The 54825-nt window shown below is 51.3% G+C and overlaps 1 protein-coding gene across 6 annotated transcripts; it reads right to left on the bottom strand.

Moving 5' to 3' along the window:
- Positions 1-29019: 29019 nt before the first annotated feature.
- ARHGEF10L (Rho guanine nucleotide exchange factor 10 like) lies at positions 29020-54434 on the bottom strand. Of its 6 annotated transcripts, none has more exons than XM_069874445.1 (28): positions 54163-54434; positions 48609-48692; positions 48097-48288; positions 47973-48000; positions 47147-47232; positions 46948-47031; positions 46500-46675; positions 45001-45109; positions 43526-43632; positions 43232-43309; positions 42969-43148; positions 42249-42365; positions 42064-42156; positions 41654-41827; positions 40912-41057; positions 40526-40540; positions 40154-40338; positions 39942-40057; positions 39638-39765; positions 39445-39545; positions 37971-38092; positions 37466-37552; positions 37120-37349; positions 36875-37029; positions 35195-35340; positions 32922-33096; positions 30162-30284; positions 29020-30047 (listed from the first exon to the last, which is right to left on the bottom strand). In XM_069874445.1, the coding sequence occupies exons 2-28, from the start codon at positions 48643-48645 to the stop codon at positions 29563-29565; spliced, it is 3675 nt and encodes a 1224-aa protein (XP_069730546.1). In that variant the 5' UTR covers positions 48646-48692; positions 54163-54434; the 3' UTR covers positions 29020-29562. The 6 variants fall into 6 exon arrangements, with proteins under 6 accessions (XP_069730546.1, XP_069730544.1, XP_069730545.1 ...); XM_069874443.1 differs by lacking the exon at positions 54163-54434 and adding an exon at positions 45958-46074; XM_069874444.1 differs by lacking the exons at positions 40526-40540; positions 54163-54434 and adding an exon at positions 45958-46074.
- Positions 54435-54825: the final 391 nt, after the last annotated feature.

The following is a 54825-nucleotide window of genomic DNA, read 5'->3' as shown; positions in this document are numbered from 1 at the left end:
AGGAATAAAGAAAATAATAATCTAAACCCACTTAAAGCTTGATGATCCATCCCGATAACAGGAAATCTGGGAATATATTCCTAGAGCGGCAGTGGTTTTGCCTGGAGAACTTGACGGTGGCTGCTTACACCCAAGTGAGCAAAGGCAAGAGAAGAAGAAAGAAAGAAAGATGGGACAAGTGGTGCAGTGGTGCAAGGCACGGCACGCTGAGCTTGTGTGGAGAAGAAAAAGTTAAGCTAGGCTCTAGCATATAGAATCATGGAATCATTATGGTGGGAAAACCCCTCTAACCCCATCTAGTCCAGTCGTCAGCCCAATCCCACGGTGATGAATAAACTATGTCACCAAGTGCCACAGCCACAAGGTTTTTGATCCCCCCTCCCAGGGATGGAGACTCTGTCACCTCCCTAGGCAGCCTCTGCCAGGGCTTCACCTCACAGTCAGTGAAGACGTTCCCTCTATCCGATCTGAACCTCCCTGGTGCAACTTGAGGCCGTTCCCTCTTGTCCCATCGCTGTCCCTTGGGAGCAGAGCCCAGCACCCACCTCTCCACAATCTCCTCTCCAGGAGCTGCACAGAGCGATGAGGTCTCCCCTCAGCCTCCTCTTCTCCACGATAAACCCCACCAGGTCCCTCAGACGCTCCCACAACCCCTGTTCTCCAGACCCTTCCCAGCTCCGTTCCCTTCTCCGGACGCGCTCCAGCCCCTCCAGGTCGTTCTTGGAGTGAGGGGCCAGAACTGACCCCAGGATTCGAGGTGCAGCCTCCCCAGCGCCGAGTGCACACTGGGATGGAATTAATTTTATTTGCAAAGTATTAAAACCCTTGTTTTTATTTTCCATCCCCTGTTTTCTATTGTGGGAAATGCAGAAGGAGGAGGCCAGGAGGTATCTCCACCGTGTCTGGCTGCACAGTCCCGCGCCTCGGCTGACAAGAGGAGGACAAATGAGAGCGTTTAGGTAGTAATTAGGCAGTAATGACCTACTTGGAGGTCTCTACCGAGCAGGAAATAACCTGAGCCGGGACTCGGGAGTAGCGAGCTTGAGTGTACTCAGCAATTTATCAGGTTATTGCCAGCTTGCGGCAACCGAGTCATTAACCCCATTACGGACTTCTGCTTCTCACAGACACGGCTTTTAAATACAAAAACCTTTTCCATAAAACCTAAATCCTCTGTTCCTCCAAACTCACAGCTCCTGGGCTCCTCTAGCGTCCTTCAGAAAAGCAAAGACGGTGCTGGAGGAGGCGCAGCCGCCTTTGCAGAGCCAGTGTGACCAAAAAGTGGGTCTTTAGCCCCAGATTTCCAGCTCTTGGAGGCTTTTCTTCATGCCAGCTTAATGCACACTCGAGCAGAACCTTTTGCAATACTTAAGCATCTTCGCATCGCTATATAAAGATGCTTTGACTTCCACTGAAGGAATTGATTGTACTTTGGGGGGGAGGTAAAAACCCACATCTTTGTCCAAGTTTCATATTTATAAACTGCCAAGCTCATGCAATTTTAATGAGGGGGTTGGCAAGCTGGTTCAACTGGAGCACAACTGCTGTCTCCTCCTTGCCCTCTCTGCCAGGTACAGAGCTTATCTGGCTCCAGGAGCCCCCCAGACCCAACTGGAGATGCTCAATAGGACCCTGGATGCTGGTGAGGGTGCTGGAAGGGATCCCATCCTCCTGAGAAGGTGCTGGAAATAGCATGAGCCACCCTGTCTGAGGTTTCTAGTAATCCTGGAGGGTTTTTGGCAGGGAAGGCTGCAAAGACAAACCTCCACGCTGAGCCAGAAGTGAGCGCTTCCAAGCCTGGCACCAACATAGCTTCATATCTGCTTTGAATCCAAGTTCAAGATTTTGCTTCCTTCCAGTTCACTTGCTCCTCACAAAGATGCCAGCAGGATACAGACAGTTTGCAAGCAGTAAGGGGAGTGGATCTTTCATGCATTGACTTTTTTGGCCATCCTTGCATCTAACCAAAAGAGAAACCCGAGGTGGGTTTCACCTTCACCACCTGAGATGTCTTTTAGATAATCACATCTTGGCTATGACCTTCACGCTTTTAATAGTCAACCGGGGAGAAAGGAGAGGTATGAGCAAGAAAGCAAAGAAAAAGGGCACTAACCCAAGATAACAGCACCCTAAAGGCACTTCTTTCTTTCTGCTGATCCTTAAGGGAAGGTGCACAACCTGTCCTGGTACCGATATCTTCACCACAGGTACGTAAATCCAGACAAAATGCATCCTTCTCCTTCAGCATCCCCTCTCCCAAAGGTTCAACGACTGGGTCTTCACCAGGATTTAACAGTGTGACCATCAGAGATGGTCGTGGTGCATCCTTAATTACCACTACACCCCATTTACTCTCCAGGGTGGTATCATCTTTGCAGCATCACTGCGATGCCTCATCACAGTGTTAACACGCTGTGACTTACACGACATCTGCTCCGCCGCGCTACCCTTCCCCGTGCCCGTATATTAACGCTACCGATCCAGTCCTCAACCTGTCACGACGCCTTAAAATCAACGGCAGGACGGCTCAGGGTTGCGCAAGGCAGCCTGCAAACGGTGTGAATAATTCATGCGCAAGATGCGGCGAGTGATGCGACATCGCCAGCACGTGCAGCGGGGATCCCGTGGGGTCCAGCAGCAGCGGCACAGCAGAGCGGGATGAAAAGCGCTCGGAAAACAGATTGGTTGCCAAAGAAGAAAGGAAGGGAAATATTAAATAATGATAAACAAACAAATATATGTAATAAAGCAACTTTTGGCTGAGGGAAGCATTCGTGCTGGCTCCTGGAGGTGCATCCTCATGTCTGGGCATGAAGATCCATGATGAACAAGGCTTTCCCTTCCCAGAAGGAAATCATTCTTATTTTAGTAGGCTGATGAGCTTTAGGTACAGCAAGAGGGTGGGAGGAGAGCAAAAAAACCCTCAGCAACTAGAGTTGCTGCAGAGAGGAGGGACCCAGCACATGACGGGACAGGACCCTAGGCAGCACAAGTCTCATACTGAGTAATTATTGTCCAAAAATACATCATTTCAACCCTAAATATTTCCTCTGCCCAAAACCACTTAAATTCACACAACGGAGGGAGGGTAAACAAACATATTCCCACAGGCTTGAGATGGGAGAAAGACAGTCTTGAGCAGGGCTTCGCCTTGTGACACTCATGTTCGAGTCTCCCAATTTAATTTTAATTTGTTTTCCCTGTTTCTTCAGCTTATGCAACTGGGGAGGATGAATATAAAGTGTCACTAATAATGCTGGTGCAGACGGAGATGGTGTCTGCAGGGCATCCTGCAAGCATCCAAGGGGGCACTTGATCCTCCTGAAGACTCTGAACACATTAGCAGGTTGAATTCCAAATTATCATAGAATCACAGAATGCTTTGGAACAGAAGGGACCTCAAAGCCATCCAGTTCCTGCCCCCTGCCATGGACAGGGACACCTCCCACTGGATCAGGGGCTCCAAGCCCCATCCAACCTGGCCTTGAACCCCTCCAGGGATGGGGCAGCCACCACTGCTCTGGGCAACCTGGGCCAGGGCCTCCCCACCCTCACAGCAAAACATTTCTCCCTAACATCTTATCTCAATCTCCCCTCTCTCAGCTGAAAACTGTTCCCCTCTTGTCCTCTCCCTGCCCTCCCTGATCCAGAGCCCCTCCCCAGCTTTCCTGGAGCCCATTTCAGCCCTGGAAGCTGCTCTAAGGTCTCCCCACATCCTTCTCTTCTCCAGGCTGAACATCCCCAACTCTCAGCCTGGCCTCATGGCAGGGGTGCTTCAGCCCTCGGATCACCTCTGTGGTCTCCTCTGGACTCACTCCAACAGCTCCATGTCCTTCCTGTGCTGAGGACTCCAGAACTGGATGCAGGACTCCAGGTGAGATCTCACAGAGCGGAGCAGAGGGGCAGAATCCCCTCCCTGGATCTGCTGGTCCCACTGCTCTGGATGCAGCCCAGGACACGGGTGGTTTCTGGGTTATGAGCACACGTTGCTGGCTCCTGTCAAGCTTTTCCTCCTCCAGCACCCCAAGTCATTCTTCAGAGAGCTGCTCCCAATCCATTCTCTGCTCAGTGTGTGTCTGTGCTTGGGATTGCCTCGACCCATGTGAATTATGGAGGATTATTTCCCCCCTTCTTTCCTTCCCAGATGGCAAATAAGAGGACAAGCAGATGAAGGAGAAAAGCAAGATCACCCAGGAACATTTCCAAGGGCTGAACACTAAATCAACACTCTTGAGTTTGGCTGCACAAAGCTTTTTTTGAATGCTGAGACTTTGGGGCAAAACACAAGCTGTAAATCACTGCGTTACCCAACTATACTTTTTTCCGTGCCTGCAATATCATGAACCCAGCAGCTTCTGTTCTGAGCACCAGCAAACCTCTTTCTATTGGGAAAAACAGAAAGGAGAGATAGTTTCATGTGTAAATCCTGATAGTGGAGGCACACACATGGTTAACTCCTTGCTGGGAGCAGAAATGTCCCTAGATAATGAGGCTGGGTGTGAAACTAGGATCCAGCAGCTCCCTGCAGCCTCCCCAGGGTGTTCAGCACCAGTGCTGCTACCAAGGGAAACCAAAAGTCCATGTCATGGCTTTTGGTGTCATGAAATGGCGTGGCCAGCAGGTCCAGGGAGGTTCTTCTCCCTCTGGACTTGGCCCTGGTGAGACCACATCTCAAATCCTGGGTTCAGTTCTGGGCCCCTCACCACAAGAAGGATGTTGAGGCTCTGGAGCGAGTCCAGAGAAGAGCAATGAAGCTGGTGAGGGGGCTGGAGAACAAGAGGAGCGGCTGAGAGAGCTGGGGGTGTTTATCCTGGAGAACAGGAGGCTGAGGGGAGACCTCATTGCTCTCTCCAACTGCCTGAAAGGAGGTTGTGGAGAGGAGGAAGCTGGCCTCTTCTCCCAAGTGACAGGGGACAGGACGAGAGGGAATGGCCTCAAGCTCCACCAGGGAAGGTTCAGGCTGAACATCAGGAAAGAATTTTTCCCGGAAAGGGTCATTGGTCCCTGTCAGAGGCTGCCCAGGGAGGGGGTTGAGTCCCCTTCCCTGGAGGGGTTTAAGGGACGGGTGGATGAGGTGCTGAGGGACATGGGTTAGTGATTGATGGGAATGGTTGGACTTGATGATCCAGTGAGTCTCTTCCAACCTGGTGATTCTATGATTCTAGAGCCCCATTGTCACCTGAAGCACCCCCAGAGAGGGCCGGGATTTGCTCCTGAGCCAACAGGTAAACCCAGACTTGTACTAAAAGTCCCCAGCAGGTGATGGATCTGTGTTTGTCAGAGGCAAGCCAGCTCCTGGGTGTGTTTCTGCTCTTTCACTGTTTCAATTTCCTCCCATCACCGGCTCTGCTTTCCAAAGCAAATCACTTGCAACTACAAAGCTGCTCCATTTTGACAATTTCAGAACATAAAAAACGTATTGCAGTCACTCCAAAACGTCTTCAAAGTGGTGTTGCTGTCAGTCAATCACCCTTCCCTACCTCCAGAAATGCACTCAGTGGAAAAAAAAGGTTCATCCAAAACCACCGACAGAATTTAAGCTCCTCTTCTGCCGCCCAAATCAAATGATCTTTTATGAAAACTGAACTGCTTATGAGTCTACATCTGAAAGGGGGTTTCATATCGTGGGATGGTTTGGCTCTGTAGCCTCCTTGTGACCACAAAGAACAGGAAAAAAAAACCCTAGGGTTTAAAAATCCCCCCCAACCCTATTTTTTACCTCCTGACCACATGCCGTAGCATCTCGGTGATGGAGGAAGGGTTAGGAAACTCTCGTCCTTGTTACACCAGGCACGCAGGTGTAAAATAGGCTCCAAGTGGAACCACTCACAATCTATTCCATCTCACCCTTCTTTTTTTTTTTTTGGTATGAAAAATTATGTTAAGCTAAAATTTGCACAGAATTGGGAACCCTCTACGCTTGTAATTACTTACTTTAATGTGCTGTTTGACAGCTCTTGTGATTACTGTGGTTTTAAGGCTCCCGGCATCTCATCATCGCACGAGCGGCTCCAGCTTTGTGAAGAGAAATGTGAATTTCTCCCCCTTGTGATTGCACAGAAAATGTTGGGAATTCAACCAAAACGTGCCCAAGCTGGAAGATCAACGGAGAGACCCTCCGCACGCCTCCATCCTGCTTGTTATCTGCAAGCCCAGCTAATTCCCACCAAGCCGCTGCTAAACCATTTACCGCGTGAAACGGTGCGTCCAAAGGGACTGTTTAGTTCTTTCCCCTCTAACCAGATTAGGCAAAGCAGCTCTTTGTGCACTGGTAATCCTGGTCAGCACTCACCGGGGCTGGTGCCTCCAGTGTCGAGATGGTGATCTGTGGTCAAGGAGTCAGTACGGTTGCAAATGAGATATGTAAGAGTGAGGAAAAAAACTGCATTCCCAGGTCTGAGCATCAAAGGCAAAATGAGCTTTGCAATATTTTCAACAGGGCACCCAAAACCCCTTCTTGAGCAGCCCCAGATCTCCATTTCTCCATCCAGGTGGACAGCCATGCTGTCCGCCACTTGGGTTCAACACCTCCAAAGCACCTGGTCCCTTGCAAAACTCCCAATTCCTTATTCCTTTTGCAGAGCACCAGGAAAACCACATCAAGGGGCTCAGCAAGGGTGGGGAGGCCCTGGTCCAGGTTGCCCAGAGCAGTGGTGGCTGCCCCATCCCTGGAGGGGTTCAAGGCCAGGTTGGATGGGGCTTGGAGCCCCTGATCCAGTGGGAGGTGTCCCTGCCCATGGCAGGGGGTTGGAACCAAATGGTCTTTGAGGTTCTTTCCAACGCAAACCATTCCATGATATTTTCCCAAATCCCCAAGTTTACAGCCCCAGCAAGACCAACACTGCCTTCATCTACCACAATTCTCATTCCCTCACCCCAGGCATGTGCAGACCTCCAGATAAAGACATTTTCGTATTTAAAAGCCTCCTTCGCCTCATCTGCTCTTCTCCTACTGATAATGAAAATGTATTTACATTGGCGGATTTCAATTTAATGAAACCATGCTTCCTTTTCCCCCTTAAAAGCCTTGTTCTTACATTTATTTCCTGCCATCGCCTGGTAACACTTGAAGAGAGCAATTCAACCTGGAAACCGAGGACAGTAGTATAAAACACTTAAAACATAGGTAGGGGAAAGAATGAGACAATAATAGGGGATTGCAAGTTATATGGTATGAACAAGGAAGAGCTGACAGATCTGCTCGTGGTCAAGGGTGAGACGAGAAAGGCTGTCTATAAATTACCTCACCTATGTCTATATATACCTGTGCTGATCCAGCAGAGTACACGGTGTTCTGGTGAAATGAAAGAGAAGTGTAGAGGGTATAAACGGGCAGCACGGGGGATAGATGGGATGCAAACAGGTCCAGCAGCAATTCCAACATCTCTTCCCAGCCCCAGTGCCACGAGTTGGTGCAACTATGGGAAATAAAAGCAAGAAAATAGTTTTATAATGCAGATTTGTTAAAGTGGCTTCAGCAGGTGGAGATGCTTTGGATGAGGAGATGAGGATGGTTTAGATGGGAGATGCTTTGGGCACCAGAGGCAGCACATCTCCCAGAGCAATAAAATCACACTCATCCCAGCTAACCTGCACTCCTTTTCTCTGCCCAGACTGAATTCCATATAATTATAGAATCACTGAGAGTGGAAAAGAACTCTAAGATCATCCAGTCCAACCTTCAGCCCAACCCCACTGTGCCTGCTAAACCCTGTCCCCAAGTGTCACAGCCATGTGAGTTGTCGAACCCTTCCAGGGTTGGAGACTCCACCACCTCCCTGAGCAGACTCTGCTACCACCCAAGAACCCCTTAGGTGAAGGAATTTTTCCTGATGTCCAATCTGAACCTGCCCTGGTGCAACTTGAGGCCATTTCCTCTCGTCCCATCACTGTCCCTTGGGAGCAGAGCCCAGCACCCACCTCACCACAACCTCCTCTCCAGGAGCTGCACAGAGCGATGAGGTCTCCCCTCAGCCTCCTCTTCTCCACGATAAACCCCACCAGGTCCCTCAGCCGCTCCCACAACCCCTGTTCTTCAGACCCTTCGCAGCTCCGTTCCCTTCTCCGGACGCTCTCCAGCCCCTTCAGGTCCTTCTTGGAGTGAGGGGCCAGAACTGACCCCAGGATTCGAGGTGCAGCCTCCCCAGCGCCGAATGCAGGGGACGATCCCTTCCCTGCTCCTGCTGGCCACCCCACGGCTGAGCCAAGCCAGGATGCTGGTGGCCTTATTGGCCTCTGGGGAGGCAAATTTCTGGCCTTGGAGCTGGGAAGTTCAGGCATCAGAAAGGCGTCCCAATCTCACCCCCTTTTGGGACTTGGAAGAAGGAAAATTGCACTGAAAAGCCAAATAGTGCCGTGTCGGGGTGGGAGGTCAATGAAGGACACATGCACAATACAAATAAAGGATGGTTATCCTTTCAGAAAACCAGAGTTTCATCTCAAAATATTGCATTGTGTAGTTCAGGTGTGTTTGGTGGCAGGTTCCCAGTATACCCAGTTTCTCCTACCTCCCACACCACCATCCTACCGTTCAATATAGCAACTCCGCAGCTATTTCAGGAAAAACAACCAGCCTGATTTCCCTCAAGTCCTAAATGAGCACCTCATGCCATAACGCCTCCATTATGGCCTTATGAATCCCTGAAAACGATCCCATTACTTACTCTTCCTTCCCCATTTACAGAAGCCCCGTGACTTTGCTGCTGCAAACTTACACCATCGCATCGCATCGCTTCCCATTTACCTCCACACTCATTAGCAAAAGGAATTAAGCTTTCAGCAACAGCTCTAAATGGCACAACTGGTTCCTGTCCATCTATTCCCCAGGATGTTTTGCATTTAGGAAGAATGCATATTTGCAGCAAATGCTCCATTTTCCTCCCTTGAAGGCCAATTCAAGCCTTTATTTTAAAAACTAGACATTGCATGGACTCTTTGTTTCCTCGCTCTTTGGGAAAAATTCAGCTTTGCTTCACTCAGCCTCACCCAGCATCAAGGTTTCAGCTGGGTCCTAAGCCACCCATGTGGAAATGGGGTGAAAAAAGGCTGGGTTGGATTTTTGCTCCTCCAAACCTGAGTGTTTTTTGCATGCGTTGCAAGCATGAGTTGGTGCAAAGCAGCACAACCGATGCACGGGAGGCTGCATGAAGGATGCAGCCAAAGGGGTGTGATGAGCCCTCAGAGAGCCAACACCGAGCTGTGTTTCCCACCCCTCAGCTAAATGCCCTAATTATAGGGCCCGCTAATTAAACCTTTTTTTTGGTGAGAGGAAGGACGAAGTTAAACAGAGCCCAAAAACCAGGACAAAAGTGTCACGCAGGGGACCCCAAAAACAGGTCTGGACGTCAAACATGCCCTCAGGGAAGTGTCCCCCATCCCAGGTACCACAGTGGAGGCATTTATCCCAGCAGCTTGGAAGAGGTCTGGACCAAGCTGGGACGTACAAAGCAGCTAAAGATAATGTGATCACCCTTGGGTGGGACACACAGCCAGTGCAAAACCCACCTCAGCAAGAAAAGTCATGAGACAAGCTCAAAAAGTCCCTGTCTGAAACCCACCTTCTCCAAAATACCCTACAAAGCGCAGACCCGTCAGTGCCAAAACCCTTCATAAAATATCTCCTTCCTAAAAAACATGGTCTCCAAAAAAGCAGAGATATAAACCATAATTAGGAACATATCTTGGGGACTCCAGAACTGGACACAAGACTCCAGGTGGGGTCTCACAGAGCAGGGCAGAGGGGTAGAATCCCCTCCCTCCCTGCTGGTCCCACTTCTTTGGATGCAGCCCAGGACACGGTTGGTTTCTGGCTGCAAGCACACGTTGTTGCTCATGTGGAGCTTCTGCCCAGCACCCCAAGTCCTTCTTCTCAGGGCTTCTCTCTATCCATTCTCCTCCCAGCCTGTGTTTGTGGTTGTGTTTTCCTTGATCCATGTGCAGGACCTTGCACTTGGCCTTGTTGAACTCCATGAGGTTGGTACAGGGAAAATAAAGTATTCTCTTGCGATAAATGGATTTTTCTCCCAGTTTGCAAAGCCAAATATGCTGTATTGCAACATTTTGCTGAAAGAAAGTCAAGCTTTTCACAGAGCCAGGCCATCCTCAGCACTTCCACTGCTTTATTAATAGTGATTTATTTTGTTGTTTCCCCGGGCTGGCTCTGACTCGTGTCACCGCCTCGGTGACACCGACGCAAACAGGAGAGGGATGCTCGCTTGGAAACAAATAGGTCAGGCTGTAAAACAAGAACCTGGGCACAGGGACTTGCTCCTCGCTTCATCTCAGAAGCTCCAAATGGGTCAGATCCATCCCAAACGTAGGCACTTAGTCCTTGCTAATCAAGGCAGCGGCGTTAGCATCGTCACCGAGGTGCTTAAGTGCTTCGCTGGCTGGGGTTGTGTGGGATATTTCTGCATTGATGTGTCTTTTGGGAACCCACAGGTTTGTTTTTTTTTTTATCCTTGTCTGTGTAAATGGAACATTGCAGATGGGGCAAGTATAGGGACAATTTAATGCAAGTCATTAAGCAGAAAAGGCCTTGAAGTAAATCAATCCAGGGCAGGGGGGTGAATCTGGCAGCAGGAGGGGCTCAGAGCTTTAACAGGGAGCTAGAAACAGGTTGTATGGGGGCTGAGATACCACCCACATTCTAAATAGACCCTAAAAAGTTATTATTTTCCCCACTGAAGCATCCCATCCCACTGGGATTTGCACTGCGCAGGGTATTAGAGACTTAGAGAGAGAAAAATGTCCTTTCCCCATTCCTTGAAGATTTTCTCTTCCTTCCTTTTCCCTGTTAAGATCATGTTTACAAATTCACACACAAAAAAGGTGCAGGAGTAGGTCCCAAATAGGAATTATCCCCCTGGTTGGTGGGATTAGTTAGTGCAAAGGATTGAGCAGAGTGGAAAAAAACCTCTGAATCTTTTTCACCCAGAAAGGGTTAATCCATCTAAGAAAAGGAGAGGAAAAAATGTCAAATAAAGCCATTACATCTCATTCCCCACCCGGCCCGGCCAAGCCACCATCGGATAAATGGGGGAAAATTGCACAAAGGTGCATAATGACCCCGAGTTATTGCAGAGCGATTAGGGAGGATAACAGTTATTACGGGCAAGAACGAGGAAGGTCAAACGGCCCGATCCTGGCGCAGGGCGGCTCTGCTGCTCTTTTCTTAGGGAATAGGGGATTTTGAGCCTCTGAGCAGATCCCCTTGGGGAAGAGGAATATTCTAAACGCGTGTTGGTGTGGGGATAACCAAGCCTGGGTCATGTCAGGCTGGAGAGCTGGTACCATGTGAACCTCATGGAGATCAACAAGGCCAAGTGCGAGGTCCTGCGCCTGAGTCAGGGCAACCCCAGCCAAAAACCCAGGGTGGGAGGAGAATGGATTGAGAGAAGCCCTGAGGAGGAGGGATTGGGTTGCTGGGGAGAAGTTCTACATGAGCCAACAATGTGTGCTTGCAGGCCAGAAACCAACCATGTCCTGGGCTGCATCCAGAGCAGTGGGACCAGCAGGGAGGGAGGGGATGCTGCTCCTCTGCTCCGCTCTGGGGAGACCCACCTGGAGCCCTGCATCCAGTTCTGGAGTCCCCAAGATAAGAAGGAGATGAAGCTGTTGGAAAGGGTCCAGAGGAGGCCACGGAGATGATCCAAGGGCTGGAGCACCTCTTGTATGAGGCCAGGCTGAGACAGGTGGGGCTGTTCAGCTTAGAGAAGATTCTAGCAAGGGATAAACTGCCTGAATTATGAGTGTTTGAGACTTGTAGCACTGGAAATACGCTACCATAGGCTGATGCTCTGCTATAGCCTTCCCTGGGTGACCCTGGGCACGTCCCTTACCCTCCAGACAACCCCCTCCCCATCCCCCCTGTCTGCAGCTGCTACATGAAAAATCATAATTTCTTTTAAAGAAAATAATAGACTGAATCATAGAATCACACAATGGTTTGCATTGGAGGGGACCTCAAAGCCCATCCAGTTTCACTCCCTGCCATGAGCAGGAACACCTCCCACTGGATCAGGGGCCAGGAGAATGTGGGACAGGGATGAGCAAGGAAATAAGGGAAACCAAGAGACATGAAATTTGGGAGGACCAATTCCACTCCTGCCAATGACACGCTACTCGACTCTCCCATGAGGGACACTGATTTTTATGGTGGAGCACTCTCATCTCCCTATTATAGGAATAATTTAATTAACTTGGAGAAATGTAATTAATTTTAATTGTTCACGATAATTCATTGTTTAATTCTATATTAATAATTATATTTAAAAAATCCTAATGCCCAGTAACTGTCCTATAATGTGCTAATTAAACTCTCATATAGAAAGCACTTAATTTAAAGCGTTGGGAAATTGTTTTTGATCTCCAGAGCCCAAGTCAGTGACCCGAGAAGACGGAGGGAAGCGTGAAGGGAGATAGAGCTGCTCCCACCAAGCCCCAGACCCACCTGCAGCTGCTGGGATGGCCAGTGATGCGCTTGGATGCTCTTTATTCTTGGGATTTGTAGCCTCCTGGAATTATATGCACGGGGTTCATCCCTCTTCTCCAGCAACCTGGTGCATCCCATGAACAAGGCTCTGTTGAACTTTGCAGCGTGGAAAACACTCATTTCCATGTTCTCTGCTGTTCTCCTAACCATCATAAGTACTTAAATATACAATTTCCATCAAGGAATTACACACTGCTGACAGCCTTTTAAACCAGGGAAAGGACCCCCCATGGAACTGTTTGCTTTCGTGGAGTGGTATCATCTTCAGCGAAGGATTTGTCCTCTAATTGCACCATCTGTGCATTAGGAAGATGCGATTGCTATTTTTTCGCCCCTCTTTCACATTCTTCCCCTGCCTTGGAGAAAAGCTCAGTGACTGCAGGTCCCAACATCACCCCAGCTCAGGGTTTGGATGCTCAGACTCCTCAGGTTCCAACATCCCCCCAGATCGCAGTATCCTGCCAGACTGGGACTGGGATGCTCGGATTCCCCAGGTCCCAACATCCCCCCCAAGCCCAGGGTTTGGATGCTCAGACTTCCCAGGTTCCAATAAACCCCAGGTTCCAGTTTCTCCCCAGTGTAGACCTGGGATGTTCAGTCTCCCTCAGTCCCAACATCCTCCCAGGTCCCAACATCCCCTCCAGCCCAGGACCTGGACACTCAGACTCCTCAGGTCCTAGCATCCCTCCAGGTCCTGGCATCCCCCCAGCCCAGGGCTTGGCCACTCAGCCTCACCAGCCACTCAACTCCAATTTTGGGGTTGTTTAGTGTGAAACCCTTAATGGGTACCAAAGCAGCACCCAAAGGTGCGTGGACTCTGTTTTACCAACTATTCCTTGCTCCTCATGCACATCTTTGAGTCCTGATCCCCTCCTTGACACATCAGGACAGACCCACAAAACCATCAGGGTGCGCCCCAAAAAGCAAAACCACGATGTTTCCAACCTGTGGAACCAAAACTGGGACAGAAGCAGCAAATTTGGGGCAAGGAGGTGATGCAGGATGGACACACAGGGGTTTTTTTTCCACCCATCAAGGGTCTGATTTCTGAACAGCCTTTTCAAAATGATCCTCGGGGGGGACATGCACATCTCTTGCTTTACCGACTGTGCTTCAGTCACAGTGCCAGCGCAAAGCCTCTGCTAAAAATACCTCTGCCTGCTTTGATGAGGCAGGAGACAGCGGCTTCCCGTGCCTTCGGCAGCCGTCATTAGCAGCTCACATCTGCCTGGCTGGCAGCAAACGGCTTCTTTTCCATGCGGAGGTGTGAAAAAAAATTATATCTATATAATAAAATAAAGAAACCCGCATCATTTGTTTTATTTGCCAGCCCTGGAGCAATGGGAGATCTACTGCAAAGCACCTGTTTGCCACTTTCCCACCTTCCGCGCAGGTGGGATTTGCATGGTTTGGGGAGAAAAATGAACATGCAGGAGAGGAGAGAGCTGGTTCCGTTGAAAATGGCAGGCGGTGGAGCTAAGTAAGGGGAAACAAACTTCTAAAACTGAGTGGTGTGGTGGACAAGAAGGACCGCAGTGTCTCTGCAAGCTGGAAGATGCTGGTAGACACTGCATGAGTCTTCATCTCGTGCATGCACAGAGAGAAAAGTTGGATTGAATGGACAAGACTAGGCTTTGACATTTCCACCATCCCATATTACAAACTATTTATTGCAAGGACAGTTTTGGCAGAGCAGCCACCTCCAGAAGACAGCAGCAAGGTGAGGACCAGCTGCCTGAGGAAGGTGATTGCCCCTTTAAAGCACCAAGGCATCCCCCATCCCTCCCTCCGGCATGCAGCAATTAGCACCAAGCAGAAGAAGCCTCACCCTAATTTTAAGTCATTTACTTAAAACACTCGACCTTGAGGAGGTTTTGCATTGACCTCAGCTCAGGCGTTGGAGGATTTCATAGCAGCAACATCTCCCACGTGGATATAAAACCTCCTATCTTGCTACCAACCCTAAAAAAACATACTGAGCTACAAGTTTTGGGGCTCCAATCAGACTCCAAATCAATCAGAGGGGGTTGATTTGCTTGAGGAAGAGGAGGAAGGTGAGGAACAGGCAGCTGCTGGCTGGAGACGAGCTTTGCAGAGGGGACTTGGAGCCTTAATTACTCCTTTCCCTTAAACTCGTTGCACTGTGAAGTATTTTCACATCGCTGTTGCAGGCAGTGGGGATTGATCTATCGTCCTTCCTTTGGCATCCAGACGGCCTGATTAATGCAAAACTAACCAGTCGCTCCCAGCTCTGGGGAATTAATCACTTAAAGGTGGGAATTACTCAATAAACCATTCAAACCCGCAATAAACTAAGCCATTACAAATTAATCGCTTGACATCTCCGCCGTGTAAACACAGCTAATCAGACAGGGGCAGGGAGCAGAGAGGGGGAGATGGCCCTGCACCATCCAGCTCTTGTGTTTCTCCTAACCGGTCCTGCACTTGGGTCACAACAACCCCGAGCAGCTCCAGGCCTGGAAGAGAAGGACCTGGGGGTGCTGGGTGGCAGCGGCTGAACACGAGCCAGCAGTGGCCCAGGTGGCCAAGGAGGCCACCAGCATCCTGGCTTGGCTCAGCCGTGGGGTGGCCAGCAGGAGCAGGGAAGGGATCGTCCCCTGCACTCGGCGCTGGGGAGGCCGCACCTCGAATCCTGGGGTCAGTTCTGGCCCCTCACTCCAAGAAGGACCTGGAGGGGCTGGAGAGCGTCTGGAGAAGGGAACGGAGCTGGGAAGGGTCTGGAGAACAGGGGTTGTGGGAGCATCTGAGGGACCTATGGGGGGGTTTATCGTGGAGAAGAGGAGGCTGAGGGGAGACCTCATCGCTCTGTGCAGCTCCTGGCGAGGAGGTTGTGGTGAGGTGGGTGCTGGGCTCTGCTCCCAAGGGACAGCGACGGGATGAGAGGAATTGGCCTCAAGTTGCACTAGGGCCGGTTCAGATTGGAGAGTGGGAAAAACTCCTTCACAGAAAGGGTTCTCGGGCTCTGTCGGAGGCTTCGCAGGGAGGTATTATTGTCTCTATCCCTAAATGTGTTTAAAAGCCGGGCAGATGAGGCACTCAGGGATGGTTCAGTAGTGAACAGGGACGGTTGTACTTGATGATCTCAAAAGTCTTTTGTAACCAAGTGATTCTATGGTTCCTTATCCACGTCCTAAAAACAGCACTAAAAAGCCCAACAAAGACCAATCTCTTCTAGCTGAGGTCGCAGACTCAACCGAACCAAGCACCCGCAGCTCAACGGCAATGAATCGGCTTCATCTCCCCCAGGAGAAAGGCGAGGGGTTTTATTTTAAATCCCTTTTCTCCCATAATACATCTGACACTAATCAGGGTTCCAGCCCCATGGGAATCAATGATTAATGATGTTAAATATAGCAGGAGATTGCAAGGGTAAAATTAGGCACCATGCATAAAACATCACAGCTCCTTGTTAGACAGTCAAATTAGACTAATGGTTTGATGTTCACACGGGCTCTGGCCCTGTAATTATGAATGGACCGGCTAACCTTCTCCCCAGCTGCTCACCGTGTGGATGCTGGGGCTGAGAATGAGGGAGGCTTGAGCCTTAATGAGAACACGGTGATCGGAATTAGCGGACAAGGGCATACAAATATGGGGCTAGAGGTGGACTTGCACATTCTGAAGGTCAAGGGTGCGACGGGGAAAATACGCTCCCACCAACAGGCTGGTTTGCTGAGTCATCTGCATCTCATGGTCCTGTTGCCATGATGGGATGGTTGGGGTCAGCATCGTTATGGGTTTGCCATGGGGTCAATATCGTTATGGGTTGGCTTCTCTCAGCAGCATGGCCATCAACTCAACATCCCCAAGGTTTGGGGCTGCATCACATAGTCCTGTACTGTGTTGGGCACGGGGTCAGCTTCATTGTGTGTTGGCCATGAGGTGAGCATCATTATGGGCTGGTTATGGAATGAACATTGTTATGGGTTGGCTTCACCCAGTAGCATGGTGGTGAGGCAGTGGCTCAGGTTTCCCAGAGCAGGGGTGGCTGCCCCATCCCTGGAGGGGTTCAAGACCAGGTTGGATGGGGCTTGGAGCCCCTGATCCAGAGGGAGGTGTCGCTGCCCATGGCAGGAGGTGGAACGGGGTGGGCTTTGAGGTCTCTTTGAACCCAAACCATTCCATGATTCTATGATTCCATGATCATTACGGATTGGCTTTGCCCAGAAGCACAGCCATCATTCCAACATCCCCTACAGCACGGCAAGAGCTTTTTGCCTAGTTTGATTTGCAAAACTACCCCCAAATTCCCCCCAGCTCCCAGCCTTGCAATTTTGTTCTATTATATTCCACCCTCCTGGTCATTAATTAGCTCCAGAAAAATCTATTAAGGAACCTAAAGCTTGGGAGAGAAGGATGGGGAACACACACCCATCAAGATATATACCCAGTTCCTCCAAAACCAGTGCAAAGAACACAAATCTGGCTGTAATTAATCTCATTATCCAGGAAAGAGAGAGGCACGGAGCGGTTGCGTGGCTTGAAAGCCTTGTCAAAAATGGGTGTATGGGAAGGATAAGCCTTTGTGAGAGTTTAAGCTCGGACAGCCACCAGCCTTAAAGCTGGTTTCAAGGGAGATCAGAGTGACGGAGAAATAAAGACGTGAGGAAATCAGCCCGGAGGAAGTAAATTCAATAATGTTTTATTCAATGGCCCTTTTACTTAAGAAGCAAGATAAAAATAGTAAAAAAGGCCAAAACAGGCACTCACCTCCACCGTTCTGTTACCGCATCCCCTGCAAAACCCAAACGAGTGGCCAGACATGGGATGGGAGCATCCATGCTCATCCTCCAACCCAAAAGCTCATATCCCGCCCCACAGAGCCGTGCCAGGACCTCATCCAGAGCATCCTTAAGGGATTGTGGGGCAGGAGAGCCTTTCTGAGGCAGCTGATGGAGATGAGGGTGGATCCCACCAACCCAGAGCAGGGCTTGGAATCACAGAATCACTAGGTTGGAAAAGATCCACAGGATCATCGAGGAGGAAATGGCAACTACCGACCCCCAGCAACCAGTTAAAGAGCCACGAGGCAGTGGATGTGTCAGCCCTCCCAGGGCTTTGGTGTGCAGAAAGAACCCCCAGAAAAGATTCTTTTTGAGGGGAAAAAAAAGGCAAAATTCCTCCTCCCAGTGCCAGAGGGAAGAAAAAGCCCCTGAAAAGTTGCAGATGGCTGTTCTGTGCCAGTCTGGAGATTGTCAATTGTTTGAAGAAGAGGAGATTACAGCCTGTCAGGCAACCTGAAATGGAGCCAGGCAGGATCTTTGCAGTCTTAAACCCCTAAAAACGAGTCAGCAGATTAAATAAGAAAAAAAAAGTAGTTACTAAATAATAAAATGCACCTTTTTCCTCCCTCAGCTGCAGAGAAGGGGAAGAAACAGCCCCAAACCCAACACTGCCCCCATCATCTCCGTGCTGGGGAATTAACATTAGCCTTGATGAGGTTTTTCCTATTGCATTAGCATTTTCATTTGCTCCTCTGGCTTTAATTGCAGAGAGCTGGAAGGAGGCAAAGCCACGGTGCTGAGCTCTAGGTTCAAGTTCCCATTAACCTCTGCCCTGAGCGTAGGTTAATAGGAAGCAGGAGGAAATATCAGGGGTGCAATCCAGGCATGTTTTGCCCCAAAACGTGGGCAGAGCATCACCACTAGCAAAGGGCAAAGGGCCTGGCAGCTCTCAAACAAGTTTTTTCCCCACTTCGAGCAGGATTTGACCTTCCCAAGGCTTCAGTGCCTTGCTGAGGTGGTGTCTGCCTTGCTGCATCCCACCTCAGCCTGCTCAGATCCTTACCTCCAGCTCCCCATTGTCTCCTGAGGACTGGTTTGGTTTTTTTTCTGTGCCCACCCCTAGCCTTTTAAACCATCTTTCCCCCTCAATATTCCCACCACGTGGCATGACCCAGCACCGCTGGCAGCGTCTTGCTTCGGGGTTCAGTGCCGGCAGCAGATCAAACCAGCTTTGTCAAGGCGGATGGGAAAGGACGTGTCCACTTGACAGATTGGGGTTTGCGAGGGAGGGGGGGGCTTGGCTAACAACCTGAAAATTGTCATTTTTTGACAAGGACTTCAAAAAGCTCTGGCACAAAGAGCTTTTAAGCCTTGTTTCTGCAAGAGGCTCCTGCGAGAGCGCTTCTTCCCTCGCCACTCACAGCCCGCAATCCTATTAGGATGGTTTGCATCTCTGAGCCAGGGAGGAGACCACAGCAAGCAATCCAGGGCCCCCAAATCTGTAACCCCAAGGGGGTTACAGCCCCCCTCCCTTTCTTTGCAAAGCATTGTGGTCCCCGTCGCACCCTCCTTGATCAGGAGCATCCCCATCCTCTCTCCCCACCAATCCCCAAAGCTCTGCAGCCCTTTGCCTCAGCACGGCGATGCAGAAGCAAAGCCACCAGCCTCCCAAGGGACAGCTACGTCCAACACAACAAGCAACAGCGACCAATTGACTCTTTTTAAGAGCCCAATAATGTCTGGGAGATTGCAGCTTTGATAAGCACTCCGCTGTGCAGCTGGGGTCAACCACAGTAGGAAAATGTAATTAGACTAATAAATTCTTGAGTCAGTTATTTCCTCCTCGTCGAGGGTATGAGGAGCTTGCCCAGGGAAGTCATGGATCCTTGGCTTGGTTGCATTTAAGCCCTCAAATCCACTTTTTCGGGGGTGTAAGCTCAGCAGAAAGGGAATTATCACGAGGCTCTCTGATCCAGTTGTTCAGTCCTAGTGGTCCCGGTTGTGCTCATCCACAATGACCCACATGGGGTTAAAGCCCAGGAGCTGGTCCTGCACAGGATGCAACCAGCCCTGCTGCACATCACTAAACATCTTTGCACCTCTTTGTGGGGAATTGGCAGGACCCTGGGTCACACCCACCTCCCCAGCGACAGAGGAGCTCCCCAAGAACCCTGCTGAAGGCAACCGTTGGCTTCACCCTCCCTGTTGCAGCCTTTCCTCCTTCCCAAACCTCTGCCTGTAACAAAGCTACACAAAGGCATCAGCTACTTCTCAGATCACTCAACTTCTCCTCTTGGCAACCTTTGCTGGCAGAGCCCTATCACCAGGAATAGCAACGTGTGGAGAGATCCAGCTCTTGCAAACAATGATGCCTGATTAAGGCAGCTGCCTAATATCCTGCCCTGGGAAGGAGGAATTCTTCCCAGCAGCTCCAGCTCCTGTTGAAACAAGATGCATCTCAGGTCCAACTTCCCCTTCCCCCATGTACATGGTGAATGGCAGCAGAAAGGTGTTGGCATGGCAAGTGCATCCTCCAAAACAGCAACCGGGAGCAGGACAACACTTGGACTCTGCTCAGCATCCCTGTTTCGCTGCTAAAAATGCCCAGGATGAGACCACACACGTTGCATACACCCAGGCTATCGCTCCATCCATCCTCCTTGCATGGAGGGTACCAAAGCAACTGCTTCATAGAGACATCATGAATCAGCCTTTAATATAGCGTACGTTGCATTATTTTTAGCTGGGGACACTATTGTATTGTGCTTGTGTGCAGGAATCAGACCATGAAATTGGCTGGATGCAGACTAGTCGTGTTTGTCAGCATGAACAGGCAAACAAGCAGCTGAGCCGTGCCAGGGTGAAATGTTAAAAGCATTTAAGTGCCATTTAATGGCACCTGATATTAGCAAGCTTGGCGTCCGAAAGGATGCGTGGTTATTAAACAGCATCCTCGGCTGCCAGCCCAAAGAGCCTCGGTCAAGTTAAGAGCAAGAGATTGCCCTAAAATTAACCTGGCAACCCAAATACAGAGCCTGGCAGAGCACAGAGTAGCTCTACATTGTATAGTAGCTATAGGAAAGCCCTCACACCAAAATACAACCAGCTACAAGTGCTCAGTCCCCAGCTCAGCAAACCTGGGTGTTGCAGGCAACAATGGGAGCAGAAAAACATCTTTTTTTTAGGATAATTCAAGCCCCTGAGGCTGCACTGGTTGCAATTGCTCCAATGATATTAATAGTTGATCGACGCCAAGGATGCTGCGAGAAGCATCCCCCAGCTGTGCAGGTGGTGCTAAAGCAGGCGAAATACCCACAATGAGCATCCAAGACAGGCACGGGGGGCTCAGCATCCTTATTTATTGGCTAAAAAAAAAAAGAAGAAATGAGACTTCCTTCCCCTCTGCTCCATGGTTTCAGAGGAAAAGGAGTCGGAAACCAAAATCCTGCTTGGAAGGAGTGGAGCCAGAAGGAAAAACAAACCCATCCAAGATAGCTGAAGAGGGCAATCACGGCTCTTCTCATAGCCCAAATTGTTAGTTTAGCAAATTACTTTTGAACAGCCCGTGTTTTGAGATTTCTCAAGTGTTTTGCTTCCCTTCAGCCCAGCTCAAGGTGACTGTTTCCAAGCTCCAACGCTCAGCCAACAGCAAAATAAGAGCTTTGGAGCTTGGCTTCCCCTTGCTTGGAGAAGCAGCAAAAATGATGGGAGTGGGGACAACTCCATCACTCCCCTCATCTCAATCCCAGCCTTGGAGCCACTCGTGGGGCTGCGAAACTCACATTACCTGGGACAGGAGAACCAGGTGGTTGAGTCACCTTCCCTGGAGGTGTTTAAGGCACGGGTGGACGAGGTGCTGAGGGATATGGTTTAGTGTTTGATAGGAACGGTTGGACTCGATGATCCGGTGGGTCTCTTCCAACCTGGTTATTCTGTGATTCTGTGATTCTGTGAAACCATCACTGCACAGGATAGGAACTCATTTCTACCTCTGCACAGCATCAATTACTGCACTTAATTAAATTCACAGAATTGTGGAATGGTTTGGGTTGGGAAGGACCTCAAAGCCCATCCAGTCCCACCCCTGCCATGGGCAGGGACACCTCCCACTGGATCAGGGGCTCCAAGCCCCATCCAACCTGGCCTTGAACCCCTCCAGGGATGGGGCAGCCACCCCTTTCAGCACTGGAAGCTGCTCCAAGGTCTCCCTGCAGCCTTCTCCAGGCTGAACAACCCCAACTCTCTCAGCCTGTCCTTGCACAGGAAGTTCTCCAGCCTTCAGATCATCTCTGTGGCCTCCTCTGGACTCGCTCCAACGGCTCCATGTCCTTCCTGTGCTGAATTAAAACCAGTTGAAGTCACAAGAGCTGGGGAGGGGTTATTACGGGTGGTCAAGTGTCTCTAAAAATTGATGGCGAGTGATAAAACGAGAACGATCTGCCGGAGTCGTACTGCAGGTGCTCCCTCAATGCCTTATTCATGGCAGGAGTTAACCGGGAGCAGAGGTCAGGTCTGTCCCGCTGCTCTGGCTCTAGTCACTTCATTAAGGTTCAGGTACAAGTATAGCACTGCAGAGGCAATTAGCAGGCTGTATTTATTTTGCCTGCGGTGGAGGCTCCTCTGCTGCAGAGCATCGAGATAAAAACAGGGGGAGAAATCAAGACGCTGTGTCTGGAGCCCGCGTCTCCATTTGTGCGGCTCGTGCAGTGGATCTGTTACAGCAGCTTCACTAAGCCTGAACCCAAACTCAGCTTCAACCTTCACAAGAGCTTATTTCCTCCGCTCTGCTCCCTCTCTGCTGCTATATTTGATGTCTCTCACTCGCTGGCTCCCCAGGGGCAGAGCCTGGAGGAAAGCTTGAGAATGAACATGAATTTCTGGAGGTTTTTTATCATCACTCCCAGAATCGAGACAGCTGCTCTCTGTGCTGGAGCTGTGTTGCTGGGCTTTGATACAGCAAGCCACAGCCTGGCAGGTCGCTAGCTCCCCTGATTCCTTTAGAAGCCAGAGACAAAGATACCACGGGGGATATTTTGCATCTGAAGCCCGTCTGCATTAGCCCCTGGCGATGCCTGCAGCTGGGTTTGGTGGTTATCAGCACAAGGAGAAGACGCTCGCGTCATGCAGGCTGCACTTGGCCTCGCTTTAGCCCTAACAGTAGGCACAAAAGCCACCGAGAGCTGTAAAAGCATCGAGCAGAGCTCTGGGTCATCCCTCTGCAAAGGGGATTTCAGTGTTCACAGCACTGGGGCTTGCAAATGCTGGTGACAGGGGTCAGCTTTTAGCAAAATCCCTTCCAGTCTGGCTCCCTGGCTCTGATCCATCTAAAAACCAGCCTCTGCTTTTGCTCCTTCACTCCCAAATTGCTCCTTGCGGTTTCCCACGGAGCAGTAATGCACCTCTAAGCAGGGAAAACCATTGCTCATGAGGAGATAACACTGAAAAATAAAAATATTGCCTTAAACAGCCTTTATAAATGTCCCAGGCAGAGCAACGGCAAGATGAAGAGCCAGCTGGGCATCCTGAGCACATTAAAGCTCAAAGAAATACCTCGCGGTGGATGCTGGTGAGGTTGAAAGCTTGGAGGGAAACAGCACAGAAGGTGGGTGTGTGTTTTCCAAACTTTGCCAAGTTTTATGATCCCTTTTTCTCCCTCTTTCCCAGTCCCTTAAGGGTTAAAACCCCAAATCCCAGCTTGGGTCGAACCCCGACTGTGTTTCTGTCTCCAGTAAGATCGACACACGTGGCACAGCAGAAGGAAACAGGGCATTTTGGGCAGGACTCAGCTCCTTTGGGGAAGCAAAACCTGGCTCAGGGGGGAGGATAAAGCCAGTTTGAAGGCAATTAGAGCATGTTGAGTAGAGTCTGAACACCATCCCAGCCGAGCCAGGCGCTGGGCTGGCAGCCAAACCCAAACCAGGTCAACGTCAAGCCGCAGAGCAACTTTTGCAAGCCCTCACACTGTGAAAATACCTCCTAAACAGGCTTCTGAGATGAACCTGCTTCAGTCGGCAGGCTCGGCCGCCCTTATCGAAGGCTCAGCACTCACAGCCCAAAAACCCACCCGTGTCCTGGTCTGCATCCAGAGCCGTGGGAACAGCAGGGAAGGAGGGGATCCTGCCCCTCTGCTCTGCTTTGGTGAGACCCACCTGGAGTCCTGCATCCAGTTCTGGAGCCCTCAGCAGGGAAAGGACACGGAGCTGTTGGAGTGTGTCCAGAGGAGGCCACGGAGATGATCCGAGGGCTGGAGAACCTCCTGTACAAGGACAAGCTGAGAGAGTTGGGGTTGTTCAGCCTGGAGAAGAGAAGGGTCCAGGGAGACCTTAGAGCAGCTTCCAGGGCTGAAAGGGGCTCCAGGAGAGCTGGGGAAGGGGCTCTGGATCAGGGAGGGCAGGGAGAGGATGAGGGAAACAGTTTTGAGCTGCAAGAGGGGAGATTGAGATGAGATCGTAGGGAGAAATGTTTTGCTATGAGGGTGGGGAGGCCCTGGCCCAGGTTGCCCAGAGCAGGGGTGGCTGCCCCATCCCTGGAGGGGTTCAAGGCCAGGTTGGATGGGGCTTGGAGCCCCTGATCCAGTGGGAGGTGTCCCTGCCCATGGCAGGGGTGGGACTGGAGGGGCTTTGAGGTTCCTTCCAACCCAAACCATTCCTTGACTCCATTAACCCCAAGCCCCACACCTCACCGCTGTCCCCCTTGCAATTCCAGACGCCTCCGCTCTCCTCCTCACCCTGCGCGGCGGCTGCTGCAGCATCTTTACCCTTCAGCAGCCACAAAGGTGAGAAAATAAAAGTGTGAAGCTAGAAATTGCTTACACTCGCTGCTAAATCTTAAGCAATAAATAGTATCCTGAGGGATTTAAGCATCCCCAGGTGAGCTGCCACCCAACTCCTGTCTGCTAGCAAACTGTGATGCGCTGCGACTGCCTTGGAGACGCCCTGGGCAGGGGAAAACCTGAGGACGCAGGCAGCCACCGGCTGCTTAAACGTTCGCCAGCCTTGGGATTATTACCTGCTGTTCAGCTGGGTTTAATCCTTCCAAATTGCTGAGGCAAAATGCACTTGGAGGAATTAAGAGGGCGCAAATATTGCCTGTTAGCAGCGGGAGGTGACTCCATCCGGCTGCTTTTTATCCCACAGCTTTGTTTCGCTGAAGCTTTTCTGTGCAAACATCCTCGTAGTTCTTACAAGGCGAAGCGATGCAACCCAGCCGCAGCTCGATGTTTGCACGTGCGAGGGTAAATAAACCAGAAATGCAGCTGCATTTTTAAATATCCCATTCTTTATTCTGCTGCAGGGCAGCAAATCCCCTGCAATCCAGCTGGGTTTAGCATCCAGCCCTCCACCTGCAACAGGCTTTGCACCTTGGCATCCATCCTGCTGCGCGCGAGCCTTCCTCCTCCCTTAAAAAGGCTTTATGGGAGCATCCAGTCGCCTTTCTGGGCGCATCACATTTTGCTACCGGCTCATTTAGAGCACGAAAAGGTTGGAAAAACATCTCTGCATCCCATGTTTTTGAAGCAGGCAGCCATTTCCCTGCCGGGGAAGCGTGCAAAGAGCCGCAGGCATCAACCCTCCACTTCAATTAAGAGGAGGGGGAGAATTTGCACATCCAACCCCAGCAGCTTCAATCACATCAGATAAGCAAAAGGGATGAACGAAGGACACCGGCTCCTTGAGCTGTTGTGAAGGGAAAGCAGATTTAGGGGAAGAAGTGATGCTGGTGGGCATGGTTTGCAAGCTCCAGTCCCCAAAAGGGCCACATCCCAATGGAACCCAGTGCTGCAAAAGCATCCCAGCACCCAAAAGAATTAAGTCCCTGAGCCTAACTAGCCCAGCTGACTTGGGAAAGCCATTCCCAATGGGATAAATCCTCAGGATTTAGAGGATACCCCTTCCAGGCAGTCCAAAATGCATTTTTTTCAGGCTGATAAAGAAGCCCATAACCTTATTTAAAAGTCACTTTTGCTTGTAATGGAGGCACTTACCCCTCAGACACATCATTCGTCTCGCTTGGGTTTTATTGCTGGTAATAACTCCCAGAAAGTCCTCAACAGATGGAATTTTTATTTGGTTAATCATTGCCTTGTGAGTTACGGTGGGGAAGGCACCAGTGGGGGTGAACGGCGCTGGGGGGTCGGGGCTGTGACCCCCACAGGAGCTGGGCGAGGGCATAAATTAGGGCTGCTGTGATCTTCCCGACCTGGTTTTATGAGATTCAGGATGAGAGAGGGGAGAGAAAATGCAATTTCTTCCTACCAGCGGAGCTCCCTTTCCAGGAAAAATAAGGAAAGAAAGGATTTTTAAATGTTTCTCCCAACTAAACCCATCCCCGTGAGCACTTCTGCATGGGGAGGACAGTTGCCACCCTAGTCATTTGAGCATTATGGCCACAGCATATATATATATATAAAATATATTGTATTATAATATATACATATTATATATTATATATTATATATTATATATTATATATTATATATTATATATTATATATTATATATTATATATTATATATTATATATTATATATTATATATATTTTATATATATCTATTATATATATATGTAAGTATAAAGGGTGGTAGTGCTGCATAAGCCTTTCTAGCACTGCTTTACACATGTAACCACTCCTCAGATATGCTTTTTTTTTTTCCCCCAAAAAACAGCTGATTTTCATGTAAACCTCTCCAAATCCCTGCCCCCCTGCAGGGAATGTGTGTGTGACGATGGCCTTCACCACCGGCGCTGCTGCAAAAAGCAGGTTGGAGCCTCTGAAGAGCCCAGCTCGAGGCAGCTTTGAGAGCCAGATTCTGAAGGATTTGCACTCCCTTTCATGAAATCTGGAGGAATATATCCTAAATCGAGTATTTTCATAAATATATATAATTATAGAAATATATATTCCAGCTCCAGGCTCCTTGCCCCGAGTTGGATGGGGAAGAGGGACTGGATGAAAGCCCGACCTAAGGTGAATTTATTGCTGTCATTATGGTTTAATTAGTGCAAGACCCTTGGAAATAAAGAGATGGAGTTGCACCCCCAAAAAGCAAAGGATGGGAGGAAGTGGAGCTTCTCCTGCCTTAGAGGCCGGGGACGGAGGAGGCAAAAGGCAAATAAATACAGAAATAAATAGAAATAACCTGAAAGGGTTTTTAATAGCAAGGAATGTATTCCCTAAATTCTCCCGTGGCCAACAAGGGGGAAATGTCACCCTATGATTTGTGCTCAAGGGAGAAGCATTCTCTGAGCAGAGGGGGAAACTGAGGCATGTTTACAGCAGGGGTGAAAATACACCTTGGTTCCTCCTCCAATATCTCTGCGCAGGGGGAACGAGCAAGGCCAGCGCTGAGCCCAAGGGACTTCGCTTGCTGCAGCAAGAAAAACATTTACAGGTCGGGGCTGGTTTGTCAAGTATTTATTTTGAAGCAAAGCTCCCTTTCATCCCGCCCGGCAGCCACTTGTTGTGTTTGATGGAATAATTTCCACACCGAAAGCCCTCCGGCTGCCGCACTTCCTCGGGACTTAATAACCAAACACCTTCAGAAAGCTCCAAACTTCATTCTGTGGAGACATTATTCTCCTTCCATGCTGCACAGGTTGCTTTGCTACCTATATAAATATAAAATACATACCACGTATGTATGTGTTATTTGAGTGCTCCCAAATGCAGGAATCATAGAATCATTTGGTTGTAAAGACCCTGGAGATCATTGAGACCAACTGCCTCTGTCCACCACTGAACCATCCCTGAGCACCTCATCTCCCCGGCTTTCAAACCCCTCCAGGGATGGAGACTCCACCACCGCACGAGACGGCCTGAGCCAGAGAACCCTTTCCATGGAGGAATTTTTCCCACTGTCCAATCTGAATCTGCTCTGGTGCAGATGATGGTGCAGAGAGGCCATTTCCTCTCGTCCCATCACTGTCCCTTGGGAGCAGAGCCCAGCACCCACCTCACCACAACCTCCTCGCCAGGAGCTGCACAGAGCAATGAGGTCTCCCCTCAGCCTCCTCTTCTCCACGATAAACCCCCCCAGATCCCTCAGCTGCTCCCACAACCCCAGTTCTTCAGACCCTTCCCAGCTCCATTTCCTTTTCTGGATGCACTCCAGCCCCTCCAGGTCCTTCTTGTGGTGAGGGGCCAGAACTGACCCCAGGATTCGAGGAGCGACCTCCCCAGTGCCGAGTCCAGAGGGAGAAGAACCTCCCTGGACCTGCTGATCATGCCATTTCTGATCCAAGCCAAGATGCCATCGGCCTTCTTGGCCACCTGGGCCACTTCTGGGTCGTGTTCAGCTGCTGTCACCCAGCACCCCTAGGTCCTTCTCCTCCAGGCAGCTTCCCAGCCGCTTTCCCCCAAGCCTGGAGCTGCTCAGGGTTGTTGTGACCCAGGTGCAGGACCCGGCCCTTGGCCCTGTTGAACCTCATCCCACTGGTCTCAGCCGATGGATCCCACCTGTCCCGCGCCCTCTGCAGAGCCTCCTTGCCCTCAAGATCAACCCTTCCTCCCAGCTTGGTGTCATCTACGAACTTACTAAGCATACACTCCATCCCTTCTCCCAGATTAAAGGAGCGAGGGGCATTGCCAGGGGTGCAGCACTCAGTGCAATCCCCAGCCCTCTCCATCCCACCCTGGCTCCTGCCTCCCATTATTCTTGCAGCAATTTAATTGCTTTCCTCTTTTAACTGCTCCTTTCAAGGCAGGTTTCTCATTCCAAATCTCAGATGAGCCTGTCTTCAGAGCGGTCCTGCCTGTGCAGCTCAAAGCAATTCCTCCTTTGCTCCTTTCCCCCTCGGGCTCCCAGGCTGCTTGTTATGATGATAATTATTATTATAAATTTACTTCTATTTTTTTTCCACCCACAGATTGCAAGGAGAGGGAGGAGAATCCAGGAGGAATCAAACTGCCTTGATTAAAGGCAACGGGGGGGAAGATGATGGGCAACGAAGACAGTAACTGGCTTTGCTTGGATCTCCGTGGGAAGAATGGGTCATAGAGACTGGAAAAGCCCTTTAAGCTCATCCAATCCAACCCCAGAGCAGTGGTGGCTGCCCCATCCCTGGAGGGGTTCAAGGCCAGGTTGGATGGGGCTTGGAGCCCCTGATCCAGTGGGACGTGTCCCTGCCACGGGTGGAACTGGATGGACTTTGAGGTCCCTTCCAACCCAAACCATTCCCTGATCTTAAGGTCATAGTCCTTTGGCTGCACAAGTGGTCTGGGAGCTTCAAGCCCCAGTGTTGTGCAGCCGAGATGGAGAGAAAACTTAATCAGAAAAGGCTTTAAGGGCAAAGAAAGAAAAACCCAGCAAGAAAAATTTGATGGCTAATTAGAAAAATATTCTGAAATTGGTGCAGGGTGGATAATCTTCACTCCCCAGCAGCAGGAGCCACGCCGTCCCATTTCAAGGTTGAGCGGTTGGGAATATCAATCTGATAATTGTAATGCTACAAATGAAAATCAAATTGAAGCCAGTTAGAGAAGCACATTATAAATTGATTTAGTCCTCAGACATGATTCTACCTCCCCAGGCCCGGGTTTCTCCGCTGCAGCTGGAGAGCGCTCTGGGTACCAGAGATGCAGGTGATGGGCGCATCCTTCTGCCCATTTTCCCTCCAGCCCCACATCTTTTCCAGGGGGAAAAAGGCATTTTAGGGCTTCCTAGTGATTTTTTGAGGACACGTTATCCTCAAAATGTTATGTTATTATCAATGCAAGAGAATTAAATCATTTGTATAAACCCAAACCAGTTACAAAATACTGCAAGGAAACACACTGATTCCTGTAGGATTTATTTCCACACTCCCCATATTCCCTTTTTCCTCCGGAAACCACACGTACTCGGCTCCCAAAACCAGGGGATTTTTGTACCAAATATCCTGAATTCACAGTCAAAAAACCTGCTGTTTCAGCAAAGCCCCCTGTTTTCGGCGCAGCCAGCACCCGCTGAGTGCTCCCACCACTATTTCTGCAGCTCCAAGTGCCCCAATATATACAGATTCCTTCTTTATACAGGTAATAATATACATCATATTTATATATATATATTTATATAGAGAGAGATATTCACACACAGACACACAGACGCCTTCAGCCAAAGAGCCAGCACCTCCAAAGCCCGCACGGAGGTTGCCATCCACGTTGTTAAAAACCCCATCTTCCCATGCACAAAGTTGGTTTTGGGGAAAGGGGAGAAAAAAGCTCATTTTTCAGTTTATTCCTCCTTAAAAAAAAAATAAAGGGTGATGCACCCAGTGCAGGGCCACCCCCGGCAGCTTTCGGGTGGCTGTTTGAGGTAGGTGCCAGGTGGATGGGGGGTCCCAGGGTGCTATAGCATCAACGGGACCTGCCAGATGAGCAGGGTGCTGTCGGCATTGCCACCGCGGCACGGCGATTCGGCGTGGAAGTTACGGTAACCTCGGCCTCCCGAAACGATGGCCACCGAGGAGATCTCCTTGCGAGGGGTGTCCCGGGCACAAGGGCGGCTCCGCACCCAGACGTCGGGATCATCGGCCATCTCGTAGATGGAACCATCCTCTTCGGTGTGTGCCGGCGTGCCGCCAACCGGCACTTCCCGCACCGACAGCAGCTGCCCAGGGAGGTGTGAGGTGGAGCGGAGGCGGTATTGCAATAAAATCCCTTTTTTCCTCATTTCCCGAGGTGGGGGACCATCCAGTTCCAATGGTTTCTCTTCCTCACCCTCCTCTTCCTCCTCCTGGTCGCCCTTTAGCACGTCAGGTGCCAGGGTGCTCAAGGCAACTGCTAAAAACTCCACGGGGCCACTATGCCCGTTGAGGGACACCATGCCTTTTCCTGCCAAAACAAGAGGGTTCTTGCTAAAAACGAGCCCCAGACAAAAGGTTTTGCTGAAAACAAGCCCAAAAATAAGATGACGTGCACCCAGAGAGGGGTTTTGGGGCTGCTCACCAGTGATTTTGGGGATGCCCTCCAAACGAGGCACAGGCAGCAGCACGATGATGCCCTGGTCGGTGCCCACCCAGAGCGAACCTTGGCAGATGAGGAGGCTGGTGACTCGGACGTGTTTATGACCTGCAAGAGGTGGGGGAAAAAAAGAAGGTAAGGGCTGATTTCACAGTGGCATCTTCCCAGGTAACCTACCACCGGTGGCTTTTTCATGGGGAGCACCCTCCAGAGCCCTCTAAAACCCAAGCAGCATCTTTGCACGAAGGCCTCCATGGCAGGGAGAGCGCTACAAATATAAATAAATAAAAAGAGGAGCCAAAAAAAAAAAAAAAAAGTGAGACTTCTAATGGCAAATGAATATTTTATTGCCAGGACTTAGTGCTGCTCAGCGTCAGACTCGGCGAAGCAATATATCTGTGAAGATGCAACTCCCGGTTTCTCCAGGAGGACTTTATTAATGACCTGTCGAGTTAAAAAGGATGAGGGAGCGCAAGTTCAAAAACGCATTAATATCCAACACTCACTCGCCCAGGAAGAAAAGGAAGTGATAAATATTGTAACATACCCTAAAAAAAAAGGAAGAGACTTACACGAGTATCGGCCTTATAACTAATTACGCAATTATGTCGCTCCGTAGTTGGAACAAGGCAGGAGACAACCTTGCAAGCCTGGGGTGGCTGAGCCAGACGAGCGAACACGGCTGTGAAGTGGTGCTGGATACTCAGCCGAGGAAAGCAGGGTGCTTGGGGCAACGGCGGTGGGGTGCAGGCATGGGGGGGAAGACGGGCACAAGGATAGAATCATAGAATCACCAGGTTGGAAAAGACCCACCGGATCATCGAGTCCAACCATTCCCATCAATCACTAACCCATGTCCCTCAGCACCTCATCCACCCGTCCCTTAAACCCCTCCAGGGAAGGGGACTCAACCCCCTCCCTGGGCAGCCTCTGACAGTGACCAATGACCCTTTCTGTGAAAAATTCTTTCCTGATGTACAGCCTGAACCTTCTCTGGTGGAGCTTGAGGCCATTCCCTCTCATCCTGTCCCCTGTCCCTTGGGAGAAGAGCCCAGCTCCCTCCTCTCCACGACCTCCTTTCAGGCAGTTGGAGAGAGCAATGAGGTCTCCCCTCAGCCTCCTCTTCTCCAGGATAAACACCCCCAGCTCTCTCAGACGCTCCTCTTGTTCTCCAGCCCCCTTCCCCAGCTTTGTTGCTCTTCTCTGGACTCGCTCCAGAGCCTCAACATCCTTCTTGTGGTGAGGGGCCCAGAACTGACCCCAGGATTCGAGGAGCGGTCTCACCAGTGCCGAGTCCAGAGGGAGAAGAACCTCCCTGGACCTGCTGGCCACGCCGTTTCTGATCCAAGCCAAGATGCCATTGGCCTTCTTGGCCACCTGGGCCACTGCTGGCTCATGGTCAGTTGCTGTCACGAACACCCCCAGGTCCTTCTCCTCCAGGCACTTTACAGCCAGACTTCTCCTAGTCTGTAGCTGCTCAGGGGTTTTGTGCCCCAAGTGCAGAACCCGGCATTTGGCCTTGTTAAACCTCATCCCATTGGTCTCAGCCCCGCGGTCCAGCCTTTTCAGATCCCTTTGGAGCCTCCCGACCCTCCAGCAGATCCACACTTCCACCCAGCTTAGTGTCATCCGCAAACTTGCTAAGGGTGCACTTGAGGCCTTCATCCAGGTCATTGATAAAGACATTGAACAGGGCTACAAGATGGGCTACAAGGATGCACATGAGGATGAAGGTGAGCACAAACATTGAGCTGCGAAGACGTGTGCAGGGGGATGAAGGTGAGCACACGGATGGGCTGCAAGGATGTTTGCAGGGGGTGAAGATAGGCATGAGGATGGGGCACATGTGGGGATGAAGATGGGTGCAAGGATGGGGCACAAGGATGCACACACATGTGTGGAGATAGGTGCAAGGATAAGGTGGCTCATGCATGGGGATGAAGACAGGCACGGGGACGAAGAGAGCTGGGCTCTTCTCCCAAGTGACAGGGGACAGGACGAGAGGGAATGGCCTCAAGCTCCACCAGGGGAGGTTCAGGCTGGACATCAGGAAAAAATATTTCTCAGCGAGGGTCACTGGGCACTGGCAGAGGCTGCCCAGGGAGGGGGTTGAGTCCCCTTCCCTGGAGGGGTTTAAGGGATGGGTGGACGAGGGGCTGAGGGACATGGGTTAGTGATGGATGGGAATGGTTGGAATCAATCACAGAATGATGATCCAGTGGGTCCTTTCCAACCTAGAGATTCTATGAAGATGTGCACAAGGATGCACATAGGTGCAGACTGGGATGCATGGATGCACGCAGGTGCAAGGACAAGGTGCAAGAACGCAAGCACAGGGATGTGGATGAAGGCACCGAGCAAAGACAAGGTGCATGGATGGACAGGTGCCAAGATTGGCACAAGGATGGGGTGCACAGATGCAAGACAGGATGCAGGGGTGCAAGAATGAAGAGAGTGCATACACACACATGTGCGTGGGGGGAGCGCACGGATAAGGTAGATGCACAGGAGCAGAGATGCAAAGATGGGATGCACAGCTGCGTGCACAGGTTCACAGATGCCACCAGCTCCACCTCCACAGTCAATGAGGTCCAAGCTCAAACCTTTATGCTATTAACGCAATAAATTCCTTCTATAGTTTCTCTGCAAACCAGCACAGCCATAAAGCAAAGCAAAACGTCTACAGGGTGATGCCCCAACTTACTTATTAATTGCAATTAAGAGCCAGCAAAGAGAGGAGCTCACCTGGCAGGACAAAGGTGGTCCTCGTGGCAATGTTGATCTCCTGCAGATGCTCCAGTGTCTCGGTGTGGAAGAGGCGGATGGAGGAGCCTGAGGAGAAGGCCATCCAGACCCCGCTTCCCGCTTTGATCATGTGCGTGACGCTGGCCTCTGTGTCTGGGTGGGCCTCGAAGGTTTGCTGCCCAACAGGGAATGACAAGAGGGAAATTAAAAGGGTCGCTCCCTCAAATCACCCGAGCTCTCTCCAGGAGCTGTAAAGCTGCACAAGGAGGAGACCAGAGTGACCTTGAGGTCCCAGCTGTCCTCATCACCTCTAGCTTAGACAGAAGACACTGAAACCAATCCATCACCAAATCATCTTGGTTTTTTGGATAACATAGTCCTTTCCCACCCTTCCAGGCCATTTTCCTTCTCTAAGAAGCCGATTTACCAGACCAGGTGCATCTGCAAAACCCATCCCGAGATGGGACAAGACCTTCCTGCTTCTTTCCTACCCCAAAACTCAGCAGTTAAAGGATCAGGGACTCCACAGAAAAGCTCCTTGGGCACCACAGACCAATTTATCTGCTTCCCAAGCCCTGCACCAGAGCATTTCCCTATCAGACACAGGATGCAGGCTGCAGAAAAAACACCTTTTTGCATCAAAAATCACCCCTGCTGCAGATTTCCCAAAACCAAAACCATCGAGAAATTAAATCACTGGGAGAGAAACCTTAATGCAGCAACTTCACCATCATTTCTCCCATGGCTTTGAAACCTTATTTTACTTCAAAATTTGATTTATATAAAAGAAAAGAGGAGCAGTTATTGATCCCCTTCCTGGAGAGGAGCATCCTCCCAAAAAGCTTGCATAAATGGAGGGCAGATGAAGACTTCTAGGTGATCTCCTCCTTATTCCCCACCCCACATGGGATTTATTCCCCAATTCCCAAGTTGCCAGTCCCATCCAGGCAGTTCCAGGCCCCTGTCACACAGCTCACCACCAAATATCATTTATTCCATCCCCCGATATCCCACCCCCTATTTTTTCCCTCCCTCATCACTTTTTCTTCTGCAAAAATTCCCACTCGGCTCCTGTCATAAATAAAATTGGAGACTGAAAACGAATCCAGTCCCTGATGCATTATTCATTCTCGGCACCGCCGTTAGGCTGGATTTACAACAGCTAATACATGCAAACTAGGTTTGGGCACTAAATGTGAAAATTAAATGTGGTAGAAAGGTATTTTTTTTGAAAAAAAAAAGAAAAAAAGAACTATTCGGTATTCCCTGTTTATGCAGCTGTGGGAAATGTCTGTGCATACTCCTCCTGGGACCTGATAGGGGAGGGAAAGGACCCAAAAGTGAGAAAAGGCAGCAAAAAGCAGAGATAAAAGGTGGTTTGGGGCATTGCCCAGGCAGGGATGTGCCCATGCCCGTGCATCCTTTGGGGTTCAAACCAGTGTGACCCACCTAAAGCCACCACTGCATCCCCCGAAGATGCAGCAGGGGGTCCCAGTGATGCTCCCTACCTGGGCACAGAGGCTGCTGGCACCCAGGATGATCGAAATCTGACAGCCAATATATGCAAACTAAGTTTGGGCATTAAATATGAAAATTAAATGTGGGAGAAAAGTGGGTTTTTTAAGAAAATACAGCTATTTGGCATCCTCTGTTTATGCAGCTGTGGGAGATGTTTCTGCATCATCCTCCTGTGACCTGATACAGGAGGGAAGGGACCCAAAAGTGATGAAAGGCAGCAAAAAGCAGCAATAAAAAGTGCCTTGAGCATTGTGCAGGCAGGGAGATGCCCGTGCATGTGCGTCCTTTGGGGCTCAGACCAGGGTGACCCCCTAAAGTCACCGCTGCGCTCCCTGCAAATGCTGCAGGGGGCCCCGGTGATGCTCCCTACCTGGGCACAGAGGCTGCTGGCACCCAGGACAATGGATTAACAACAGCCTATACACGCAATATAAGTTTAGGCATTAAATGTGAAAATTAAATGTGGTAGAAAGATGGGGAGTTTTGGAGAAAAGAAAGGAACTATTCAACATTCCTTGTTTATGCAGCTGTGGGAGATGTCTCTGCATCCTCATCCTGTGAGGCAGTATCAGAGGAAAGGGACCCCAAAGTGATGAAAGGCAGCAAAAAGCAGGAATAAAAGGTGGTTTGGGGTGTTGCCCAGGCAGGGATGTGCCTGTGCGTCCTTCGGGGTTCAAACCACTGTGACCCACCTAAAGCCACTGTCACATCCTCCCCCGTGGATGTAAGCAGGGGGTACTGGAAATGCTCCCTACCTGGGCTTGGAGGTTGGTGGCATCCAGGACAGTGACCTGGTTGGCACAGCTGGCCCAGAGGGTCTCATCCAGCGTCAGGAGGGCTCGGACGGGGCCGGTACCCACAGCCAGGAGGGTGGGCTGCTCCCCTGGTGCCCACAGACCCCCTGCAGCAGAGACATCAGGATAAGGTGGGGGGAGGGGGCAAGAAGATGCTCAGCACGAAAACCTTATCTTTTCTAGTTAAAATCACCCCAAATAGTTCCTGGGCTCAGCTGCAAACTCCTCATGTCCCCAGTATCACCCAGGATGCCTCCAAGCATCTTAACGCCCCAACCAGAAGGACGAGGAGAGCTCAACCCCCCCGAGCTTCACCCCCATCAACGCCCCTTTGCTCCCGCACAAACAGCTTTTTAGCAGCACATAACTGGCCACCTGCGACACTTGGGCATGTTTCTTGCTGAAAAAGCAAAAAAATACAATTTTTAAATTGTTTTTAAATGTATTTGCTCTTGAAGCAACACTCCAGAGCCGATCTGGAGGGTCTCTGTGAACAGCATCCAATCTGGATTGGGATGAATTCCCCACCAGCAGCGGCTGAGCAGCTTCAATTGGTAATTGCTCCCTTTTTTCTTATTTCCAACACCATTTTATTAAAAAAACCCATAATATCTGAGGGATAAAAGAGCCCTTTGGGTGCCCAGACCTCTGCTCCCATCACCTGGGGTTTGCAACCGAGCTGCTTTTCAGCAAAACCTAATTTTCCACATAAAACCGAGTTATTTTGGGAAAGCTTTTTCCTTCCAAAAAGATGGAGATAAGATTCAAAAGCTCACCCCCCAGCAGCTTGCTACCTTCAATGTGCACTTATTTAATTGAAATTAAATCAAAGCCACTTAATTAATGGGCTTGTGTCGTTGCTAAAAGATGGGAAAGGGGATGCGCTGTGCCCTAAAATTTGATTTAAATGGCTTTGCTGGCTGCGGGCTGGCCTGGGTGCTGCTCGCTGAGGTTCTCAGAGCAGAAAAAGAGGTTTTGTTCAAAAATAGGCCAATGCAAGGCATTATTTGAGGCTCTTTCCTACCCTCTAGCGAGGAAATGGAGGTATTTAACAGCCAAGATGAGGAGTCCCCAGCGGGGAAGGCTCTCAGCCAGCTGCAGCCTTGCCCTCAGCTGCACCCAGGGAGCATAAACCCCAAAATCAAGCTAATAAAGGAGGGAGCTCTTGTGTGAATCAGGTTTGGAGGAGATCAGCTTGGTCTACAGCATCAAAAAGGTGATTTTTTGAAGCCAAACGCTCTAAGGGGTCTCTTGTGCATCCCAACAGGGGTTGGGCTCAATGACCCCCGTGGATCCCTTCAAGGTCAGGGCATTGATTCAATGATTCTTCTCACATTCCTCAAGCACGACCACCCTCCAAACTGTGGTATCAACTTCTCATCAGGATCGCTTTCCACGTTTTCCCCAAACCGAGCCCCTCTAGCATTCATCCTGACAATGCAAACCAGCACTTTCCCCTCCAGCCTCCCCCGGCTGCAAAGGTCGGGATGAAATAATAGAGAAAAAAACTAATAAATGGTGCTTTTATCACCATTTTTAGCAGCTAGAATAGCCCGCTGGCTTGGAGAACCTCCTGCTTGCTGCATTTCGGGGTGTCCCACCAAAAAGCTGATCCGAAAGCACGCACGGGGCTGTCCTCACCGTTGCTCCTGGGGTAGGCGGCCACGGTCCCATCCTGCAACCCCGCAAACAGGTACTCGGGGCTGTGCTTCAAGGAGAGGACAGGCTGCATGCCCGGGCTTTTGCAGGTCAACAAGCACTGCGTCCCCGTGTCCACACTGCCGTAGACCACGATGCTACGGAGGAGATGGGGAAGAATTCGCTGGTCTTCAACCTTCGGTACTGGTGGTTGCACCAAAGGATGGATGCAGAAGACGCGGACTCACCTGCCATCCTGCAAGCCCAAGCACACGGTGGGATGTGGGGTCGTGGGGGGCTGTTCGGTGGTTGGTCGTGGTTCCTGAGTGCCTGCTGGATCCCCCTCGCCTGCCTCAGGGATGTACTCCATGCACAACACTGGCGAAGGCACTGGGAAGGACTTCACCGTCCGTGGCACGGCGCGGTTGAGGGAGAAGATCTCCACCTGCCCCCCTGCGCCCTCCTGTCCCCCGCCAACCTGCAGGAACCAGAAAACGGGTGTTAACACCAACCATGAGCACTCAAGAAGGGGTTTGCAGCCAGACGGACCCAAACCCAGCAGGCTTGGCCCCATTTCAGGGTTGCTTTACTCACCCAGAGGTAGCCCTGAGGCAGCGAGGTGCTGATGGCGGAGAAGCCCAGTAGCGAGGACTGCACGGGGTTGTGCACCGCGGCACCAAGCTGGAAGAAAGACCAGGGTATAGGGGGGCCATAACACCCCCCAGTTACCCCAACACACGCAGGGTATCAGTGAATGCCCCAAAATTTGAGGCAAAAGCCAAAGCCCAGGTGGGTCTCTTCCAACCTGGTGATTCTATGATTCATATTTTCAATTTTCCAGGTTGGATTGCATCGATGGCACTTCAGGACATGGTTTAGCAGGCATGATGGTGTTGGGCTCACAGTTGGACTTGATGTTAGAGGTCTTTCCAACCTTAATTATTCCACGATTCTATGATTTTCTGCCTTTGCAACGAATCTGGCCAACCCATCCAGCCCGTCCACTATGGGATTTGTGTCTTTATTCCCCCCAGAAAGGTGGATGTAAAGGGGAAGGAGGGACAAGGGGGATGGAGAAGAAGTTGGCCCTCACTCTTACCTGCAGATCGAGTGCCTTGGAGGAGAAGGCAGGCATGTGGCAGGAGAGGATGGGGCACCAGAAAGGAGCTTTGCTCTTCTTGTCTTCATCGGGACAGAGCCAGCCCGGCTGGTTCTCCTCCCCTGTGGCGAGCAGAGGAGATCAAGGACGGCTGAGACATCCCCCATCTCAGCCCCTCCCTAATGAGACCCCAAAATCAGTAATTTGAGGTGTAGGGCTTTAATCTCCAACCCCAAACCACCATCCTCAGTGCAGCAGGGGGATATCTCACCCCGTTCCTCCAGCAGCACCAATCAAGGACCTCAAGAAGCAGCAAAAACATCCCTAAACCCAAACGATTCACATCGAAAGGAGGTGGGGGGAAATACATCCTAATGTGTTTCTTCACATTAGGCTTTAATGTGTTTTCATTTCTGACTCGCGGATACAGGATTATCCCCTAGGCACCCCAGATTAGAAAAAAATATAAACTGTTCAAAACAAGAGAATCAAAAATTGTTGCAGCCCCAGGGGAATCCGAGCACTCAAATAGGATTTCAAGTGATTTTATTTTATTTCCTTCTTCCATTAAACTTTCTTTTTTTTTTTTTTTTGCTGCAGCAGCTGGTGGAGCTCAATGGGAACTGGGGAAGGGAAATGGCAGGAAGAGTGGCTCCTCCCCTGTTTATTCATCCCCTTTCACATAAAATGGGTCAGTCTCAACATCGTTGGGACAGAAGCCAACAGAAATCCATCACCACACGACACCAACCTGGAGATGCCACCCAAGAGCAACAAAACATAAAGCATTTCATAATAAAATGGGTTGGGGTGGAAGGGACCTCAAAGGCATCCAGCCCCACCCCTGCCATGGGCAGAGACACCTCCCACTGGATCAGGGTCTCTAAGCCCCATCCAACCTGGCCTTGAACCCCTCCAGGGATGGGGCAGCCACCCCTGCTCTGGGCAACCTGGGCCAGGGCCTCCCCACCCTCACAGCAAAACATTTCTCCCTAAGATCTCACCTCGATCTCCCCTCTTTCAGCTCAAAACCATTCCCCTCATCCTCTCCCTGCCCTCCCTGATCCAGAGCCCCTCCCCAGCTTTCCTGGAGCCCCTTTCAGCCCTGGAAGCTGCTCTAAGGTCTCACTGGAGCCTTCCCTTCTCCAGGCTGAACAACCCCCACTCTCTCAGCCTGTCCTCATATGGGAGGTGCTTCAGCCCTCGCATCATCTCCGTGGCCTCCTCTGGCCTCACTCCAACAGATCCATGTCCTTCCTGCGCTGAGGACTCCAGAACTGAAGCCAAAATTACCAGTTCCCATCACTTTTAGCTTGTAAGCCCCCAAAACATTCTGCATCACCTTGGCCTGAATGTTTTCCCTGCTCTGCTTCACATTGGGATGTTCAGGGCAAAGCCAGCCCCCCACTTCTGTTCCCAAATTTGGCTTTTCAAAGCAAGGGTGATGTGCGCAACACACCACGGGGCTACTCACGCAGTCCGATCTTGGCCAGGTGCAGGCGGTTCACCCAGGAGATCTTGCTCAGGGGGTTCGGAGTGATGAAGACCACCATGACACTGATGGGGCGACCAGACCTACATAGGAAAAGCATCAGCAGGTTGCCCTTCAGACTCTTTCTCCTCCTCCCCAGGGTAGGAAGAAGCCTAGTCATGATCTGCAAACTCACTTGTCTGGCTTCCCAGGCAGTAGGAGACGGAGGCGGCACTTGTTGGCGGAGTGGATCTCCTCCTCTTTCACCTTCATCATCCTCTGCAGGGCCAAGCACCAGTCCTGAGCCACTGTCATGTTCAGGTTCTGGAGGAAAAGTCATAAACCATGGAAGCGCCTCCAAAACAAGCCTGAATCATTCCCAAATTTCATCTGCAGGGCACTGGAGGATAAGGTGTCCAACAGTCCTTGAGGAACCGCAAAGTGCCCAAGGCTGGTTCTACCCAAATGATGCGTGTGACCACGCTTTGGCATGTCGGTACCTGGTAGGTGCCATGCAAGGTGCTGATGAGAAGTGTGATCTGCTCCACCACCGCCAGGTCCTTCTGCAGGTCCTGCAGCTCCTGGAAGAGCCGCGGTGGCCCCAGGTAGACTTTATCTTGAGTGGAGAAATGGAGAAACACAGTCCATGGAGGACGCTCCATCCCACCACACCGAAACAAGCCCAACAGGGAATCAAGGGGTAGGTGCTCACTGTGCGAAGCCTGCCCAGTTGGCGCATGCTTTTTGGCACCAGCGTTGTGAATGATGACGTTGTCCTTGTCGTAGGCGCTGCTCTCCTGCCCCACCTCCACCACCTGGACCTGCGGGAGGGCCGTGCTCCACTTCACCACGTATTTAGGACCCAGGGGCACCAGGCTGCTAATCTCCAGCTGGCCTCTGCCGGGGGAAGAGGCAAAAAAATAGATGTCAATACATCAGCAGGCACCATGACTCACCTTGAAGCCCTAAGAAAATGTCACTTTGCAAGCTGAGCCCCATTTGCAACCCCACACCGTGCACTGGAGCATGCCTGCACCCCCAAACACGGGGCACGCAACCACAGCAGACCACGCTTAGCACCTACCCTGGGTTCACCGGCCTGGAAGAGGGGAAAAATGATGAATAAAGAGGTGTTATGGGGTGGTCAAGGAGGGTTTTCTCCCCTTTACACCATCAACCTCCACCAACTCCCGACCTGAGGTCCCAGCAGGTTCCTGGACCCCACTCCAGCCCATAAACCCCAAAGCACCAGGGGATGAAGGGTTTGCATGGAGGCAGGACAAAAGTACGGGGCAAAGCAACCCTAAACCAAGTGGTTTCCCCCTCTAAAACAAGGTGAGGTGGGGTTAAAAGCCCTTGGGGTAGAGCCAGCACAACCCACTCATCCCAAAATTGAGGTGGGGAAGGGGGCAGGTAAACTTGTCAATGCTTTGCAAGGTGATTTGGGGGTCTGGGGGCACCAGCACGTACTTGAAGTTGATGTTGGCACAGACCAGCATGTCGTTGAGGAGGAAAACCTTCCGTTCCTTCGACTTGATGAGCTGCCCCCGGTCGCCGTACACCGTCTCTGTCAGCGTCTCACAGAGCAGGAGCTGCCGCTGCCCCGAGGTCAGCAGCTGTGGAAGGGACGGAGCTCAGCCTGGGGGCTCTTGCAAACCTCTTACCCCAAACTTTGTGTTGTTTTTCCTTTATTGCAAGGATTTTCCTCCAGCCAGGACCACATACGGCCCCAGGTTTTGCAGAGACAGCCACGGCTACACAATGTAAAACCCCTCCATGCCCTATACGTCCAACCACCAAGACAGCAGAGCCCTGAGGGACCACGAAGGGCTTCTGCAGCCCCTCTTGGGTCTCTCTTCATCCCTCGGCCCTAAATCCTGATGCCAGGGCTGAGCTGGTGGGTGCCCCACTGCAGTTTCTGCCGCCACAACCATCTCCAACCCAGGATGTGTTGCAAGAGCTTCATTAAGGGTTTTTTTTGGCCACCAACAGTTGCAAAATCAGGCAGATGAGACAGCAGCTCATTCTTGCTTTTTCCTGGAGGGGGGTTTCCTCGTGCCAGCCTCAAGATTTGCTTTTGCTCAACATTCTTTCAGAGAAAAACAGAGATCCTGGCTTCCTGAAGCCCCAAACACTGAGAGGAACATGGAAACCGCAACACACAACAACCAGCTCCATCAGGAGAATGAGGAGGGGAGGCTGAAGGACCCACCTTGTTAAGGCTGCTGCGGTCACTGATGCTCTTGCTAAGCTGCTGGATTTCGGCGACTTGGTCAGCCAAGCGCTTCTGCTCATTGAGCTTCTCTGCCAACGTCTCCAGCTCAGTGAGGGCCAGCTGGAGGGACAAGCGGTCCGCGTGGCCCTTCGGGGTGTTTTTCAGCATGTCCTGGCGTGGGAGAAAGGATGAGGGACAAAAGCCACCCCCAAAAAAAGTCCTGTTGGGGATGCCATGATGTACACTTTAGGTACCTCTGAAATCAAAGCTTAGAAGATGACCATCAGAATGGTTCCAAAAGCTGACAACCCCAAAAACTGTTCCCTTCCTAAACCCTTTCCCTCAGCATCCAGGATGCAAAAAATAGGGTGCAAAGCAAGGTAAATGCAGGCACCCCTCACCCGTACCTGCAAGAGCAGGATGAACTGGGGGAACCTCTGGATAGGCTTCACCATTAGCCCGTAGAGTGTGACCCGGTCGGTGCTGGCCATCTGCCTCTTCTGCATGGGAACAAAAAGAAGCCAAAAGAGAGGATTTTTCACCCATAATGGTGACCAGCAGCACCCCACACCCCTCTTTGGATCCTGCTGACCTTGAGGAAGTCGAGGAAGGCTGGTTTGGTGAGACAAGCCTTCTTGATGAGAGACATGGCAGTGGTGAAGTTGTTGACGTAGTCGCTGTAGACGTCCAGCACCATCGACTTGGAGAACTGGGGAGAGGGCAGGGGGAGAGCCATGATGGCATGGGACTCCCCCAAAAGGGTGCAGTGGCAAAGCATGGGGAGCTCATCTATTTTTGGAGGGATGCTGAGGATGCTGGTGGTTCCCCAGGTTGGGGCTGCATCACATTCTCCAGCCCCCGCTGCTATCCATGAATCATAGAATCACCAGGTTGGAAGAGACCCACCGGATCACCAAGTCCCACCATTCCTATCAAACACTAAACCATGTCCCTCAGCACCTCATCCACCCATCCCTTAAACCCCTCCAGGGAAGGGGACTCAACCCCCTCCCTGGGCAGCCTCTGACAGTGCCCAATGACTCTTCCCGGGAAAAATTTTTTCCTGATGTCCAGCCTGAACCTCCCCTGGCGGAGCTTGAGGCCATTCCCTCTCATCCTGTCCCCTGTCACTTGGGAGAAGAGCCCAGCTCCCTCCTCTCCACAATCTCCTTTCAGGGAGTTGGAGAGAGCAATGAGGTTTCCCCTCAGCCTCCTCTTCTCCAGGCTAAACGCCCCCAGCTCTCTCAGCCGCTCCTCATAAGGGGGGGTCCAGGCAGAGGTTTGGCAGCATCCTCCTGAGTTTTCCTCCTACCGAGGCCACAAAGAGGTCCCCAATCTTCTCTGCAGAGTCCCACTCGGCCACGCGGGAGGCAAGGGCGATCTGGAACATGGAGTGGCACTGCAGGATCTCCTTCAGGCGAAAAAACACCACTTGGCACTTCCTAGCGCTCAGCACTTTTGGCTCCATCTCCATCAGTGGGTTCCTGTAATCCTGTGGGAGAGACGCCAGCTCATCAGCATCCCTGCATCTGTGTTTCTCCCTACTCCAAACCCTCCAAAAAAGGGAGCTCCCACCTGCAGGATGCGTTTCAAGGAGTCCACGTAGCTCCGCTCGCTCTGCACGATGGAGCCCAGGATGTGCCGCCGTACCACCTGCAACCATGCTGGGGTTCAGCCCTGGTCCCCCATCACCCCAAAAAGCAGGACTGGGGGTGGCAACAGAGGCACCAAAGCGCTGCAGAAGCGCTGATGCAGCAGCATCACTTTCTGCTGACTCGCCCTTTCCCCAGTTCCTCAATCACGGGACCACGGGGAAGCCGTGTCCTCCTCCAAACCCTCCCCGAACCCCCAAATCCACTCCACACCGACCTGCTGTGGGCTCAGCCCCTCGGGCATGGGGCCCAGCTCTGGGGGTGGGTGCTTCATGTCGGAGACTGTGACCTCCAGGAAACCGGTGTCCTCCTCCTCCGAGTCCCCTACAGGGAAACAAAACCAATCAAATGCCAAAAATACCCAACTTTAGAGGTTTGGGTTCTAAAGAAGAGTCCATAGCCCTCTCGGATGCTTGGCTGGGAATGAGTTTGGATTCAGAGCTGCAAGTGGAGATGGACCTCAGTGTCCTCCCAGCACCGCGTGTCCATCCTCGAGCCCCGGCCACTGTCACCGGACACCAACATGAGTCAGGCTGCAAGCAGGGACCGAGCCAGGTCCCTGTGGGAAGGGACAAAAAGGTGTCCCCATCCCCCCAAAGCCACCCTGGTTAGAGGAAAAGGCCCTCATCCTCACTCCAAGGGTGGGTGCCAGCAGGGAAAACAGGGGGAAAAGGAGCCAAAAGCAGCAACGCAAAGGAAAATGGGGAGGGCGAGAAGCCAGCGCCTGCCAGCCGGCGCGACAATCCCTTACCCGAGGCCGAAGCAGCTGAGGAGGAGGAGAGTGAGCGAGCCAAGACAGCGTCGCCATGCAAGGACGGCCGCTTCTTCCACATGGCCGCAACGCCCCGCTACGGCCACCCCGCTTCATCCCCGTCACCTATAAATAGCCAGTAACGGGGAGGACCGGCCGGGCTGAAGGGGAGGGCGCTGGCGGCTCTGTGACCTTTTTCCTTCCCTAATTTTGGCAGGGAGGATCGCTGCCCTTGGCTGCTGGCTCCGCGAGCTCCTTCTCCCCAGCTCCATGTCCCGGGGATGGAATGGGATGCTCTGCACCATCCTGGGGATGCGGCTGGGGATGCTCCGCACCGTCCCCACCACGCGGAGCTCCCCAGCATCCTAACGCTCACACCATGGGCATCCCAAAAGCATTTAAGCTCCCACCCAGCAAGGCTAAGCCATGTCAGGAGCATGCAGAAAAGCTGGGATACACACACGCCAGATCCCCCAGACAGCCCTGGCCAAGGCACGAGGCCGCCCGCTGGGATCCTACCTCCCCCATGATGCTCCAGGGAGACCCTCGAGCTCCAGCGGGCAGGCGGCTGCTTTTCCGCCTCCACCGCCCTCCTCCTCCACTTCCCATCCCCTACACGACAGTGGGAGAGTTAGGAAAACACCCTAAAAATCCACTTTTAGGGGGCAGATCCTGCTCTGTGTCAAAGGGAGGGTGCCCCATGGGGGCTGGCATGGTAGGGGGCAGAGTCCCCATAGGGACACTTGGAGCAACAAGCGAGCGGGCTTGCACGAGGATGCAAACAGTGGAAAAAATCAAATAGGAGCTTAAAACACAGAAAACAGATCAGAAATAAAGAAAAGCTGAAAGCCATAAGGATACATAATGTTTTTTGTAGAAAATACCCTCAAAATGAGTGATTTTTTGGCACTCAAAAACAAGGCAAGGATTCTTCTGCTTACCTGGCACTTCTTTCCGGTGCAGGAACGTCACCTTCCTCATCACTGCAATCTTGGTCTTCTCCAAACCATCCTTGGTGCCACTTTTGGCTGCTTTCATCAGCTGGGTCATCTGGGCAAGGGGGATGAGAGCAAGCGAGAGGTTCAAAGCAGCACTGGGACCTCATTTTTGGTCCATACGCAGCAGTGCCATCCCCTAGGGGACATCCCCTCTGAGCATCATCCCCTATTTCTGGTCTGGATGCAGCAGTGCCATCCCCTTGGGGATATCCAAGCATCAATCCTGTTTTCCCACACAGCCCAATGGAGAGGAAGAGGAGGCACAGGGCTGAGGAAGAAGGATGCTCCAGAAACTCCTCCCTCTGCAGGGACAAGGCCGCGTGCAAGCAGGCAAAGCAGCAGCATGCAGCGAAAGCAAAGAGGAGAGAGGGAAGGGAGGTGCAAACGCATCAATCCCATCCTCGTGATCAGGAGTTTATGTGCAAGAGAGCAAAGGGTGAGCGGGTGTTGGCTTTTCACACCTCAAATCACAGTGATTTTAAGCCCAAGCTGACATCAGCATCACCTTCCCAGCCCAAACCAGCCATAAAGTACCAGCCTGGAAGGTTTGCAACTGGGAAAGACTTTGCAATAAGGTTGTACGCCTCCCAAGTCTTCTCCCCACCTGATTTCCACCCTGTATCAGGGAGAAAAACCTTCTCAGATCCATCTATCCCGCGGGTGACCTTGCTTCATCCAAACGCCCCTTTAAAAACCACCCAAAAGCAAATGGTTTGGGCAGCTGGAGGACAGGGAGCTGCAAGACAGATGGACATGAGACGCAGCTTTGCAGCGCTTAACTTTTTTTCTCTTTTGGGGGATAAAATGGGATGAATTCAGGCTGGACACACTCCAGGAAGGATTTCCCTCTCCCCCCATTCTGGGATGTTTTGGGGACAAGGGATGGAGGAGGAACAGTACCTTCCAATCGTACTTCTGCTTCAGCTCCTGCATGTCTCTCCCCCCAACTCTTAAAGCCAGGATGTCCCTCTTAGTCCTGGCGTATCTCTCCTTTAGTCTATTCAGGTCTGGAGAAAGCTGAGCCCCAAGCAAACCAGGCAGGAGGAGGAGGAGGCAGAGGAGGCGAGAGAAGGCAGAGAAGAGATCCAGGTAAGCGGCCAAAAACAAAAAGAGGAGAAATCATCCCAAAGCAGCACGGTACAGGCGGCATCTCCCCAAAATCTGACGTTGCTCGAGCAAGGAAGGCAACAAGCGTGGGGAAAAGCAGCAGCCATGCTCCAGCAGTGCCAAAATGCAAAAGTAAAAGAGGGGAAAAAAGAAATGAATCCCTTGAAGTTTCATGCTAGCTTTGCACCAGGCGACCCCGAGAACCGCAGCATCCTCTGCTTCGCTGTCCGCAGGAGCAGCCAGGCTTGAGGCTCCGGTGCCTTTATACAAGCAAACCCAGGGGAAAAAAAAAAAAAAAGATAATAATAATAAAAAACAATCAATCCAAGTGTTACCTTGGGCTGGAAGGATGCCCGCTGCTTGGCTGGCTCAGCCTCCGGCTTGGTTTCCTCGCCTGAATCCTCGCTGTAGCTCTCAAACTCACTGGAGCTCCAGCCCAAGTCCTCGCTGGCCCGTGGTCCCTCACCACGCTGCACCTCCTCGTAGATCAGGCTGCGCTCCGACCCTGGGCCTGGCAAGCAAGATCCAACTCCTTTTCCTTCCAGAAAGACAACTCCCCCTCTCCAGGGACCCACAGGAGATGTCCTGCATCCTCGAGATCCTGCATCCCCTCTGGGAACACATCTGCCTTCATCCCTCCCAAATCCCAGCAGTTTTCCCAGCACAATCCCCCTCCACATCCTCTTCCAGGAGGATTTTCTCCTCTCAGCGTGCCTTGGTTTGCCCACCTGGAAAATGGGCTCAAGGTCCCCGGAGAACCGGGTGGGGCGGGCTGATCCCTACCGTTCTGCTCAGCATCGAGGGCTTCGCAGGGGACATCATCATAGATCACATCATCCTCCACCGCTGGAAACTCAAAGCGCTCACCTTTGGGGAACAAATCCCCCCCAGGGGACCCAGGTCAGGACCCAAGGATCAAACCAGGATGGAGAAATCCTACCCAAGCCTTGGCAGGGATGTTTTTCCCAGCCTTTTAACCCACCGCTGCAGATGCTTTCCCTCTTCCAGGTCCGGACACCGACGCGGGGGTCTCCACCAGCCTCCCCATTGCTCACTCCCACTGGCAACCTGCGGGAAAGGGGGTCAGTGAGCACCCTGGGCTGCAAATCCCCCAGGATTGGGTGCAAATCCCCCAGGATTGAGTGCACCCAGACCCCTCAACCCTCCCATCACCCCCCATCCTATTTCAGGCGTCCAACTAGCATAGATTAATGCCTGCCCCATGCCTCCTCCTCCCCCCAGCACATCTGCTTCTTCATGGATTTGGGGAGACCCAGGTTTTAGGGCCACCATTCCCACAAGACCGCAAAAAAGCTTTTTTAGCCTCAGACTGCGCACTGCTTGAGGGCAGGAGGATGCGCTGACACTAGGAGCATGGGGAGAGGGAACCCATCCCCAGTGAGGGTCCTTCCTCTCTCGCTGCACCCCATGCAGTCTTCACCAGTGGGGACAATCGCCCCTTGCAGCCCAGTTTGCATCTTTTCCCTCCAAAATCTCCAGGCAGGGGAAACACCAGCCCCTTTCAGACACCCATCCCAGGGGGTTTGCTCAGCCCAGGGCCAGAAGAAGCCCCCACCATCTGATTAAACCCAGCCTCCATGGTACCCAGAGCCCCCACAGACCCTGAGGGCACACCCCAAACCCCTGAGGCTCTCCTGCTTGCAGCACCTTTTGCCAGCAATGAGGAGAAGCTGGGGAAACTGAGGCACAGTGCCAGGCTGCAACATGGCAAATGGGGAGGGACACAAACTGCAAAGATGTTTTCTCCCTTTCAAGGCACTCAAATCACCCCAAAATCCCCCACGTACCCTTGCTGGGTCTCCGGTACCAGCCCATCTGCAGAGAGAAAAGAGAAATGGCATTGGCACCCAGCCTTGCAGTGATGCCACCCGAAGGTGGGGACATCGAGGACCCCCTGCCCATCCTCCTCACCACCACCAGAGCTGGCAGCCCGATGCCTGCGAGGGGGTGCCCTGAGGACTGCTTCACCACTCGGCTCAACCGCGGAGTCTTCTTCCTCCTCCTCCTCCTCTTCTTCCTCGCTGTCCTCAAAGTCAAAGGCTTCGCCGACATCATCCTCCCCGTGGGGCAAGGGGCTGGGGGTGTCCAGGGGGAGGTGGTCACCTGTGAGCAGAAATCATGTCATTTGGTGTCCCCCTGCAGTGCTGCTGCACCCCGGGATGGAGGGGTGAGACAGCCAGGGATGAGGGACGTGGGGGAGACGGCCAGGGATGCGGGACATGGGGGCACACGGCCAGGGATGCGGGGGAGACAGAAAAGAGCATCGTTCCCCAGAAACCGTGAGATGCTCTTTGTGTTTTCATGACCCCAAGAAGCTCCAGAGATGCACAGGATGCCCCCAGACGTTGCATCTCCCCTTTCTGCAAAAGGCTGGGTGTCATCCCCCCCAAAAAAAACCCCAGCTTCACAGGTTGACACAGTACCTACTGCGGGGCGGGGAGGCAGCTCAGAGGAAGCCATGGCACGGGGGCTGGAGTGCTCCACCTGGGCCCTTCCCTGAGGTTTTCCTGCAGGAGAGGAGAAGAAACAGATTGAGAGAGGAGATCAGCCCCTAGATCCATCCCTGAGAGAGGGAAGAATGCAGGGAGACCCCAGGTGTGATGGATCCAGCTCTGGCTGCTGCAAAACCTTGCAAGGAAGAAGAAAAGCTGTTCCCAGGTCCCTTTTGCACAACAAATCCAGCTCATGTACGGGAAATCCACCTTGTGTGCGGCACATTTATCCCGTGCACAGCAAATCCAGCCCCGAGCATCAGGCTTGAAGGTCTTGGAGCACGGGAAGCGCCAAGCATCCTCCTTGCAATCGATGGCTCATCCGCTCAAGTAATCAGAGACGCCCGGCACGACGCCCTGAAAGGTCGCCAAGAGGAAGAGGAAGGACAGAGCAGGGACCCCCAGGCTCAAGGGACGACGCAGAGGAGAGAAACGACACCTGAGAGGCTGCAAAGAGCAAAACGGGGCCAAACTCTGCTAATTCGGACCTGCTGGAAGCAGCAACCCGTGCACAATGGATGTCACCACCTTGCTCCTAAGAGACAAAACTCCTCCAGTGATCATTTCTCCCTCCCCAAAACCCTCATTTCCCCAAGGAGGTGGATATAGGGGATGCACAGACCCAGGATGATCCCAAAAAAACAGGATGCATTTATTCCCCTTGTACCAAACCCCCTGTGAGCTGCAGCGCAGCACAGATGCAATCGCTCTATGTGCATTTGCAGCAACTCATGCAGCTCCAGGGCCACAAATGGACACAGAGAGAGGTCTAGAGCACAACAGGTGGGAGCTGAAGCCTAGGACCAGGTCCCAAATGTGCCTTCATGCCTGGAAAACAAGCTATAAACCCCTTGCAATCACAGCACATGCACAAGGTGATGCTGCAAGCCCAAAATGCTCAGCAGCCTCAACCCTGTCCTGCAGCAACTCACCAACCAAAGCATCCAGCTAAAACCCATCCAACCCTTCCCCAGCCATAAAAGTGAAATAAACCTCCACTTCCCCTCCTTGACCTGTGTTACCACTGCAAATATCCTCTTCCAGCCACTTGTGCAACAAGGCTGTTCCTTCCATAAACACATCAATCGGCATTTATTTGGGAGAAGGTTCCAGGAACACTTATTTGTTCTCCTTGAACTCTCTTCCTGGCCCTCAAAACAGAAAGCACTTGGCAGCCGAGGCTGTCTCCGACGTCACCTCATCTGCTCCTCACCTGCACGGGAGCAGGCAAGTCTCTTCTCTCCCCCTTTCACAAGCTCCGGGTTCCACCCCTATGGATGCGATGACAACCAAGCCCTAAGTCCACAATAAACCAGCCCACCAGGAGATGTGACAGAGACAAGGACCATGAGGAAAAAAAGCCAAACAACCATATCCTGCAGTGATGCCTCCAAAAAAAAAAAAACACAAACAAGTTAAAAAGCATAAAACCTGGGAAAAATAAACCCAGTAGAGATGTTCTATAGAATCACAGGATGGTTTGGGTTGGAAGAGACCTCAAAGTCATCCAGTCCCACCCCTGCCACAGGCAGGGACACCTCCCCCTGGATCAGGGGCTCCAAGCCCCATGCAACCTGGCCTTGAACCCCTCCAGGGATGGGGCAGCCACCCCTGCTCTGGGCAACCTGGGCCAGGGCCTCCCCACCCTCACAGCAAAACATTTCTCCCTAAGATCTCATCTCAATCTCCCCTCTTTCAGCTCAAAACCATTCTCCTCATCCTCTCCCTGCCCTCCCTGATCCAGAGCCCCTCCCCAGCTTTCCTGGAGCCCCTTTCAGCACTGGAAGCTGCTCTAAGGCCTCCCCAGGGCCTTCTCTTCTCCAAGCTCAACAACCCCAGCTCTCAGCCTGGTCTCAGAGGTTCTCCAGCTCTCAGATCATCTCCATGGCCTCCTCAGGACCTGTTCCAACAGCTCCATCTCATGTTGGGGATTCAAGAACTGGACACAGGGCTCCAGGTGGATCTCCCCAGAGCGGAGCAGAATCCCCTCCCTCCCTGCTGCTCCCACAGCTCTGGATGCAGCCCAGGATACAGTTTATCCAGAAACCTCTTCCCTTACTGGCTGGCTTTACCCTTCCAGCAACCTGATGGCTCCTGCATTCGGAGAGGGAAGCAGGAAAACAACACACAGCCAGGCCCTGCGACTCAGTCCCGATTTTATCCCCCCAGCGGGGCAGGAGAAGGTCACTTCCCATTTTGACAGTTGACATAAGCTCCAATCGGCCCCGTTTGTCCTGGGTATTTTTCCAGCTGTGAGCACGAGGAGAATTACCAGCTCTCCAAAACAACCCACCATGACCTTTAATTTGGCCTCGCCGAGCTGAAAAAGGAGTTATTTTACATCATTTTCCATAGCAAAACTCCTATCAGGGTAGGAGCATCCCAGTAGAAAAATGCATCCAGAAGCAAATTCATAGAATCACAGAATCACCAGGTTAGAAGAGACCCACCGGATCATCGAGTCCAACCATCCCCATCAATCACTAACCCATGTCCCTCAGCACCTCGTCCACCCGTCCCTTAAACATCTCCAGGGAAGGGGACTCAACCCCCTCCCTGGGCAGCCTCTGACAGGGACCAATGACCCTTTCTGTGAAGAATTTTTTCCTAATGTCCAGCCTGAACCTCCCCTGGTGGAGCTTGAGGCCATTCCCTCTCGTCCTGTCCCCTGTCACTTGGGAGAAGAGCCCAGCTCCCTCTTCTCCACATCATCCCAAGGGATAAGGAAAAATCCAGTGGGAATGAGCTGCCCCTGCAGGGAGATGCCTCCAAACCAGACATGAACAGCAAAAAAAAAAGGGATATTGAATAATCCAAGAAGGATGTAGGGATGTGTTGTAATCCAAGAGAGATGTAGGGATACGACAGCATCCTCGGAAACGTGGATTCAAAGCCTGCAGGAGCTGCTGGGTCCTCAACCCCGGCACCAGCAAATGGGGCAGCATCACAGTTCAGCCCCGTCTCCCTTTCAACCAGGGAGGAAAAAATAAATAGAGCTCGATATAAATAAAGGCAGAGAAGCAGGGCCATCTGCTAACGCCAGCCCGATCCTTTGCCTCACAAGCTGGCAGCTACGGGGCTTGATTGGGGTTATTTTTAGCCGCCGCGCAGGAGCGACAGGTCCCAGCTGGCAGGGACGGCTGCCAGCCCCGAGGGACCCATCCCTGCTCCCTGCATCATCCCCCCATCCTACCTCTTTTTTGCTTAAATATAAGGTTTTGCAAGGAAAAATCCACACTCTTGCAGTAGGGATGCAGCAAGGATTTCTCCAGGGAGTCCCTGCTGCTACCTTCTGCATCCTCGCCACGTTAATCCCTCCTTATAATTAACCCCGGCACTATTTATAAGGGATGGGGGGTAAGAAATAAGTATGAGCTTTGGTCTCCCAAGAGTTTCCTTCAATTCCTTCTCAATTCCCACAGATTCGTATCCCAACCGCAGGTTTGAGGCTTATTCCACCACCTGGATGATTTCCCACCATCACCTTGACCAATAAATTGAATTAATTCAGCTTATTTCCAGCACGTGAGGTACCAGGACGAGCAGCACAGTCCCTGGAGGGACGATTCCTCCCCCAAATCTCAGGCCTGTAAAATGATAATTCTTAAAAATCAGCAAATATTTGCTGCAGGGTAAGGTTTTATTCCCCAGTTCTAATTGGGTTTGTGCAGCACATTACCGGTGTTTTGAGGGCAGAGCGGTTTCTATCCCAGTTTTCCAAGGAATTAATTGTAGAGATTTGAAGGCATCAGTACAGGAATGAAGATTCTGAGGAACAAAAATAATCCTGAGGCTTCCAGATTTCCCTAAACAGGGTGTTTTGATGCAGTTGTGGTTGGTGGAGGCAGCAATAACAGGCAGCAGGAATGAAATGGTAGCAAAAAGATGCATTCAAAAAAAAAAAAATATCAAAAAAGGGGGTTTCCCAGAAAAAAAAAAGCAAAAAGAAGAGGTTTCCCCCCTGAAAAAAAAAAAAAATCAAGATTCAAGGCAGTTTTATGATTAAATCTTAAATAAACTCTTGCCAAAATGCATCATCTTGTAAAGAAGGCTCTTCCTGAACACGTTGTTTCCCCTTTTCACCTGGAAACGGCTCCTCCGGACAAATATCCTGCCAAGATTCTGCTTAAAAACCCAAGACCTGGAAAACTGCTGCCGTTTTCCTTTTTATTTTCCTTTTCATCACTGATGAACCGGAAAAAAATCCAACCCTTGTCCAGCTCATGCCATGCGAAGTGCAAATGCAGAGGAAAAGAGGGGAAAAATAGGTAAAAAAACCCAGAATTATAGCACTTAAATTTAAAATATCTATATTATTACACAAATGTTCCTTGCAGAGACCTAAAAAGTGACAAAAAAACCTTATTTATCACCAAAAACCTCCCCATTTCCATGAATATCCCAATCTCCCCTACTCAATGCTTTGCAAAACAATTCAAAGTTCACTTGTGAAACTACGCCAGGAGAAATTTGAATAGAGAAGAATTTGCATTAGAAATAACAAGGAAAAAAAAAAGGCAGAAAAACTGGGAGTCTTTCCCCTATTTTGTGTTTCCAGCTCAAAATTCCCAACAATTTTAGGGTGTGCTTCATTGCAAAGCTCCAAACTAAAACCTCTCCCACCCTTTACAAGGCATAAAATCACTTTATAAGTGATTTTTCCACCTTATTTTGGTTGAAAAGCAACCCAAAAGTCATCTATCAGGTGGCGACACTGATGAATTAGAGTTCACTCTCTAATATTCTTAATTTCTCTCCCTGTTTCACAAGCACCTATTTACAGCACCCCATAAAATACTGGTTTTCCACCCCTTGGATGCACAGCTTCACTAGTTTGGGGGCCAAACCTGCTTTTGGCAACCTGGCATCTCACTAAAACATATTATAATAAGAAAAAAACCAATAAATTCGTGCAAACAGAGGGGAAAAAAACCATTGCAGCGACCTTTGCAACATGCACGCAATGCAACCCTGTATCCCCAAGGCAACCAACGTTCAAAAACGTCATTAAAAACATCATTACCCCTATTTGCTGTCAAAATCATCCATGGCGAAGCACCCAAACCCCTCCTAAAATTGCATTTTCTCACAGGTGCTGCAAACCCCAGCTGGGAAAAGCCAAGAGGGATTTGCAGCCGTCCCAGAGTCTGGAAGGAAACAGGGTGGAAAAGCCTAGGAATGGGCGCAGAATTCAGCTGGGAGCAGCGATGCCCGCCTCCTCCCTCCTTGTCGCCGTTTCTTTTTGCTTCTCTATCTAAAAGCAATTAAAAATAGATAAAATTGAGCTAACAAAGCCGCGATCGCCGGCAGCAGCGGGGAGCGAAGGGATGACCTCCTCCCCCGGACAGAGGATGCGACAGCCTATAGATATGTCATTTATATACACACATATATATATTTTATGTACATATATTATATTTATATATTTTTATATATCTATAAGGATTTAGGGGCAAGGAGGGGCAGGGAGATGGGGTTTGCTGACCTGGGAAGGCCGCGTCTCCTCCGGCTTTGTATCCGCATCGGCCGAGTGGGTCCCCAGCAGGGAGGCGAAGGTGGAAACCAGCCCCTAACGCCCTGGGATTCGATGCTGGCACCCCCCCAAGTGGGAACCCCTGGGTGGGGGCAGCCTGCTGGCACCCCCAGGCCCCTCCAGCACCCCCAGATCCCGGCGGCCGAGGGCTCGCGCCGCGGTCCAGCGGCTGCACCGAGGGATGCCGGGATTTTGGGCAGCATCTCCCCCCTCCTCCTCCTCCTCCTCTTCTTCTTCTTCCCAGCCAGCTCTGATTTACACCCCTGGTGTGCCCTATCCTAAATAAATACCCCCTCCCCAGCAGGATTTGGCCCCCTCCTCGCCTTTTAACCCCCTGGGTGCCAGGGTGGCTGGTTAACCCTCTCGCTGCCAAGAGCGTTGCCCTGGATTTGCAGCGGGAACTTTGGAAATTTCCAAGCAGAGAGGATTTTCTCTAGGATATTTTACATCCGAGGCACCAGCTGCGGGGTCAGCAGTCCCAAAACCCAGCTCCACATGCCCATTCAAGGGCATTTTCTACCCACGTGGGCTCTAAACCCACCCCAAAATCACAGAATCATAGAATCACCAGGTTGGAAAAGACCCATCAGATCATCAAGTCCAACCGTAATACTA

This window comes from Phaenicophaeus curvirostris, chromosome 22 (genome assembly GCF_032191515.1).
Source record: "Phaenicophaeus curvirostris isolate KB17595 chromosome 22, BPBGC_Pcur_1.0, whole genome shotgun sequence".
NCBI lineage: Eukaryota > Metazoa > Chordata > Aves > Cuculiformes > Cuculidae > Phaenicophaeus > Phaenicophaeus curvirostris.
The sequence above is the reverse complement of the archived record's forward strand: the minus strand, read 5'-3'. Positions and strand labels throughout refer to the sequence as shown.

Bases quoted from the DNA above. Each gene is read 5' to 3' on its own strand.
- ARHGEF10L (XM_069874443.1), bottom strand. From the start codon at position 48,645: ATGGCTTCCTCTGAGCTGCCTCCCCGCCCCGCAGTAG. The intron at 48,001-48,096 runs GTGAGGAGGATG...TTCTCTCTGCAG, and splicing joins GGCTGCCAGCTCTGGTGGTG to ATGGGCTGGTACCGGAGACC. The intron at 45,110-45,957 runs GTACTGTTCCTC...CCCCTTGCCCAG, and splicing joins AGCAGAAGTACGATTGGAAG to ATGACCCAGCTGATGAAAGC.